Genomic DNA, 69,406 nt, shown 5'->3' with positions numbered 1-69,406 from the left:
ACACTATTCTTTAAAAAATTAATATTTTGGGGGGCTAAATTTTTAGCCCTGGACTACATTTAGCCCTATGGCTGGAGATGGCCTTATTGAACTAGTTGGGACCACAACAGCTCAAGTATATGACTATCTTTATGCCTAAACCGACAGAACAAAACCGGTAATGAATGGTTTAGTTTGGTTTGATTTGGTTTTCATTTTAATTTTAGGTAAATCTGAACCAAATCAGGCCATTCATTTCTTATTGGTTCAATTGTGGTTTTAGGGTAAAACTAAACAATCCAGACCATGCCACGCCTAATGCTATTAAATAGAATCTAACAACTTATTATTTTCTCCTTCTTCAATTGGCCAAGATAAACACTCCTTCTTCTTCCTTCTTCTTATCACAGAGAAAACCCAATTAGAGAAACTCAACCCATGGCCTTGACAAAATCAAATTGCACATCTTTCTTCTTCTAAGCTGAAAATTAAAATTGCATTTTTTTTCGTTGGCTTTTGTAGATCTTAAACTTCTAACTTCTGGGAATTTTAAAAAAAAAAAAAAAAAAAAAACTACACCCAAAGATTGGAATTAGAGGACACAAAAATGATTCTCCCGTTAGTTGCTTTGAAATTTAAAAAAAAATAATAATTTCGTATCTTTTATCTATATCTATATATATAAAGCAAAAGGCAGAGAATGGTGAAACATTCAAAATACCAAAAAATGCCCTTGGTTTAATGCAAACATTAAGAATTAAAATTATTAACTAAATGAGGATAATATGGTAAATTCACACTTTTTCGTATTTAAAAAAATTAAAATTAAAAGAAATATCAGATAATGGATCCTATTTTTATGGAACACACTACCCATTATCTTTTTTAATTCTAAAATAAATTTTAATTTTAAAAAAAAAAGCCTCTCGCAGGCGCAGAAGCGCATGCTGAGAGGCTAGTTTTTAATATGAGAGAGTCCAAGAGAGATGTTAATTGGGTTTGAAATTAAAAGGAAAACAAATAGAAGACAAGGGAAAAAAATAGAAACGGGCATGGATTCTTTGTATGTATGTATATCCTCCTACATAGAAGATCAAGCTGAGTTCAATCATGGGGCTGCAAAAAAAAAAAAGGTTTCTTTGAATTCTAGAATGAGAAAATAAGGAAAAACCTTTTGGTTGTTCATGCGACTAAAAATAAATTGGAGCTTTCAATTTGTAAATTTAGGTTTTATGGGTTATAATTTCTGAATAAAAAGAAGAGAGATAAAATTGTTGGCTTCTGGTTGTCAAAATATTTTTCTTTTTTAAAATTAGCATAAGTGATGTGTTATTTCTTTTAGCGCTTGGATCATACTGTATTGAAGTGACAGTCTCGTATTAAAAATCAAGTAGATTCTAGTAAAGAAAATCCAAACATATGAGATTTTAATAAGCGAGTGAGAATCCATTGGTATTGTACCATTTATATAAATTATGAGGAATCTTACCTTCCTCTTTTTGTCTTCCTCATTCATATTGTGTCATGTGTATTCCACTCACACATAGATCAATGTATTTAATGCAAAGTAATAATATTTTTCTTATAAGGTGAATATAAGTGATTGCGTGAGAGAGAGAGAGAGAGAGAGAGAGAGAGAGTGAAGAGGGGAACTCAAGTCAGTACCGCAAAGATCGAGTGCTTGATATGTAAATGTGATGAAAACATGGCTTTTTTATCCGTACCAAAAGCCGAAAGCTACGAAGCTAAAATCAACAACTTACCAATCTTAGCAATGGAATCATTTTTATGGCACCCTTACTTATTAGTAATGGTAATAAGAAGAAAGGGAATGATTTCCATTCACGACTTCTCCTACGTTTACTTACACATAAAGAATCACTTAATACACATGTCTCACTTAAAATTAGGAATCGGATCAACTAGGAGGGGGTAGTTGATGCGATTCTTGCTTTAAGGGAATGAGTGGGGTGGAATAGAATGGAATGATTCCATTTGAAGGTCATTTTCATGTTTGGTTTGTAAATTTAAATTAGGAAAGCTCATTTATGGTCCATCATAGGCCATTCAAGAATTCCAAAATAAAATAAGTGGAAAGCTTGGGGATCACCATTTAGTCCGCGGCTCATGGGCCGAAGTGGTTAGCCCGAGGCCTTATGGGCCGAAGCCCAACATGTCTCATTCTTTTAAGCCCACTCTGCACAGTCCACTCTAAGATTGGGTAGGGTTTAGGCCAAGGGTTTGAAACATTGGGCAGCCCCGTGGCCCGACCTATTTGGTTATGTCCAGGGCCGCCATGTGTCCTGGCTCGTTTGAAACATTGAGCCGCCCCGTGACCCAACCCATTGGATGGGCCCCGGCCTTGACATTTGAAACCTTGACCTAGCCTGGCCAACCCCTAAAATTCAAAAAATCCCATAAGACTCGACCTGAGCCAGCCCGAACTCAAATATTTTGGGTCGGGTCCATTCCAATCCTTGATGCCGCCCATTTTAAGTTAAACATAATGGAGCCACCATTTCAATGTATCCTCATCAACACTTATAAGATCGAAATCAATCTCAGGCCTATAATGGGAATGATCTTTCTAATGTTAGGAATAACCTTCATTACCCACAAAAGAAGCTACTGGAAACATTGAATTTAAGGCTGCAATTTGATAGGAATTTTTTTATCTGACTATTGAATTTGATCTTTTATCTGACTTACTCTGATAGGAATTTTTTTATATCTCAATTTTGAAGTCAATAAAACAGCAGATAAAAGTCGCCATATATGTTGAGGTTTAAGGCTACAATCTGGATTGAGTTTTGAGTGACATCTCAATGAGGATGGAATTTCACATATGAAAGTATTACTGAACAAGTTAAGGATATAAAGTGCTTTTAGCTCTCTAATTTCCTTAGGAATCGATACATTGAAGATGTTGCACGAGAAGTCAACTGAGGTGTAGATAGTTAGAATCTTTACTAGTTCCATTTCTAGATCTTTGTTGGTAACAGCTACCACATCTTAATAGTAAACATTGGGGAACCTTATTACCTGAAATTGAGGGACGTGGTTGAGCACTAAAGTTGGATCATCTCCATTAGAGGTGTCAAACATCTTAGGCTGACCCAAGAACGGTATGAGTCTGGCCCTGATTAGGTAAGGCCTGACACAGTCAGACCCATATCTTTGGGCAGACCAAGATGTGGTAATTCGACCCCAGCTCGTTATGGACCGTGCCAACCAGTATAGAGCCCATTTATTAAAATAAATTTGCTTTTAAAGAAAATTAATACATAATTTTATTATACTTATATCTTAAATTTAAGTATATTTTCTCTAATAATAGATTTTAAAATGAATGCTTTCTTTATAAATAAAATAATGATTTTGTTCCTCAAGTTTCAATTCTTTAAACTCGAACAATAGTCTAGCCCTTTTCTATTTAAATGTACTTCAGAAAGAGCCATTGTCTTCTTTTTTTTTTTCTTTTTTTTTCCAAAAAATACCAAATCTTGTTAGTATATACATAATTGTCAAAAGATTGAAATGAAATTGTTAAAAAAAAAAATTGCAAAAAATTCAATATAGAAGTTGAGCTTGGTGTCGGCCCATATCGGCCCATTGAGTGGCCCGACACAAGCAGAACTAGGTCCTATATGGGCTAGGGCCACGGGCTCGGGCCGATTATTAAGTGGACCAACACTAAACAAGTTGGGCCAGCCCGACATGGCTTGTTTAACACCTTTAATCTCCATCAACCATAATTATTAGTCATGTTGTCAAGCAATCTTCTGGTATTTCTCACTAAAATGGTTGTCTGCAAGGTCAATAATTTGAAGCATTGGAATGGCTCCATAAGTTTTGGGACATTAAAAAATGTATGAGCTCAGGCCCCCCCGAACATTGGCCTAAACGGGCCGAGCCTTTTTTTCAAAGTCTTTTATAACATTTTGTCCCAAATTTTACACAATGTTTATAAAATTAACTTAATTCATAAGATGTGTAAACTAAAATAAGAAGTTTATTAATTCATGCTACATATTACATTATTTCAATTAAGTCTAAAATGAGGTTAGTAAGTGTATCACTATATCAACGGCGGACCAGGCCCGGCTTAGACGGGCTAGGCCACGAGCCAACCTAAGATTTCAAATCCTTGGCCCAACCCCTACCCAATCTTAGAGCGAGCAGGGGCGATTAGACCTGGGCTGACCCACTTGAGCCCATGAGTTGCGGGTCAAATGTTGATCCCTATCTTCCAACAAGAAAAGTATTCCACAACTGATCAAGCTTGGGTTTCAAAGGTTTAGGGTTAGGTAAAGAGACGTTGCATTGCACAGTGATCCCGAAATGATCCCGTGAAACTTATTACTTGAAAGAGAGAAGAACCTAGTGTGAGTAAGCACCGATGACAAGTTGTATGTTAAAGCTGAAATTATTTTTTGGAGTCATATATGTAAAATGCAAATGATTGGAGAATTGTGATTCGTCCTTGAAACTGGTTGGAATGAAGGTCAAACACAAGCAACTTAGAAGTAAGATTGAGAAAATGGCCTTCTAGAGTTAGTTCAAAAAGACTACCGAGCCTCCAAAAAGAAAGATTGAGTTCAAAAAGAGTGATGCTATTTCCACCCACCTTATAAGCCGAGTGAACCCCAGCTGTTGCCAAAAGCTGACGCAAAAGTCACTAACATCATTACACTTTTGGGCAAGTTATAAACATACATTAGCAACAACAAAAAAATGATCATAATCATTAAAAAAATTTAACATAACATAAGCATACATTAACCAAAAAAAAAAATGTTGTTTTCAAAGTCTAGTCCAAATTTTATTTTATTTTGGTTGAAATGTTCAGAAAAAAATAACTAACATAATATAAACATGCATTAACACAAAATAAGTTAACAATGAAAAAAATTAGCACATAAACTAAATTACATCATAAATAGAGCCTCGAGTATAAAGCTCTCCATTGTGGAGAAGATAATTTTAGGGCCCGGAATATTCAATCGGAGCTTTAAATGGGTCTTCATCCACCATTTTTGGAGTCCCATTTAGGCACTACCATTGGGCTTTGCCCTTATAGCATCTCCAGGAGAGTCTCTAAATTTTAGCCAAATTTTAGCTAAAATGGCTAAAAAGCTATTATAGCAAACTACTTAAAAATATTGCCTCCAGCAATGTTCTCTATTTTGGCTAATTTCTAATATTTTATTATTTCTTAAAATTTAAATATTTTAGTAACTAAAATTAAAAGTTCATTACAAAATCAAAAAGTAAGAGGTGAGAGAGGGTGTGGGCCTAGGGAGAGAGAAGAGGAAGAAATGGAGAACCATCAATTTCTCTCTCATCATCTCTAAATGTAGAGAGTCACCAAACTCAAATAGTGAGTTCTCCAAAATGAAGAGTTAGATAGCAAGTCTGCTGAAGCTACGTTTTGCCCTCATTCTCACCAAAATTGGTAAGGATCAGAGTATAACAACTATGCTGGACATGCTCTTAGTAGTTGAGATATGGAGAGAGAGCTGGACTCTGGGATTCAATAATTTTCAAGAATTCCTTTAGTTGTAAAAGTGTCATTCATGATGTAGGGAATTGTAGGTCTATGCTGTAATAATTATGGCCTTGGTTCATAAATAAAGGTGAAAATGTACTTGAAACTTTGCAACTTTATAATCATCCACCGTGTTGATTTTTCCGGACCCAATTTTAAATTCGTTGTCCATAAGCATTTTCATGCTTCAACGGAAGAGGAAAATGGGTAGGCAAAATATACCTACTCTTCAGCATCTCTAAGAGAAGAGGCAAAAGAGTAGGCAAACCTCATTTGCCTTAACACATCAGCATTTTCATGCTCCAGGGGAAGAGGCAAATGGGTAGGCAAAATATACATACTCTCCCCAACAAGGCAATTTTGCCTACTTCAAAGTGAAGAGGTATATTGGCCCTCACTTGCATTTTATAATAATATATTATCTCCTCTCTCTCATCCACTTTCTATAAAATATAATTGTAAGTGTAAAAGATAAAAATAATATAATAATGGTTTGTAGACTTGCATTGCCTAGCTAGTCCCTTGGAGTGACCAACTTTTTTCATGAGGCAAATGGGTAGGCAATATGCCAACTACGTTGTTATAGTACAATTTTGCCTATTTCATTTGCATACTCCCTTGGAGATGCTCACAAGGCAATATTGCCTACTTCAAAGTGAAGAGGTATATTGGGCCCCACATATTTTGATTATTATAAAATACAATTTTCTTTTGCTTTTTTGTGGTGGGCAAAATGAGGTAAATGTAAAAGATTAAAATAAATAATATAATATTGTATTGCCTAGTTTATTTGCCTAGTCCATTGGAGTAAGTAGTTTTTTTTCCAAAAGGCAATTGAATAGGCAACATGCCACATCAGTCTATATTAGGGCTGGACATCAAAACTAGAAAACTGAAACCAAACCGAAACCGTGCCAAACCGTGTGAAACCCCGACCCTATTTTTATTGTCCATTTAAATTATTTAATTATGAGATTACAATTTTGCCCTCGGGGATAGGGTTATTTTGGTCACTTTTTAATCTGGTAGGATTTTGGGGAATTGAATGGTACCATGACGTAGATCGCTTCGATACGAGTTTGTAGACACGTAGTGGGCTCAAATCGGAGTTGTAACGAAGAAGTTACGATTAACAGAAGTGCAGTGGCACAATTGTAAATATTTTGAAGTTGGTTTTTAAAAATCAGATTTCTCTCTCTCTCTCTCTCTCTCTCTCTCTCTCCCCTGATATTTTCCTCTTCGTGCGACAACATCCCCCCCTTTGTAACAGCCGGCCACATTTTGGCCAACCACCAAATCTAACGGGGCCGATACCAAAAGAACCAGCGCACCTTCCTCTTCCCGACCTACCCCACCTCGGACGAAACCCGCCATCACCATCGCTGAAAAACACAGAAAATAGGCCGAATTTTATGTAAACTTTCTGATGTTCGTTTCGACGATTCCGGCCACCAAATTTGTCGATCTAGGTATGCTTTACCATCCTCTCAACATGTTCTAGCTGATGGTTGGGTTGATTAGGATCAATTTTTGAGTTTTGAAACCTGATTTATAACTTAAAGTTTTGGCCAATTTAGGCTTGAAATTCCGGCAAGTTCCAGTCACTTTTTGGCCATGGTCCAAGAACAAAAGTTGCTCCACTCGTTGTCCTAATCATGGTATAGGTATTGATGGGTGTTTCAAGAATTTTCCTATCGCCGAAATTTCTCAAGACACCTACGCACTGCAGGCGCGTGGGCCTTGTTTTGGTCCTAAAATGATCCTCATGTCGTCCCGAGCACGACTGTATGCTCGGATTTGAATTTGATTATCGTTTGACAGTCGATTGGATTTACACATATATCCGGGTTCGATATGTTCGGACTGTTGGATCAACTCCATTTTCAAATATGTTGATCTAGAAACCTCTAGGATCGTGTAGAAATTCGCAGATCAAGAATCGAAGTCTCGGATGCTTCGATTCAATGATTCAAAGTTTGCTTTAAGCGATAACTGTCCGATCGTGCGATCGCTAGTGATCTGAATGTTCGATTCAGACCAAACTTTCAGGACATGTATAATAAACCTAATTGAACCCATAGGAACTTTCGGATCGGAAATCGAAGGTCGTGGGCCCCACAGCCCGGTTGACCAAATTTGGAATGTTTGACCTCTTGATTGACCGAGCGTCTTCCGAGGTTATTCCACCATTCAGAACACGTAGTTGGACCTTAGGAACTTCTCGTTCGTCGTACACACACTTAAATCCCGGAAAAATTAGGAATTTATCTTAAAGTTCTCATTCGAAGCGCTTTATTTTAATCTAGTTCTCGTGTCTTTAAATAGGTACTCTGACCTAGCGTACGCAGCAGGCGGGACCCTCTCAGGATCAAGCAGCGTGGGACTATCTGTTAGTGGACTTTGTTTTTAAACTATAATCATTATTTACAAGGATGGGAAAAATATGCATAATGATTTCTTGATTATTGAGTTATTAGTTATTTAAATGCTGAATGCAATATTTTTATGAAAGTAAATGAAGTATATTAGAATAATTGCGGATTGTGATTATTTTGGAATGAATATTTATTCTTGGATATGTGTTGGGTATATGGGGTTGTTAGAAAGAGTTTATGAAATGTGGATTGGGTTGTGGTTTTAGTCAGTTTTGAGTGCTATTAGCACTACCCTATGTACCTCTCGGGATTTGGAAGTTATGAATTGGATATATGGAAACTCTTCGGATACTTAGATATGTTGGAACTCGGGCACCCTTGACGGGGTGTTTTGTAGCCCCTTAGCGGGGTTAGTCTGCGCTCGTAGGACTTGTCACAAGCATACGAGTATTGAGGATTCTACTGTACATGCTAGTGAGCCCAATCCCCAGTTGGACGGCTCGTTCCCTAGCCACATGGTCAATTGAGGATTCTTCCATGTGGACTAGTCAAACAATCCCCTAGTTGGATTGTTTCCCCAGTACAAGTTTAGTATATATATATATACCTATCCTTTCATTATTCTTATTTGTTGGTGAGGATACTTCCTCACTTGTTGTGCCAATAGGCACGCGTTTCGAGAGATTAGTTGGGAAAGGTTTTGGAATGGGATTGGTGATGGTATACTATTATGAGATTACGGATTTCACTATGGTTTTGCCCTAACTATATATACATATATGGCTACATCGGTTTGAATGCATATTGCTTTCTACATCGTTTTCTAAACGGTAGGGTTATTATATGTTGTTTTCAAAGATAACAAACTTTGTTTTTGCACACGTTTTCTGTTTTGCGCCCCCGACAATATATAGTCTTGAATCGAGTGGTCGTATCAAGTCGTGAACTCCGAGCCCGAGCTTGTGTAGGGAAAAATTTCATCTATTTTTATTTATGCCGAACTTCGTTTCGTTGTAAACTGAATTCTGTTATATATGCTATGTTATTGCCCGTGTTATGGTTGATTGTAAGGCCGAAGGCCTATTATGTAAATTGCATGTTATTATTTTGTGCATGCTGCCAGATGAGATTTATAAATGTGTTTTTAACAAGTTGAAAATTTTGGGAAATATTCATTTTTCAAGGGAGACTTTGCCGAAATTTCGGCAGAAAGTCTCGTCCCTTTTTAGTAAGTGTGCCCGGCATTGGTATGATGTTGGAAATATCACAGGATTCGTCTTGGATTCCGAGGAATTCGGGGACAGTCCTGTCAAACCTTGCCAATCTCATATTGTGTTGTTCAATGTTGTAGTGTAAACGGTATGATACCATATCATACCGTTTTTGTTTGACACGACACCGGTTTCATATTTCTTGTACCGTTTGGTGTCATACCGTACCGAATAGTGTCAATCTTCTCTATTTCTTTATTCTTTTTCATTTTCTCTCTCTTTCTTTCCGATTATTTAATATCTCCCCTCCCCTTTTTAATATTATTTTTTCTCTCCTCTCTCTCTCTCTCTCTCTCTCTCTCTCTCTCTCTCTCTCTCTCTCTCTCTCTCTCTCTCTCTCTCTCTATTTATATCTTTCTTTATTATTTTTCCTTTCTTCTTCATCTCTTCTTCCTCTCTTCCTCTGTTCTTTCTTCCCAGGCGCCCTCCCCACTCCATCCCCATATATCTTCGCCCTTTTTTAATTTTTTTTCCTATCTACTTCTTCTTCCTCTCTTCTCTACAAACACTCTCTCTCTCCCTTTCTTTCTTCTTCTTCTTCTTCTTCTTCTTCTCTCTCTCTCTCTCTCTCTCTCTCTCTCTCTCTCTCTCTCTCTTCTCTTTCTTCTTTCCCTCCCCGTCACTTTCTTTCTCTCCATTACTATCTTTTTTTTTTCTCTCCTCTCTTTTTTCTATCTCTGTTTCTTTTTTCCTCTCTTTCATCTCAGTTTTTTTTCTCTTTTCAAATCTCAGTTTTTTTTTTCCTCTTTTTCATCTCTGTTTTTTTTTTGTCTTTGTGCATCTTTCTCTTTTTAAGTTTGAAAATCTTGGCTATGAAAATTCCATTCAGCAATAGTGGTACCGAAATGGTACCGTGTTATATCGAAACCGATCGGCTCCGGTATGATTCGGTACCAAAAAACAAAAACACCAATCCCGTACCCATACCGTACCGTGTTGTTTGAAAATTCTGATACCAGAAGCGAGATGTGGTCAATACCTTACCATCTCGTGCCCATGCCTAGTCTATATAATACACTTTTGCCTACTTCGTTTGCCTATCCCTTTGAAGATGCTCTAAGTAGTCAAGTTTTGTCTTTCATGTGTCCTAATAGAACAAGAGTATGGCCTTTCAGGGTCGTTTGGTACGGTGGACTGACATGGACTGGACTAAATCCTGGGACTCTCTCAGATTAGCTCGGATTGGCCTAAGCTGGATTAAGTCCTGACCTACGTTTGGTGTTGCATCGGACTACAAAGCTGGATTGTAAAAATAGTGAAGACCTATGTTTGGTGCTGTGTCGGACTAAAAAATAATTATTTTATATTTAAAAATAATAATTTTTAAATAATTAAATGTAAGTTTTTTTGTTATTGGAATTACCAAATTGACATATACATTTCTTTTCCTCCAAACCAAATTGACATGTACATTTCATATATGCAAAAGTTAGAAATTCTTCATATATACCAAAGTCATCTACATGACTCAAAAATTAGAGGTTCAGTTCACTACACACAATTCTACCATTAAAATAATTATTTAAATATTTAAAATTCATTAGAGATTTTGACCTAAAACTAAGTAAATGATGCAAAGAAACCAACGAAAAATGTATAATTTATTAAATAAAAAAATTATAATATTTTAAAAGCTAAAACTATCTTTATCTCATGTCTTTCTTCTTTTTTCTTCCTTTTTTTCCCCTTTTTCTTTTTCTTCTTCCTTCCTAGGCCCCCTTTCTTTTCTCTTTCTTCCTCCCGATCTCACTCTATGGTTCTCTCTTTTTTTCTCCAATATTGATACAATGATATCCTTCTCCTTCTCTCTCCTTTTCTGTCTCCCCCTCCCAACCTTTCTCTGCCTCCTCATCATTTTCTCTCTCTTATTCCCCTTTGAAGTAACAGATTTTCATCTCCTTTGAAGTCACAAATCTCCATCTGATTTCATTGAGCCATGGTTGATGGTTGATGATTTTTCAGAGGGTTCAATTGGGTTTGACAGTGGTGGTTGAATTTGGGTTGAATTTGGTTTTGGTTCCACTAGATTTGAATTGGTGGTGGTTGATTCGAGTGGGTGGGTTTGAATTGGTGGTAGATGGTTTGAGTGACTGGGTTTGACGACTATCTGTGGTGATTTTGATGGTTTGGCTGGGGATATGGTGGTGACAGTTCTAGGTGAATAAGAAGAAGAAGTTGGTTATCATCGGACTCGCCTGCTCTATTTAGCAAGCTCGCTATTTTGCGAACCATGTTTCAAGCTCGTTATATTGAACGAGCAAGTGAGGCAAATTTTTTACTGTTAGACTATTTAATTTCATTTAAGTTAGTCCCCTCTTACCAAACATGAATTTTTAAGTGTTATTTAACCCAATCCAATATAGTGAGGGGTACCAAACATGCCCTCAAAAGTTCACTTGTTGCCAATATACTCTTTATGTAGGTAGAATTTAACGTACTTTTTCTGACACCAAAGCATTACTAATGAGTAACATGGATATTATATTTCTTTTTCATAAGGTGGTGCATTGAAATTTGAAGGATGGCGATGAGATGTTGATCTTCTTCTTATAAACATAACTACTAATTCTCTTAAAGGGGCATGGGCTGGTGAGAACAAAAACATTTACCAACTGAATGAACCGCTAATATTGAGGGTGGTATGCAGCTTGTTGCATTACGTGCACTTTTGGCATCTTTCCTTTCTTCATCTTGTGTTCACCCCTCTTACTTGATCTTTACTTTTTTCTTTTCTTTTTGTCAAACGATATAATAGGTGGATTACGTGAGTTGAAGGGTTTTTTCTAAGTCTTTAGAAGTTATTTTACAAAGGGGTAAATTTATATTTAAAATTTTGAAGATAAGGTATGTAGGAAAATATGACGGGGTGGAAATAGCATTATTAAAAAAAATGGGACAGAAAGTTGGAGTTATCTAAAGCTCAGGGGTGTTTTGGTCATTAAACTTCAAAAGGAGAAACAAAGCTTAGGGTTCCTTCTGTTCTGTCACTCTCTGATTGAGCGGGTATTCAGCTTTCACTTTTTGACTGAAACAACTCTCAAACGGTACTGCCACCATTATCCCAACCCCAACCCCAACCCCAATCCTAATCCCAATCCCAAGCCCTAACCCTAATTCTGGTTGTTGTTCTTCATTCAGATATCTGTCGTATAATGCCGGCGTTGTTTTCTTCTGACTTCTTTTAGGTTTTGAATTTGAATTTCAGTTCTCTCTCTCTGTTGTGTGAGGAAATACGTAGACAGAAAAATGGATCGGTATCAGAGGATAGAGAAACCTCGGGAGGAAACGCCAATTAACGAGAATGAGATTCGCATTACCACTCAGGGCAGGATCAGGAACTACATTACCTACGCCACCACTCTGCTTCAGGTCCTTTTCTCTCTCTCTCTCTCTCTCTCTCTCTCTCTCTCTCTCTCTCTCTCTCTCTCTCTCTCTCTCTCTCTCTGTTGTTGCTGTTGTTTTTGTTGTTGTACGTGCATTTTGGGGTCATTTCTCAACGGTTTTTCATGTTTAAGACCCTAGTGCATTGTAAATGATGATTTGTATTATGATTGATTTGTTAATTTAGTCAGTTTTTCTTGTACCAATGTACATTGTTGATGAGAAAAAAGAACCATTGTGGGAGAAGCCCATTTTTTAAGAGATGTGTTTGCTTATATATATATATAATATCGCATTGTTATTCCTGTTTACGTGAAGGGTTTTTTTTTTTTTTTTCTTTTCCTTTTTTAATGTTGGTTTAAATAATTTTGAGAAAGGCATCTTTAGTTGTCTGCCTCTTGGATAATTTGTGTCGGTTTAAACTGTGGCAAAAGGAAAGAATTTTTTTGATCATTTGTTATTTTCGGGAAAAAAAAAAACAGAAAAGTTATTGGGCCTCTATGTTTTACTAACTTTATTATATACCATTTGTTATGTTTTCACTGTTGTGTCATTATTATTTTTTGTTTACAGGAGAAAGGATCTGATGAAATTGCTCTCAAAGCCATGGGCAGAGCTATCAACAAGACTGTGATGATTGCTGAACTTATTAAGGTTCTTTAAATCAGCGACTCAACAATTTTGTGCCTTTCTGTACATGTTATGTTGCTCATTACAAAATTGTTTTCTCTTCAGCGAAGGATTGCTGACCTTCATCAAAACACATATATTGGCTCTACTGATATAACTGACTTGTATGAGCCGCTGGAAGAAGGCCTTGATCCGTGAGAACCATAATATGATCCTTTCTCAATGATAATTTCTCATGCATTCTGTCATATTGAGTGTTATGTTTGGCTAATAAAATTCTACTGATGCAGTGTAGAAACTACTCGCCATGTATCAGTGATTACAATTACTTTGTCCAAGAAGGAATTGGATGGATCCTCTACAGGGTATGTAGAACTGGATTTTTAACCAAGCTGATTGCTGATTTTTGTTTTTGTTTTTTTTAACAGTAATGAGCATGGGTTTACAGATACTCATCTCTCTCTCTCTCTCTCTCTCTGCTTCTAGCAATATCAGGCCGTGTTTTGTGCTTCCATTATCATCTTTAGATCATAAAATCTGATGCACACGGAGTTTCTGCTATGTTATATGATTACCATCTTCAAAGTCACATTCTTTGCTGACATGAAACAAAAGTTCAGACAAGAGTTTGTATTATTGTTCTATATGTTTGATGATTTACATTGGTTTACTTTTAATATGATGCAGATATCAGGCACCGATTCCAGCAGATCAAGTGAAACCATGGACTGAATATGGTTATGAAGGAGGTAACCACAACTTATGATCACTGATTTGAATTTAATCCTGCTCTAAGCATTTAATAATAATTTTATTTTTTGTACAAAAATGAATAATTATTTGTTTTATTTTGTGAATAGAGGGCTCTCCTAGTATGCGAGGTAGAGGACGCGGTCGAGGAAGGGGTAGAGGTAGAGGTAATACACAAATTTTCTCCAAAGTGATTTTTATTTTTTATTTGTTCATGGTTATGCACTTCGAGCATTGTGAATTATTGGTTTGAGTACTCAAACCTCCTTAAGCAGCTAGATGAAAGATGGATTTTCCTTGAATTGGTACAACTACAGGTAGTTTCATAGAGTGTGATTAGAGAAATTTATTTTAGATGGTTGTATGCACTGAAGACCTAATAACATGTGAGTGAAGAAAATCTGAGTGGAGTGAAATGAATTAAAGCGGAAAAAAATTATATATAGAAATTTGGGAAGTAGCATGTTCAATTCATTATTAGAGATAACCTGGAAGTATTTCATATTGAATATCCAAAGTAGTATGGGTACAGAGAAAAAGACTAATGTTGTTGGGCCTGATAGTTTCCTTAAAAGGAACAAAAGAACCTAGATGGTTTGTTGTGACAGGTGGCAAATTAGTGGTAATGTGAAAACTAGGATTGTTAATTTTAAGCAAGGATCGTATATATGAAACATCAACCAACTTAAGGAAAATAGTGTTCCTTTGGAGTAATATCATAAAGTTTATGGGGATATTTGAGTAGGCCTTGTCCATTTAGCCCACATGCGCAACCTCCCCTACTTTGTCTTCGTTGAAATCAAATGCTCGTTGGTGTCATGAAGTGTTATTTCCAATTTTTATTTCCTTATCTTAATAAGAGGTGACCAGGTTGCACTCCTAACCTGTTCGCATCTTACCACCAGATTTTTTAAATGATCATATGATGCTAATTCTTACTTGACACTCTTCTCTATTCTTGCAAGAGGGAGGGTGGGGCACCTCACAAAATTCAAGCTCTTTCTTGTGACAAATCAATCTAAGTTTTACTTGTCAGTCTATTTTTTTTCTTGTATTAATTCTAAATTAATTCATACTAACAAAATAGTTGCGATTCAAGAGGAATTTAGACATGAGAGGGAGGGAGAAAACAAAGATGGGAGGGAGCCACTTAAGAATTTAAGAGGTTGTGGCTCTTTATAACTATACACATAGTGCAAAAACTGCCGTAATACCACCACTAGACCCAAATTGTTGCACCCTGTATGAAAACCTTGTGGATATGCTCTCTCTCTCTTGCTTACTAGTAAATATTTGGAAGCACAGAGTACCTCCCAATTTCTTGCTCGTTTTTATGTTCTGTCTGGAGGGTACATCAGGAATTCCCAATCATTGTATACATCCTAAGCGCAATGTGCCTTCTTTGTCTATTGCTGTTTATTCTTCAATAAGTATGCCTTCACTTATGGGGAAATGTTTCGCTGCATATTGTCTCGGATCCGAAGTTCTAAACCTCTGAGGTGGTACTAAAGCTGTATCACCCCCCACCAGTCCCAATCACAAGGCCACAATGTTTGCATATTGTGCCCTTTTTTTTCCATTAATGAAAATCCATGCCTCCAAGCATTATCATGTCCCTATTTCCTCTGCTAGATATCATACATTGTCCTTAATATTTTTCATAACTGCACCCTAATTAGTTATAAAATTATGTAGTATATGTAATACCTCTCCAATTACTTTATTCAAGTACTTAATCATACACATATCACAGTAGTTATTTAGTTTATCACTTACTACACACCAATTAGTACACAAATTATCATATACAATAAATACCTCACCAATCAATGCGTACAAGTATGCAATCATTCAGGAATTTGCTTAATCATCCGTACAAATACAAGAAGAAACATTAATTTGCATTGGGCCTGCAAGTTTCTTAATCATGCAAACAACATATTAGTGGAGAAACACTGTGTGGGGATGTATCTAAGGCAAAAGTTCTTTTGAAACTTTTTTGATTTGTCTGGGTGATTTGGTTGGACAGAAATGCTAGAAAGATAGGGGAAAAAAGGATGCACTTGAACTATGGGATTGGAGTGCGTTTTTGGACCTAATTATGGGCTTGGTTCTTTTCTTATTGATTCTGGTTGGGGAGCCGTTGTTGAGTGTTTGTTGTTGTGGTTTCAGTTTAGCTTTGATAACTTTGTTTTTGAGAGATTACTTTCCAGATTGTATAGTTGAGTTAGTGCACTGCTGATCTGCTGAAGGACGTTTATCTTTGTATTTCTTTGATTTAATAGAAGTCATTCTTTCCTATTAAAAAAGTGCTCAATAATTCATTAATATATGTTACTTAGTTTTAAACTTATACTGTTGGTAAAAGTAAATAAAAATAAAAACTAACAACGCTAAGTTAGGAGATTATAGCATATATATATTTTTTAAAACTAAGACTAAGTTAGGAGTTTGTTGATTGCAGAAAACAATTTGTAAGAAATACAAATACATCTGTAAGAAAGAGAGAGATTTTGTGTAACACACCAATAGTGAGGGAGATAAGGGTATAGTGTCAGGGAGGTTTTGGTGAATAAATTGGTGAAGTCCATGTCACGGTTTCTCAGATGTAGACATAGGTAAGTGTTTTGGGTGAGTGGGTGAAGTTGTCTGCGTATTGGTGAAATTAACTTGCTTATGATGGATGATGTGACTGCATCTCCAGCTGTTTTTCTATTATTTTTAATTTTATTGTTTAGAATATTTAAACTGAGTCTATTAGATCAAATAGAGCTTTTAGATCAGTTGTCAATTTGCTAAAGCATTTTAGACTTCCATCAAGGGGAGGGTTTGCATCAATTGGGAAGTAAGGGTTGAACCTTTGATTGGTCCTCTTCTTCTTTTCTTTGTTCTTTGGAAATCTTTTTAAAATCATTTACTCTAACTTCTGGCAGGAACAGGCGCCACCAATCCCAAGTTCATATGGTTATCCAGTCCTCAAAATAAACCATATCTACGCATAGAGATGATAAGAGAGTGAAAACTTTGAAAACCTAGGAATTCTATGCAGTATTGAGTTGCTTGTGTGATTCGTTATGTTTGGTCAAAATAGTAGATAATTTCTCAAATTTCATTTAAAATTCCATATTTTCTCAAAATTTATGTCCTTTCTCTCAAATTTTTACCTATATCGTTACTTTTTGTCTATATTTCTGTTTTTAAACTCTCATTTTTCTATCAATTTTGTTATTTAATACCTTGATTTTCAGTAGCGGGCTGTTTATCTTTTTTTATTCAGTATATTTGCATTTGGTGTTGTTTTTCCTTCACATATATGTCTTTACATTATACCAGCTGATGTAAAAAGCAGTAATAGTTCATGTATCTCTTTTGTACAGGGAATGTTAGCAATGGAGTAGTGGAATACAATGGTGATGGCGGCTTTGATGGTGGGCGCGGCTATGGTGGCTTTGATGGTGGGCGCGGCTATGGTGGCAGGGGTCGAGGTCGTGGAAGAATCCGTGGTTATCGTGGACGTGGACGAGGATATGGTGGGGGAAGTATGCAGCTGGAATCAGGTGGTTATAATGCTTATAATGATTATGGAGGTGGGGCACCTCCTACACAAGGTCGTGGTAAGCTTTCACATCATTAAATCTATTGTGTTTAAATATTTCGGAAAATAATATAATGGAGAAATGTATATCTATGATTATAATCTTCCCTGTTGTATTATGAATCCTATTCTTAAGATATGGATTTTTAAATTTAAATAGTCAAATCATGTAAACTAAAGCTTCCATGGGACGTGTATGTTGGGATGAATAATTTACATTGTCGACGGCACTTTTGAAATATTTTGGTTAGTTCCCGAACAAATAACAAAATTGACTTTGAATGTTGCAAATTGTTATACAAATAACAAATCTTTTATTAGAATGAAGAAAGGTGGAATCCGCTTTCATTTTTGTTGCTAGCATTGAGTTTCCTTCGGTGCTGATGTGTTTGATAATTTTCTTGGGCTATCTGCGAAATTTGTCTTTCATTCTTAATATATGAATGTAATATAACCATTTTATGGTTTCTATCTTGGTTCTTGCAGGACGAGGGCGTGGCCGAGGCAGGGCAAGAGGTCGTGGGCGTGGTCAGGGTTTCCGAGTTGATGGACCTCCTACTCCTACACAGGCTGCTGCCTGACCTCAGGAGGAGGTACCGAACCTGCATTAGGTTGCAGAAAGTTTTGGATGCCTGCTCTGCTAATTATGTCTATTTTAGGGGCAAAATGGGGGTTGGGGTTCTTCAGTAGTGAAGTTTAAGATCCTTTTCTAGGGAGGGATACTAGCTAGTGAGCTGCCCGCTCAATGTGTGTGGCAGCCATGTTTTTGTAGTTCGAAGGTAGGATAAGGATTGTTCTCGTTTATATCTGACCAAAACTTGAAAGTTGTATACCTTTCTCTTTTAGAAAATAATAGAGCAGTACATTCATTCTTTTCTTTTTATAAATAAGCTCTTCAATCTGTTTTGCTTCAGGAAAAAGTCATGCATAAGTTTTAGGTCACCGACCTTTAGGGTATAGGGTTTGCAGTCTTGCGCCTGGTTGATTTTGTTGGCACCAGATCATTGAGTACGTGCCTGAGTGTTATATGTTAGAAAACAAGTCTCGAATCTATCTCGAGTTTGGTGTGGAGGTCAGTCAAATTGTGTTGCTACATCCGTCTGTAGCTGAGATAATAGCTTCCTTATAAGTCATATAACCAATTCTAGGCTAAATAAATGGCCAAAAGAAAATGTGTTAGAATAAGTGACACACGCCAACAACCCAACTAGCTACTTAGTCTAGTGGTAATTCTCTTCGTTTTGTTTGTGGAATTTTGTAGAAATGTCACTTGAAATTATACATCAGTTTCAATTTGTCACTTTAAATAATCATATAAGAGAAATATCACCTTAATTTTTCAAAATTCATGATTTGTCATCTGACTTTAACACTATCCAATTTTTCATCCATTTTCATAGGTATTTTAGTTTTTCTAATATGTAAACCTTTTAAATTTTTTTTTTAATTTTATAAAGCTATGTAAACCCTCTTTTTTATAGGACAATGCTTTCTTCTCTTTTAACCCAAGCCTTTTGGCTGGTTTTAAGTCAATCATCCCTAACCCCGTTAAGGGCAGTTCCAACGGCAGGCCCTGCAGAGAAATGGATCTCTACCGGTACAAAATAGCCTCGGCAAGGCATGGGCTACACCAAGCCCTGGCAGGCTTGAAGGCAAGAACAAGTCGAGCTGTTACCTGAGGGATGTGACATCACATTGATGTCAGCAAAGAAAAAAAATTTTAAAAGTCGAAAAAAATTCTGAAAAATTACCAAAAAAATTCAGAATATTTTTTTTATACATATCTAGCAATTATTCTTCTTATTATTATTATTATTAATCGCATACATATAAATAAAATTAATCACATGTGAATAGTAATTGCCATGGCAATGGGTGGAAAAGCAACAAAAATATTGCTAGGGTAGATATTATTCACGTGAACACTAACCACCCTTATTTGACTTTGCCCCTTGCCATGGAAAATGGGTGGAAGTGCTCTAACAAATCACATGACCAGTCTCTGTCCCACCGGAAAACTCCTCCTCAGGTCCCCCCACAAAAATTCCTCAAGACACCCAATCGTGGCCAACCCGAGCAATATACCATGGAAAAGGGCAAGAGTGAGATCCCTAGTTCTACCATGGTGAGGGCAAGAGTGAGATCTCGTGTTTGAGTCTTAAATTGAAAAAAAAAAAAAAAAATTCAGAAATTAAGAACAAAAAATGAAAACTAGATAAATCAATTTATCTAAAGAAAAAAAAAATATTGAAAAGTAGCTTGCCAAACGGAAGGTTGGAGATAGTGCGGCTGCCCAAGCAAATTCCGAGCAAGGTGAGGAGAGAATGGAGAGAAGTAGCCATTGAGGGAGGAGAGAGGGTGAGAGAACCCATCGCCACCCCTGTCCCAAATCCACCCCATCATCAACTCCGCCACTGAACCTTTAAGAGCACTTCCACCCATTTGCCATGGCAAAGGGTAAGGACGGTTATTGTTCACGTTAATAGTATTTGCCCTAGTTTTTTTTTTTTTTTGGTGCTTTTCCATCCCATTGCCATGGCAACTCAAGGGCAATTACTATTTACATTGGATTAATTTTATTTATACGTATGAGATTAATAAATAAAAAATTGATAGGCATTTATAAAATAATTTTTTTATATAAATTTATTGGTATTCTTTCAGAATTTTTTTCAATTTTTAAAATACTTTTTTCCTTCTCTGACGTTAGCGCCCTCATGCAACAGCTTGGACCATTCTTATCATCGGGCCTACCCAGTCTTGGTGGAGCCCACCATCTGCCAGAGTTGGATTTGATTAGTGGAGTGTGTTTTTGCAGCCTAGGAGGCCATTTGCCATGGCAATATTCCAAATCGGTGGAACTCCTCTAAGAGCAACTCCACCGAGGAGCCCAAGCCTGGGGCTGGGGGAGGCCAAGCCAAAAAGCTAGTTCCAGCGGGCCACTTTTGCCCGGGCTGGATGTGGGACCCACGAAGATGGGCTGGCCTGAAGGCAAGTCTCGCCCGACTTGCAACCCGCGGGGGAGGATGACGTTAGTGCGCGGGTTTCCAATGGCTAGAAGACACGTGTCTTGGCCTGGGCACTCCGATCTGCTTCTCCTCCTTCAATCCAACGGTTGGCCTTTTTTTGGCTATAAAATTATGAAAAAATTTTGAATTATTAAAAAAAAAAAAAAAAAAACCAAAAAATTCTGAATTTTTTTTTCTATAAATACCTATCAATACCCTTCACTTTCCAAAAAATTCGATATGAATAGTCTTGACACGTAGATCAAAATTAATTATTTAGGTAAAAAAATTTGTGGAAAAAATAAAAAAAAAATGAATAGTAATCTATAACACTATAAAACTCCAAAGTAGTGTTCACTCATGATTACACTCCAGTCATGAGTACTAGATGGCATCAGACTAGAGCTCTAACTGTTCTTGGGTCTTGCTCCCTTGGGTAATTTATCCCTCCTTATTTGTCACGAGAATGCCCACCTGACAAACTCAGAAGGGATTCAAGGTATTCTCACCTAAAACCATCAACACCAAAACAATATAAAATGTAGTTTCACATTAAACATTGTTTTATAGCCAAATACACCAATCACAGCAATACATATTTATTATATATATTTATGTGGTTATTCACAAATGAATTTCCACCAAACATCCATAACATATGTTATATGGTTCAACACCAAAATCTCCAATAAGAAGAATCAATTCAAAACAAAATAGGTTTCACTTACCTCATGAACCGTTGATGAACAAGTTCAGGTGTTTTAAATCAATTAAAACATTTTATAAAATCACAAACAACATGTTAATTATAGCCATTAACATTATCCAAGGTCACATTATAATAAATATAATAATTCATGATTTTACTCACGATTAGGATGGTTTTACTCACCTCTTGTCCAAGTTGCGTCTTCAACAACTTAACGAATCCTCAATCCCAAACCTCAACGAGCAACTCAAACTTCAACAGTACCTAAGCAAAGTACATAACTCAACTTAGCGCAAAACTCCAAAATCCAAAATTTCGTATCTAATGACGAAAATGCCCTTTGGACCAATCGGGGATCCAAAGTGATCAAATCTCATCCAACCAACTCCAATACTGTGACGTACATGCTGTCGACGCCGAATAATAACCAATGACACCCATTGTCCAAAAGGTCACTATTTGGGTCCCGTGGGTCCCACATGTCTAACCGACAACCCAAAAATCCATCTTGGGCCCACAAACTCAGATTCCAAATCCGATCGTACCCATGGACTCTAAATAGTCCCGACATCACCCTGCGACAATTTGGGCCCAATCCAACGGTCGGATAATTTTATATCGCACGATCGAATGGCGATCACTCGCCTTAACTTTGAAACATGATAACTTAAGATCGGAACGTCCGATCATCAATCTGTCTGAACCTACAGACTCCTAACAACACTGGCTACAACATAACTAAAATTGGACACGATCCAACGGTTCGATCATCTCCGATCAATGGTCCAGATTTGTGAGGTTCCGATTGTCGACTAAACGACGGAATCTCAATAATTTAAACATACTATCATGTTCAGTAACTCCAGGACTACAATCTGTCTCTGAACCCCTAACTCAGAATCCCCACCGTGCGCTGCCACGCGCCGCCACCGCCGGTTGTGGTTCGGGTACTATTCCGGCGACAGACCAACCCTAGAATCGCCGTTCAAGATCTACGCCAAAATGTTCGTAATACTGAGTAGAACAACTTTAATTCTTACCTCAAGGTCCGATTCGAAGTGTAAGTGGCTCAAACCGCCGGTTGAAGTCGTTGACTTCACTAGTGACGAACCAACTTCACGGCCTCCCCGTGCCTTCACTGAACCTCCGGTGGCTCTGATTCTTCTTGGGTTATGCTTACGAGATAGCAGGCTTTCGACCTGGATTGGTGGTGTCGATCACCACCACCGTACACCGCCGTAGAAGCCGCCAGAAATCGCCTCTCCGACGAGCTCTCAAACCTCCGGGCAAAATTGCAAATTCTGAAATCCCAACAGTGTCCATCTGTAATTTATAGACAAAGTCTCTGTTTGCACTTAAGTCCCTGAAACTTCAAACGAGCATAACTTCTTTGTTTCAACTCGGATTCACGAACCGTTTGCGCCTACGCGTTTGTGAGATCAAGCTCGATTTTCCAATTCAAAAATCACAAACTTAATTGTAAGGGTATTTTTGTCCCAATTTGAGATTAAGTCACTTAATTCCAATATTTTCACATCAAACCAAATTCATAAAACATCCAATATTATTATCCACCTCATATGATTTTTCGAAATATTAATAACAACAAAATCCCAATTTTGAGGTTATTACAGCCATATAACACATACATGTCAAAGAGAAATGTTATTTTCAGAGGTCATATTATCATCGTTAGAGCACGACAGGGATATTGGGGCTGGACTTCATGCATTTCTCTAAGCTGGAAATAAGATTTCCCTGTTGAACAGATAGGGAAAATTATTGCAACTGGCCTTTTTAAGGTTTCACCTATCATTTTGCAATGAGTATCGTATGTGAAAAAATCCATGGAATTAACATATATACTTCTTCTTCTTGTTTGATAAAACCGATTGTTACTATTTTAACTTGCGTTTTAAACATGGTTTTCCACTAATCTTAAAGTGAGAACATGTAAATTTTTCACTAGTGTGGAATCTTAATTCCAAAAGTACTTTGAATTTCAAAGCATTAGATGAATATGAATTGAATAGTGAATCACAAATTTCACTATAGTCATTTTATCAGCTTGAAAAAGGAGTAGATTGCTTGTTTGGTAGCTTTGCCAGGTTAGATAAGTACTGGTAAACCAGAACAAAACCCAAACCCAAACCCAATCGGAAAAGTGACCCCAAATGCACAAAACAGACGAACCCCATTTGAGATTGGAGTGATCAGAGTCCAAATTCCCAAGAAAGAAATGCTAGTTAACAATCAATTGGTACTGGGTAAGCACTAGGTCAATTGATAGTTCACCGTCCAGGTCAAAAACACAATTTCAAAAACGTCTTGCCTGCTTGTCGACAGCGAAGACAAAGCTTTGAAGACGAACAAAGATTTGACTACAATCGAAGATTTGGTTCGCTGTTGAAGGCGGGACGAAGAGCTCGCGAGCTCGCGTGTTTGGGCTCGCTTCCGTGTGTGTAAATTTGGGCTGCTGTTAGTTAAGCCCACTAAGTGAGCTTCTAACCCTGCTAGTTCAGTTGCTAAATAAGCCTTTGTTTAGTTCAAGACACGATTGGTGCTAACAAACGAGTCATTTTATAGTGAGGGCCTTATGCCCTTAGATGAGATCTTACAAACGTGCTAACAAACGAGTCATTTTATAGTGAGGGCCTTATGCCCTTAGATGAGATCTTACAAACGTGCTAACAAACGAGTCATTTTATAGTGAGGGCCTTATGCCCTTAGATGAGATCTTCTTTTGTAACCGTTGGATCAAACTAACTAATTTGATTCCACGATTAAGAGATAGGTCATCATCCAAGAACCTTATAAAATTCTTGCAAACAAACATGCTTAAAGGTAGAACCGCATCATCTGTAAATGCCACCACAGATGCCCTGCAGAAACCAAGTCAATAAGTTTTAGTGGGCTACTTCCTCACTAAACCAACAAATCAATTACAATGATGACAAGAACCACAAAAAGGAAAAATAATAATGAGTATTAAACTTCAGGTATGCATACAAGTGAGTATGGCACATGGCTCTCACTCACAGCATGTGGTCATCTATTTTGCGGGGATTGTTTGGACAAATGGTTGCACTTCTTCTTCACCTCTCAAATGGAGTGCCCTGTTTGTCATAGTAAGGTGTTCGATTCGTCCATCGTTCCGATTAGGCCGATGCTGGTATGCGACAGAGACCTCAATTCCGGCTTCAATGTGCCTCCACCAACACCAAAGAGTGAGGGGGAGGGGCGCTTTGCTTTTGAAGAACATTCAATTAAATATTTGTGTTTGGAGCTATTGATGATGCCGCAGGAGCTATTGATATTCCTTATGTTTTTTTATTCATTTTGTTTAATAGAAGAAATTTATAATATGTTGTTCCATTTTCCACTCCCCTGTTGATTGAATCCCGGAAATGAAACCAATCTTTTCAGATAATCCGAACGATATATCAAGAAGAATGGGTTTTTTTCTTGAGTTCATGAATACTGAGAAACGCCTAAATAGAAATTAGTGATTGATTTTAAATTAGGACTGACGAGGCAAATAAACACATGCAGAAAATGGTAAATGGGATAATCAGATGAAATTACTTTAATTAAGTTTCCACACTACGTTCTTTCAGTCAAGGTTTTTCTCTTCTCATGGATTCTCATCCTACCAAAAATGGAACCGTGAATGGAGAAAATTTAAAATAGTTTCAGAAAAAATATTCAAAGTAGTCCTGGAGAAATAACCATTCAAATATTCAAATACCTCCAACAAAACAAAATTGAATTCATATCGTTTAACATCCTCAGCACTTCAAACCAAAATGCATAACAATAAAAAACGAAACTGTCGCAACAGAATGTCACTGGCATAGAAACTAAAAAGTTGACTAATAATTTGATAGCTGAAAACTCTTGGGCAGTTGCTCTCATACTTATGCCTTGAGGCGACCATAGTACTTCTGTTTCTCCTGTGTTGTCTGGAAACGACCGTGCCCGAATTTTGAAGAGGTATCGATGAACTTGAGTTTAATATCCTCAAGAGCAAGACGAGAGGTCTGCTTGAGCAGGGACTGGCGAAGAGTAACAACCCTCTTCTTGGGTCCAACGCAGCATCCCTTAATCAGAATGTAATCATCCTTCACCACACCGTAGTGAGGGAAGCCACCAATGGGAGTAATGTCTTTCTCCGTCCTGAAACATCATCCACATCAGAATCTTTCAACAAAAAAAACATAATCAAAAGCAGGCGTCCAATAAAACCAAATCCAAGAACCCAACAAAAAATTTCTGAGAACCCTTGCTAGCATACCAAAATGCAATACCAGACACTACTAAAATTACCCAAATTAATAGAGTTTACGAACCTGTCAAACTCAGTGACAGCAGTGTGTGACTCCTGCCCAGCCTTCCCAAGCTTATAAATCTTCTTGTTCATCTCAGTCCGGTGGTGATATCCATTCTGACCAGCCCTGGCAACAGTAAATGAGACTCTAGCAGGATGCCAAGCACCAATACAAGCAACCTTCCTCAGACCCCTGTGAGTCTTACGGGGAAGACGAGTTACACCCCAACGAGTAACAACACCCTCATAACCTTTACCCTTTGTGACACCAATGATGTCAATCATCTCATCTTTCTGGAAAACAGCATCAATAGGGATCTGCTTCTCAAAGAAGCTTTTTGCAAATTCAACTTTCTGAGCAATAGTCCCTCCATTCACCTGGATCTCCATAAGATGTGCCTTCTTTTGTTTCAATCCTTTCATCTTCCTGATCTGTATGTGTAGAATACAAGCACACATGTAAGGAAACCAGAGAAGCATGACATAACAATCAAGATAAACAAGTTAAACAAAACAAGTTAGTTAACGAACATGTGCAACATCAATCAGGATATCTCACGGGGCATATTATTACATACTTTAATGCATGTTGCACTAGAAGGAGAGCATTTTATGCATCATACTACTACAGCAATAAGTTTGCAGATATTGGGTTCCACTTAGAAACAAGAGAGAAAAGTCATGTGAGGACACATTGGACTCCAAACAATCAACTCTATCTACTTGAAAACAGAAAAACCAACATAGAACAGAAACACATATTTCAAAGACAGTTTCTACCTACAAAAAAAAAGTTTATACTGGCATAATGTTTTCGAAAGTTGGGAATAGAAAACAGAAAAAACCAAACATCAAGGCCAAACATGCATATCAATTCAATATATAAACTGTAATCAACACCTGAGTGTGAGCCAAAACACGAATGACAGTAGCATATTTGATCAGTTTCTCAAACTGTGATTCAATGCTCTTCTTTCCCTCTTCACTTTCGTAGTTCTTGGAGTATTTTGCAAAAGCCTTCTTCTTGGACTTGCACCAGTTCTTGTAGAACCTCCTCTTCACCTCCTCACTAAGATGCTGAGCCCACACAGTGTTCAAAGAGCGAAGGCCACGTGGTGTCTTCACATAACCCACAACTCCAACAACAACCATTGGAGGAGCCTCAATAATAGTTACAGCCTCGCATGTCTCCTTCTTGTGAAGCTCTAAAGACATTAAAAGCTTAGTAAGAAAGACATCATAATATACATATTTCTATAAGATTAAATCTTAAGATACAAATTTTAAATTAAATAACTAGGTAAAGGAAATAACAACACACAACATAAAGTAAATAAGTTATTTGTACTGTGCTGTCACCACCCATTTTGTGATTGGATTGAGTGTACATGTCAGTCAAATATAATACAAATATGCATGTTATCTTCAGGAATTACACAATACACTAATAAACCATCAATAAAATATGAATCTTCAAGAGAAATTGATTAGAATGTAGCATACTTGATCCGGGTTTCTCGACATCTCTGACAATGTGAGTCATGCCAGCCTTGTAACCAAGAAAAGCAGTCAACTTGCAGGGTTTGGATGGGTCATCCTTAGGGAAAGCCTTCACTGCATATCAACAACATTGACAACAGTTAGAATACCAGATAACAAGGAACAAATACAAAAACCCTGACTAATGGAAACAAAATATCCATCCTGCTTGAATGTAAAAATGCTGATTTAAAATAAATTTTAGTAGAAATGCTGAATCTGCTTCTTAACATATAAACCATTACCATGCGGTTAATAAATATTTTATGAACCTCTCCATTTAAAACCAAAAACCAAATCAGTTTATATACCTTTGCCTCTGTGACGTGCAGCTCGCTTCCTTGGAAGAAACCCAAGGGATCCATGCCTGGGGTGCTCAAACTTCCTGTGAGACATTTTCCTCCTTCATTCAAAAATCAAAAAAAAAAAATAAGTCCACATAAAACCCAAGATTTAACACTTAATCTTAAAGGAGACAAAATGATCTATACATATATGCTTCAACCGAAATCACTATCTACCAAAACTATAACATTTTTCCGAAGAAATCATAACAATAAACAAGCTCCACATATTCAAATCAATTCGGAAACAAGATGTTTAAATAAAAATGAAAATATATTCTACCAAAATTCACCAACGAAACGAGATACAAACAGATAAGCGGAAAAACACTAGAATATGAGCACAAGAAACCAACAGTGTTTTCTCTTTTCAAGACCAAAACAAAGTTTCATGTAAAAATCGCAGACACAAGAAATCCCATTTTCTCAGCAGATAAACAAACCAGCACTCAACCTAGTGTGTGAGAGAGAAGGAGAGGGAGGCAGAGAGAGAGAGAGAACCTGAGCTTCTAACTGCGGCGAAATGCACCCACTCAGTATCGCGAATAAACCCTAGTAGGTCTGTTGGCGTTTAAATAATAACCCCTTTCACGTAAAATGCCCTGAACTTTATTTTAATTCCGTAAAAGCCCAGTATTTTCTTTCAGGTACATTTGTGGGCCCAAGGCCCAAATCAGCAAAAGCAAAACCACATGATTTAGGTTCATTTGAGGGCCCAAAACCAGCAAAAGCTAAGCCACAATTTTTTGGGCCAAGGCCCAATGCAATTTTTTTATTTTATGTAAGTGATATGAGGTGAAGGGGGTTTTCACACACACACTATCAATATATCATATGGGTTCGAATCTAAAACCATTAATCTGCAAGCCAACGCTATCTTCCGTTTGGCTAGACCTTGTTGGCAAGCCCAATGCAATCATTAAAAAGAGGACATACCTAACTTTGCAAAATTATAACCAAAAAAACTCACTTGTAATGGGGATAGCACTATTTTGCTATCCCTGACCAATAATACAATGACACATGAAAAAATTATCCTATGTTTCATTGCGTAATTGATCGGGAATAGCAAAAAGTGTTATCCACGTTGCATAAGAGTTTCTCTCAATTAGAATTGCCACTAAGTAGCTGCTCATGCAAAATTATTGGCTGATGTGGAGGATAGGCAGATTGGACATCTAATGACAACCATAATTGGGATTTCACATGTGGATTGAAATTCTATTTTAGTTATTTTATGTTCTCCTCTTTCTGTTTATGTATTTGTTGGTGCTTTTTGGGTGAGGGATTGCTACCACCATAAACAACTTGATTTTTAGAATAGATAATTAGATGTAAACCCAATTTCATTAGCAACTATTAGGCACTGGCAGAGCCAATTAAGGCCCACAAGGGTCACTTGACCCTTCTCAATATTTTTAAAATATTATATTTATCTATGTTATTCATGTTGTTTTACAGCTATATTTACTATATTGACCCTCCTCACAAATGTAAATTATCTACAATGAACATTAATATGATCTATATTTGTTTTCATGTCTTCATGTGTCCTAGATTTTATTTGATTTTCTCATTCTATCTAAAATCAATTTTTAATACTCTTTCATTATTTTTAGGTTGCTAGAATTTGGGTTATACTTACTAAGATATTAAATTTGAGATACTGAAATTTAATCATTATAATGAATTCTTATATATATATATATATATATTTCTATAAAAACTAAGTTCATTGTAATTATAGAGCTATTTAAAGTTGACCCTCCTTAATAGAATTTCTGACTCCGCCACTGCTATTAGGTATAACTGAATAAGATTTCTTACATTGAAAATGATAAAATTGCTCTTCAATCTCATAAAGAGTGCTTTCTGACCCAAATATTATCCACATGGTTCAGAATGCTACAAATGAACAATTAACTTATTGCGTAGATCATTCTAATTAAAGACTCACATGAAATTAAAGACCTCCTCAAACACAACATAGTTGATAGCTCCATCAATCAACCCACAAGGTTACCTAAAAAGTCTAAGCCAACATGCATTCATGGATGTAATTAGATTGAAATCATGGATAACACAATCGATGTGAAAACCATCTATCTACTTTAGTTAAATTAAATTCTTGAAAATGTTAAGTTTACCACTAAGGTCTTATTTGCTATTTTAAATTGTGCTACGTAATACGAAGCTTTTTCCTACACTGCTGCAGAACCGCATGAAGAGAGAATGCAATTTGAGTTGGTTATTCTCATATGCTTTAGAATTCATACTCATAAATGTAAACTGTTTTTCTCATTTTCTCTCTCTCTCTCTCTCTCTCTCTCTCTCTCTCTCTCTCTCTCTCTCTCTCTCTCTCTCTCTCTCTCTCTCTCTCTCTCTCTCTCTCTCTCGCTTTAATTGTTATTTTGAGTTGTGGTTGTCCATTCTTCCCCCGATTCTAATCATTTTCTTGGTTATAAACAGCTTTCACAATATAATGAGGCGCAATTTCTGTGAATCAGAGCATCCCGACCCACTTGAAGGATCATGGTGGGATGGGCGGATCTACCCTATGGGCTACAGCCCACTGTAGCCCAGGGAGTTTTTTGGGGTTAAAAAAAAACCTATATATATATTAAATATAGTTCATTATGTAATCTATCTATATATATCTATATATATAAAGTAAAAGGCAGATAATGGTGAAACATTCAAAATACCAGAAAATGCCATTGGTTAATTTAAATATTAAGAATTGAAATTATTAATTAAATGAGGATAATATGGTAAATTCACAATTAAAAAAATTAAAATTAAAAACAAAATCAGATATTAAATCCTACTTTTGTGAAAAATAACTACCCATTTTTTATTTTCTTAATTCTAAAAACTAAAAAAGGAAAACCAATTGGCACACACGTGAGTGTGTGGCAAGGAGCTAGTAATATATAAAGCAAAAGGCAAAGAATGGTGAAACATTCAAAATACCATAAAATATCCTTGGTTAATGCAAACATTAAGAATTGAAATTATTAATTAAATGAGGATCCTATGGTAAATTCACACTTTTTTATATTAAAAAAATTTAAAATTAAAAGAAAAATAAGATAATGGTTCCTCTTTTTATGGAACACAACTACCAATTATCTTTTTTAATTCTAAAATAAATTTAAATTTTTTAAAGAAAAGCCTCTTGCAAGCGCGAAAGCGCGTGCAGAGAGGCTAGTATATATAAAGCAAAAGACAGAGAATGGTGAAACATTCAAAATACCATAAAATGCCATTGGTTAATGATGAGCACATAAATTATCATGTTTATTACCCCTAATTATATATTTGTTAGTGCATTAATTTATGTTATTTTGAGCTTTTAGGCTAAAGTTTGATTTTTATAAGTTTAGACATTATGCTAATAAAAGTATTGGAAATTAAAATTACTACTTTTTCTTTGTAGGTTCTTGGTGAGATTTGCAGCAAGTTAATAATAGGTGCAGCAATTACTATTGGATTTTGAAAAGATGAGTGAAGTGCCGCACCAAAACATAAAGGAAAGGACAAGAAGAAATGAATGCACCAGTCAAAGGAAATGAAGGGTGGCTGCTGCAAATGGAAAGAAAGTTTGTGTTTTACTAGCATATGGTGTCATGGCATACGCAACTCATTTGTTGAAAGAACAAATAAACAAATGAAAGCTAATAGGTAAATGGCAGCAAGAAGATCAGCACTTGCCAAAGAAGATTTATCAAAGGAAGAAGTGGTGATGGCATTGATATTAATAAAACAAAAGCATTGAAGTGTGGCAGCCAAACTAATAAGGATGAAGATTTGGAGGGTGCTGCCAGCACTAGAGTGAATAAACAAGGTAAGTGGAGCATCAATTGAAGAATTAAAGAAGAGGAAGGCTACGGCAGTGGCATGATAGGATAATAGTTTAATCAAGTATGTTGCAATCGGATTACATACAACCTGAGCAGCCCCCATTCCTATAAATAGATCATTGATGCAGCTTCAAAGGAGACACCAAGCCTCACAACTTGAGCTTTCTCTCTTCTCTCCATCTTTCTAAGTTTTAATTTCTGTTTTTAGTTTTATTTTATTATGGGGAACTAACTCCCTAGCTAAGGCTAGGGAGAAAGCTTTTAATATAAGTGTGTAATTTTTATTAGTTTGATCCAAACTTAAGCTTTAATGTGAATTTGTAGTTTTTGTTCAAATGGAATTTGTAGTTTTCTTTTTAATTAATTGATGAATGTTTGATAATCTATTTCATGGGTTCAATCATGTTTTTCCCATTGTGTAGTAAAAACTTTCATGCTTTTAAAAGAGAAGAGAATTACTAAAGATTAATAGAATTTTGATGAAGATTATTTTTTGATAGTTTGTTGCCAATGGTACAAGTTATGCTTAGAATACTTCTAAAGGAAATTAAAAAGGGCTTTAATTATTTTGAACAACTACAAAGGAAAATATTTTGTGGATCAAATTATTAAGAGTTGCATGCTTATGTTAAAAGTGGAAACCCAATGCCTTAGTGTTTTAATCAATTGAATTTTCTTGAAATCAAATCTTGCATAAATCTACTTTTCAATCATAATTGTTCTTTTCAGCTCTGCTATCTTTACACCGCTCTCTGTGGATACGACACTCGGACTTCCGAGCTACACTGCTATACGACACCTCCCTTGGGTTTTGCAAAGTGGTGCGAACAAATTGGCGCCGTTGCCGGGGAGCGGCTTGTCAAAGAGTACAGAGATCCCCTTGGTCAGAGGTTTGCTAGTTATGTGAAATTCTTCACATCTGGTACACTCTTTCCAAACTCATCTCATTGTTAATATTGCTTTTATTTTTGTTATTTTTTTTCTATTGTTTATTTATTTATTTACTTTATGTAATTTTTGTTTTGTTTTTGTTTTTGTTTTTAATATTTTATTTTATTTTTTATTAATGGGAACTCATGATAAAATTGGTAGATTTATAGAAACACCTCAATTAGAACCTGAAGTTGTTTTTGTTTACGAAAATTTTCTTTTTGACTTAAGATCATCAGAAATGGTTGAAACTAATGAAAACAAAGAAACTTTTCATCATATTGAAGATAATCATAGTGTCCATAATAAAAATGATGAAGCTAGGGATATACACTATAATAATCCACCTGTTAAAACATTGCATGATTATTTGCATCCTACCCGAAGAAGTGTGCCATCTTGCATTATCTTTCCTATGAATGATAATAATTTCAATTTTAAACCGGGTATGATTCAATTGTTACCAAGTTTTCATGGAATGGAGTCTGAAAATCCATATTCACATGTTAGAGAATTTGAAGAAGTTTGTGGTACTTTTTCAACTGAAGGATGTAGGCTAGATACAATTTTACTTAAACTTTTTCCTTTCTCACTAAAAGATAAAGCTAAAACTTGGTTTTACTCATTAAGGCCAAGAACAATTGGAACATGGCTTGAAATGCAAACTAAGTTTTTCAAAAAGTTTTTTTCAAATCAAAAGACAAATTCTTTGAAAAGACAAATGACCACATTTGCGCAAAATGAAATCGAGTCTTTACCTCAAGCTTGGGAAAGGTATAAAGATTTATTAATGTCATGCCCACATCATGGTCTTGAAATATGGAGAATTGTTGGTCATTTCTATGATGGATTATTGCCTAAAGATAGACAATTTATTGAGATAATGTGCAATGGAAATTTCATGAATAAAGATCCTGATGATGCATATGATTTCCTTGATGAAATTACAGAAAAAGCTCAAATTTGGGCAGCTTCCGAAAGTTCTCACATCATTGTCCAAAAAACCAAAGTTTCTGCCAACGCTTCTAGTAACGGTATTGATCGGCTTAAAGAGGAAGATGGTCTTAAAGCTCAAATAGCGAAAATAGCTAGGGAAGTTGAAACTTTGAACTCTAAACTGCTACATGGAATTAATTCAGTTTCAAGCGGAGAAAAATTTAATATTTGTGAAGTTTGCGAGGTCATAGGACATGCAACAAAAGAGTGTCCAACACTCCCAGTTTTCAGAAACATGTTGCATGATCACGCAAACTACATAAATCAATTCAAAAAATCTTCATTGTCACCTTGTTCTGAAACTTATAACCCACAATGGAAAAATCATCCAAATTTTAGTTGGAAAAATAATTTTAATGATAATGTCCCAAAAAAGGAGCTTAATTTTTCTTCTTATTCTCCACAGATGCAAGGACAATCTTCACAATTACAAAGTTTGGAAGGTGTGTTGAAGCAATTCATGCAGAGGCAGAATGCTACTAACAAAAGAACTGCACAAGAAATTGGTGAGATTAAGAATATTCTTTCGAAACTAACTTCTGCATTATCAATTGATGAGGAAGGCAAGTTTCCTGCTCAAACTCAACCTAATTTTGTTGGACAATTTGAGGTAAACATTCCTTCAACTTCATTCTCTTTGCATGATAATAAGCATGATCAAGTTAAAGTTGTCACTACTCCTCAAAGTAGAAAAATAATTGGGCTAGCAAATTCAAAAAATGTTGAAAAAGAAAAGAATTTTGAAATACCAAAGAATAGTGAAGATAATATTAAAGAAAATGAGAATAATTCTGGAATTTTGAAATATCATTCTTCTGTCCCATTTCCACAAGCACTTAAGGCAGTTAAGAAAGACTTAAATCCTGAAATTTTGGAGGTTTTTAAACAAGTGAAAATCAATATCCCTCTTTTGGATACTATCAAACAAATTCCTTCATATGCAAAATTTTTAAAGGATTTATGCACTGTAAAAAGAAAGCACAATGTTCAAAAGACCGCATTTTAAACTGAAAATGTAAGTGCAATTATTCAAACTAATACTCCACCCAAGTATAAAGATCCAGGTTGTCCCACAATTTCATGTGTTTTTGGGAATTTTTATGTTGAGCATGCTTTATTAGATTTGGGTGCTAGTGTAAATTTGATGCCTTACTCGGTTTATAAGCAATTGGGTCTTGGTGAATTAAAACCCACCTCTGTAAAATTGCAATTGGCTGATCGTTCAGTAAAAATTCCAAGAGGTATGGTGGAAGATGTGCTGGTTCAGGTAGACAAATTCTATTTTCCTGTTGATTTTATAGTTTTGGATACTCAACCAGTTGCGTATTCTAGTTCTCAAATTCCTATTATCCTTGGAAGACCTTTCCTTGCTACAGCTAATGCTCATATTAACTGCAGGAATGGACTTATGCAACTATCATTTGGGAACATGACATTGGAGCTCAACATATTCAACATACGCAAACAGCTTGAAAGCGAAGAAAATTATGAAGAAGTTGACATGATTGATACAATTGTTCAAGATTGTTTTGATTCTTCTTGTTTTTCTGATTCTTTGCAAACTTGTTTGGTCAATGAAGATTATGATTTTGCACAAAACTCTGAAGTAAATTATAATTTTTCTTTGTTGGATTCTGCACAGGTACAAGAAGAAAACGGGTGGATACCAGAATTTGAAGGTGGATAAGAACTTAAAGATGCGTCTGGAACACCTGGTGCAAAAATTCCAAATGTTCTTTTAATTTCCTGCATAAAATTTTATTTATTTATTTATTTATTTTTAGTGGTTTTAATTAAAAGATTGTTTGGTTTGTTTATTTCAACTTCTATTGCTAGTATAACTTTTATTGTTAGTGGAATTTTATTTATTTATTTATTTTATTTTATTTTATTTCCCTTTCAACTTTTCTTTATGACATTGTTTGATCTTAAATCTCCAATATTCATAAACAGTATTTCATATAAGAAATTTGATTCATGATTGCTCAATTAGAAATTTTGGCTCAAATGCTTATTTTATTCCATGCCATGTGATTACAAACACAATTTTGAACATGCGTACGTAGAATTCTGAATCACATGATTCCTTTTGCATTCTGAGCCACTTGAGGCATCCTGCTAATTGTCTCTATTTGCTCGCACTTGTAGAATCTGCAGCAGCTCTACATGCTCCTCATTTTTCCTCTGCAGTGTTTCCACATGCTGATTGGCACAGTAGAGCCGCTTCTGCAAGTCCGCCACCATAGCCTTCAAGGAAGCTACTTCCTCACTCAGGGCTGCACACTCCCGCGTCCTCGCCAGTAAACGCATGCCCAAATTGGTAGCCGAGACTGCGTGGAGCACAGTCAAATTGTGGGACTCCTCCACTGCGGCTTTGTCAGACCTCTGCGCCACATGCAGATGATCTGTTGCTGTGAGCCTGCTGGCAGTCATGCCTCCCAGCAGCAATACTCTGTTCGGCATTGCCTCAGCAAAGTTCGGTATTGCCTCAGCAAAGTTTGAGGCCGTGCCGTGATGATATGTGGAGTTTGGGAAGACAGGGTTTGGAGGAGCCCTTATCTGGGCATTCGGAGGTGCAAGGGACAATTCAAGGTTGAGATCATCAAGGTGAGTGCATGAGGATGCCATTGTTTTGTTTCTGAATTATTTGATGGTTTTTCTTGAGTTAGCAGGAAGAAATGAAGGGTACTCCAACACTTAACCAATGCACGGTTTAAATAGACATCTTCGGATCTCCAGATTGCTATCCAGCAGTTTGCCCTTTTTTTTTTTTTTTTCTCTCTCGGATCCCTACGCTTCACGAGGATTTTGCGGTCACATGCATTTAGAGGGGAGCACCTTTACTTTCACTTTACTTTTCTTTTTTTTCCGTGTTTTCTGGTGTTTTATGTTTTTGCCCGTTACTTTCATTTTCTAGTGCTTTGTATTTTTGCCTTTCCCTTTCGGCTATCATCTTTGTCTTATTTTAGTTAGGGAAATGTGTTTTCTTTTCCGTTTGTCGTCTTTGTTTTATTTTAGTTGGGAAGTGTGTTTTCTTTTTCTTTTTCGAAATTCTTTCTGCAACCTTACTCTTCTATTTCCGAAAAAAAAACAAAAACAAAAAACAAAAAACAAAAAACAAAAAAAAAAACAAAAACAAAAACAAAAACACCCAAAAATAAAAACAACAATATTGCAGTAGAAATCATTTCTTCACAGTGCTTGGTGTCTCGACCATTGGAGCTTTGAGTTTGGCCCTATGGCTGTCCTCTTCTAGGTTTTCACGCACAGCCTCTTGAGGCTCATCACTTGAGCTCCCAAAGATCGCAATCTTAGCTTGAGCGTAACTACTCTCGCGATCGGCTTGCTTGCGTTTACCCGGTCGGTCTAGGTCCTCCAGCTGCTTCCGCATATCGCGAGAGTACAACTCTACCATCTTTGATAGGTTTTTATTCTCGTCCCGCAATACTTCTAGCTGGTGTCGATTCACCTCCACTATCCTTGACCTTTCCCTTTTCAAGCTTTTTATAACACTCTGACACTCTTCAACCATACTTCGCTCCGCCGCTAACTGAGCTTTCAGCACCTCTACCTCATGGGACTTCGCAAGTAGGCGATGACCCAAACTTGCGACACATGCTGTACTCTGCACGCTCAGTGCCAGGGCATCACTCGTGACCCGGTTGTCATCCCTTGTCCCAAACACACGTATATCTTTGGGAGTCACTAAATTTCTGCCAACTCCAATAGCAACATCGTTGTCTAGGAGTATTGAGTCATTGACAGACACAGGCCCCCGGGAGGAGCCAAAGTAGGGCATCCATACTGGTGCTGCTGCTTGGCCCAAAGTCTGAGTCGGTGGAGCTAGGTTGAGATCCAACGAATATGGGTAGGAAGAGGCCATTTGATTTCTCACTTTCTTTTCTTCTTTCTTTTCTCTTTTGTGTGTTTTTAAGTTTGTGTTTTTCATTTTTTTTCTCTGCCTTATATAGATTTAATTTTCTTCTAAACCCTAGCCGCTGCGCTTCTGAGTTTCGCGCGCCGTTACGGCTTATCTCCATCTGCCTCACCTGTTATCCAACCCCCCCTTAATTGCATTTTCACCTTTCACCACCTTCAAAGTGAAAAAGTCGTTCCGCTTCACCCAAGAGGCCAATAATTCTAGCTTTGGGGATGTGAAAGCGGCCTTTGCACGCCGACACGTCTCGCACCTCTTTTGCCCGTGACTTCCCAGGAACCGAGGCATCATGGACCACACTCTTCCTCTTCAGAAATCTCACTCTTTGCGTTTCTGATCACGTTCAGTTAAATAATAAATAAAATAATAATAAAAACAATAATAAACATTTGGGCTTTCAATTGATTTGGACGTTCTCATGGGCTGAATTTCTGTGTGCGTAGAAATGTTTGTTAGGGTTTATTGTTTTGTTTGGTTTTGTTATGTTTTTACAACTGTGTTGTCATTTTAAATTCTTGTTTGTTCTTTATTTAATTGCTTTAAACCCTCTTATTTCTTATAACATTGTTGATGCCTAAATTCTTTAACATTGAGGACAATGTTTCATTCAAGCTAGGGGGAAGTGGAATTATTTTTGGCAATTTGTTAGTTTGTAAATTTTATTTCACTAAAAATATAAAAAAAAAAAAAAAAAAAAACCTTCACGCTTGTTGTCATCAAAACAGACTTGCATTAAATTGAGATTTGATATTCATGCATGAATTTAAAATTGAGAACACTTGAGCGATACGATAACTAATCCAGTCTTTAGTCTTTTTCATTTATTTCTACTTAATGAATTATTTATGAGCTAGGCTTTGAAAAATTCACACTCACACTAATGCGCTTGAGAAGATAGAGTTTGAGATTGATTGTATTTATCTTTGTTGTCTTAAAAAAAATAAAAAATAAATAAATAAATTAAAAAGAGAACTTTCACTTAGTAACCGGGCCTCTTGCCTAATCAGTAGTGAGTGTTCGCGTCAAACCGTGAAGTTCTTAAATAAATAAAAATAAAATAAAAATGCATGTGTGACTTGTTTAGCTTTGTAGCCTTTTTAACTCGAGTTATTAAGCTCATCGGGGTGTTTCAACACCTAATGCCTTAAAGCCTTTGTGTTTGAGAGTCATTGGCCTAACACTTGCTACATGGGTTAATTAGAAAGCTTAAGGGAGCTAAACATTGCACAGTCCACATAATAGCATGTATATATTTATTATTATTATTTTTATAAAAAAAAATCTAAGATAGCAAGGATGGTGTGATTATGATTGAATTTTTGTCTTCTCAACTGTGTTAGTTCAATTTACACCAAAGAAAGCAAATGAAAAGTTTATTAATGGTGATAAATGACTTTAACTTTAGACTGGAAGAACTTAAAGTTTTGGATTTGTGTTCGCTCTTTTAAATTTGTTCATGAATTGAGAATTTTGGTTTTTGAGCTTTAACATTCTTGATGATGATTTGGCAGGAGAGTTGCTTAAAATTTCAGATGTTTGTGGGTATCATCCCTGAAAACCCTCACGAGACTATAACTCGTCCACTAGGACAACCTAGGGGTTTAAAGGCTTATTGCATACGCTAAATGCAAGGCTTAGTTAGTTTTCATTTATGCTTAGTTTTTCATTTTAGTTTGCTCGAGGACTAGCAAATTATAGGTTTGGGGGTATTTGATGAGCACATAAATTATCATGTTTATTACCCCTAATTATATATTTGTTAGTGCATTAATTTATGTTATTTTGAGCTTTTAGGCTAAAGTTTGATTTTTATAAGTTTAGACATTATGCTAATAAAAGTATTGGAAATTAAAATTACTACTTTTTCTTTGTAGGTTCTTGGTGAGATTTGCAGCAAGTTAATAATAGGTGCAGCAATTACTATTGGATTTTGAAAAGATGAGTGAAGTGCCGCACCAAAACATAAAGGAAAGGACAAGAAGAAATGAATGCACCAGTCAAAGGAAATGAAGGGTGGCTGCTGCAAATGGAAAGAAAGTTTGTGTTTTACTAGCATATGGTGTCATGGCATACGCAACTCATTTGTTGAAAGAACAAATAAACAAATGAAAGCTAATAGGTAAATGGCAGCAAGAAGATCAGCACTTGCCAAAGAAGATTTATCAAAGGAAGAAGTGGTGATGGCATTGATATTAATAAAACAAAAGCATTGAAGTGTGGCAGCCAAACTAATAAGGATGAAGATTTGGAGGGTGCTGCCAGCACTAGAGTGAATAAACAAGGTAAGTGGAGCATCAATTGAAGAATTAAAGAAGAGGAAGGCTACGGCAGTGGCATGATAGGATAATAGTTTAATCAAGTATGTTGCAATCGGATTACATACAACCTGAGCAGCCCCCATTCCTATAAATAGATCATTGATGCAGCTTCAAAGGAGACACCAAGCCTCACAACTTGAGCTTTCTCTCTTCTCTCCATCTTTCTAAGTTTTAATTTCTATTTTTAGTTTTATTTTATTATGGGGAACTAACTCCCTAGCTAAGGCTAGGGAGAAAGCTTTTAATATAAGTGTGTAATTTTTATTAGTTTGATCCAAACTTAAGCTTTAATGTGAATTTGTAGTTTTTGTTCAAATGGAATTTGTAGTTTTCTTTTTAATTAATTGATGAATGTTTGATAATCTATTTCATGGGTTCAATCATGTTTTTCCCATTGTGTAGTAAAAACTTTCATGCTTTTAAAAGAGAAGAGAATTACTAAAGATTAATAGAATTTTGATGAAGATTATTTTTTGATAGTTTGTTGCCAATGGTACAAGTTATGCTTAGAATACTTCTAAAGGAAATTAAAAAGGGCTTTAATTATTTTGAACAACTACAAAGGAAAATATTTTGTGGATCAAATTATTAAGAGTTGCATGCTTATGTTAAAAGTGGAAACCCAATGCCTTAGTGTTTTAATCAATTGAATTTTCTTGAAATCAAATCTTGCATAAATCTACTTTTCAATCATAATTGTTCTTTTCAGCTCTGCTATCTTTACACCGCTCTCTGTGGATACGACACTCGGACTTCCGAGCTACACTGCTATACGACACCTCCCTTGGGTTTTGCAAAGTGGTGCGAACAGTTAATACAAACATTAAGAATTGAAATTATTAATTAAATGAGGATAATATGGTAAATTCACACTTTTTCATATTTTAAAAAATTAAAATTAAAAGAAAAATCGGATAATGAATCCTATTTTTATGGAAAACAACTACCCATTATTTTTTTTAATTCTAAAATAAAATTTAATTTTTTTAAAAAAAAGCCTCTTGCAGGCGCAGAAATGCGTGTGGAGAGGCTAGTAACTTATTAAAGTTAGAAAAAAGACTAAATATTTATGAATTTAGTTGCAAGGTAGCAATAAAAATAAAATAAGTACACTTTCAATTTTGTTGTTGAACATATTTCATTTCGATAATATGTGTTTTTCAGTTGCATTTAATATGTATTTGTTTTATGTTATTTTTATTTTTGGTCTAGTTTATGTTAAAATTGATTGAAATTTAGTCAATAAAGCTATGAACTAACATGGTTTATATGATTTAATGTATACGTCTATTTCCAAAAAAAAGTACAGAAATTGTAAGTACATAACAAATTATTATTAGATTTTAAGCTAATAACTTTAGTTAACTCACGTGTTAAAAAGTTTCTTTTTATGCAACAACATTTGACATGGACTACGAGACCACCCTAAAGTCACATTATGAATCTAATCATTAGGTGACTCATGACTACTGCACGAAGAAAAAGTGCGAGAATCGAATTTATCCCAAGGGGGGCACCCACACATGCGCTTAATTAGTAAGTTAGGTTTATCATATCAAGTGAAATATTAGGTTAATAAGTTAGTTTTATCATATCTAGTAAAATAAATGTGAGTGGTGTGTTTGGGTCTTGTTATCTCTAGTATTACCCAGGGTCTGAATATGTAGCAATGACCAAAGTGATTTTATTTCCGTATAATTCAGAAGCAGAATGGCCAAGGCCTTTACCTTGATGATTTGAAAATGAAAGATAGCTAGCCTATATAATAATAAGAGGATTTCACTAATAACCCAAAATAATTAAATAAGTATATTGCAGTTTTCGTGGGAATCACGGGAAAGTGAAAATTGAAATTGGTTGTGAAGAAGATAGTTGGCCTAAGAAAGAGAAAAGCTGCCCTTTATATTATACACAAATTATTCTACTCCCAAAAGAATTGAATGTAGTATTTGACTGAAACAAAGTGGCTGCCCTTTTTTTCAGATATGGATTCCTAATTTTTCTCGTAGTTATTTTTTATAAATATTTTATACTAATAAAAAAAAGATAGTTTTTATTCTGATTTTAAAAAAAATGGTTTTTCTTTTTATCTATGTATATAAAGCAAAAGACACCGAATGGTAAAACATTCAAAATACCAGAAAATGTCCTTAGTTAATGCAAGCATTAAGAATTGAAATTATTAATTAAATGAGGATAATATTGTAAATTCACACTTTTCATATTACAAAAACTTAAAAGAAAAAGAAAAATCAGATAATGGATCATATTTTTATGGAACACAACTACCCATTCTCTTTTTTAATTCTAAAATAAAATAAATTTTTTTTTTTAAAACAAAAACCTCTCGCAAGTGCGGAAGCGCGTGCGGAGAGCTAGTGATAAATAAAGAAAGATGTTGAAAAAAATAATCCGATGAAAAGGTAGTTTAAAAAAAAAAATAATTCTAGTCCAGTCCCAAAAAAGTGTGGGGAGACTTTGGAAAAGGCCAAAGGAGAGAGAATTTTTTTAAAAGAAGCCAAAATGGACAAAATTGCCCTTATTTATTTTTGGATTTCCTAAGGAATCCTTTACATTTGCATGTCTTTGGTGTGAAAGTTGAGAGGTTTTTCTGTCATTTTCGAAAAAGCTTTGGCTTTTTCCAAAAGTGAAATTTTTTTTGTGGCTAAAACCTAAATTTCCTAAAAGAGCGTGTCATCAAACAATGGCTATGATTCAAAGTCTGATCCAGTCTTAACCAGTCCAGTTCAAAATATGAAATCCGAATCCAATCCAGTCTTGTACTAGCCAGCTCACCAAACAGGGTTTATGCGTAAGTTATAGAGAATGGGTTGTTATACCTCTCCAACGGAACCCTCTCCCACTTGTTCCGTTGGAGTAGGAAAAGGAACTGCGAAGCACAAGTGTTCCGCTGGTAATCAGAGCAATCTTCTATGCTTTTCCTTTGCTGCCCATCTTTGTATCGCCCTATATTACAAATCGTGTTTAACATTAGTCCTGTTTATGTCTAAGTTATAGAGATTGGGTTGTTAGATCTGCATGTTGTTTATGACGATTAGGGTTCTTCTTTCTTTTATGATATGATTCTCTACGATACGAGTGTGGCCCTTAATTACTTGTCTTTTAAATACCTCTCTCACTTGTTTACCATTGTTGTCTAGCTTGCACATGGAGGGGGAAGGCTCGATGTTGGTAAAGCAGGAGAGCACTTATAAATCTGTGTTCATATTGGCGCGTAACGCGAGAAGAAACTATCAAGGACATTTATTTGAGGTGAAAATAGGGCAAGGATCAGGAGATATTATGGGGGCAAGAGAAGGAATACCAGTAGATGCTCAAGATCGACCCCCAGTGCTTCATCCTGTAACCAAGTTCTTTGATGATGAGAAGAGTCATACGGTTTTCCCTTACAATAGTTCTTTGGTGGCTGTGACATTCAACAGCCCCTCCAAGTTATATATGATGGTAACTGCTCCTGAACCCAAGCCTTACCTTATTAGGTCCACGAAAGTAAAGCCAAAGGCACGTGTTTTCGACACAGAGACCAAGTCATTCTATAAATTTAAACGCCCCAAATCATTTGGGGAGAGGGCAAATTTGATCCCTGCGTATGGGAAGCTTTATCATCTTGGAAGGTGCGGACTTAAAGAAGTACCAGCGTTTGAGCAGTATGATCCCTGCAATGATTGTTGGGAGCCCCTGCCACCTGTTCCTGCTGAACTCTTTCGGGGCTTAGGGATGTTAACTGGTTATGCCGTTTACGGCGATAATATTTTGGTTTCATTTATGCCCATCAGTTCAAAGCCCTACAAAAATACAGGTTTTGCTTTTCATGTAATTGAAAAGAAATGGCATCCTGTGTCGGGTGCCGTCCATATTCGGGGGAGGGCTGTGGTTGTAGGTGATAGCATCTATGCCTTAACCACCTCATTCGCGATGGTTAAGCTCTCCTTTGATTCTAGTACTTATTCTATAAGCAGAAAGCAGTTTCTAAGGGGTTTGGAAAGCGTGAGACGTTATGCTATGGGAGAACGTTTTGATAGGTACTCAGAGTATATGGTTCATTTGGGGAACTTGGAATTTTGTCGTGTCTGCACTGCCTTCGATCACTGTGGTGGTGGTCGTCAACCTATTTGGATCACCACCTTCCAAATTGTGGACACTCAAGGTGGAAACCATATCAAGACCTTGCATTCAGCTGTTTTTGATGTGGACCTGACCAATTACTACATCTATTATAGCTTCAATCCGTACGTTCCTTTTCCTTCTCATCCTTCACGTTTCTCTTTAATTTATTGTTCTCCCTATAAATTCAATATACTTAGTTGCTTCTATGATTTTTGATATTATTTTATGGCTCAGAGATTGCGAGGATAACGAACCCAAAGGAGAAGAAACTAAGGTGAAATTAATACATGAATGAATCAGATTCTACAAGTGTATGAGTTTTATATAGTTTCTGATAATACTAAGTTGGGGTTCACTTCACAGGGACCACAGGAAAAGAGATGCAAGCGGAAAAAGAGATGCAAGCGGAAAAGAGACTGCATAGAGTAGAGAGTTTAGAGTTTAATCACCAGCTGCTTAATTAGTTTCTCTCATCATTGATCATTCTGTCTTGGATCAAATAACTTGTAATCAGTACATTTATTTATGTGCTTGCTTTTGAGATATTGGTGATGTATTCACTGTTAGTGTCATCAGCTTTCAAATTGTTTTCCCCTTGTTCAGTTCAGTCTCTTCGTGTGGGTTGGTTTTACAGAGTGAGACTTGAATAAAGTTAAATTTGAAAAAACTTCTCGACTGCTACAAGAAATGATGATACATTCCTCTCTTATATGACAATTTTAATTGAAATATAAACTATGATTTTTAAATTATAATTAACTATAAAACCTTATTCTGAATGGTGTTACAGCATGATCAAAGTAAAAACAATCTTCATTCATGTACTTGAAAGTGTTATTCAATATCAATACATTCATCAAACAAAACCAATAATTATAGACACTACAAAAAAAAAAGTGGCAACAGTAATGGTGACTGTTGCAACTTTTTTTTTTTTCCCCTCTTGTGGTGAGAATCTCTCAAGTAAAAGTCAAGCACCGAAACTAATGAAGTTTAAAATTGTATGGTAGTGAAAGAATCATTATTATCTTGGACTTGGCCTAACTCTTCACCCGACCTGTAAAAAAGTTACAAAACCATCAATAAAAGGAATGAAAAAAATCTATCTTAATTTTCAGATCTGGTTTCCCTAATTTGGGTTCCAGAATTTGCATTTCTTCTTTTCATGTTTTTATAGAATTATTTTTTTTCAGATATGGAGTCATGATTTTTCTTGTAATTATCTTTTTATAAATATTGTACAATAATTTAAAAAGGGAGCTGATTTTCCCATTCCATTTTTCTCCACTTACACTCCCTTTTTCTTTTTAATACTTTTTAATCAATTTTGTTCTTTCTCTTTCCTATTCTATCTTTACCCTATATTAATTTTTTTTACTTCACTTTTATATTATTTATTTTTCTTTATACTTAATTTTCCAACTTGCACTCTAATGTAGGGTAGAATAGGAAATAGAAAGAACAAAATTGTTTAAAAAGTATTAAAAAGTAAAATGGAGTGATGGGAGTGGGTAAATCAAATCCCTTAAAAAAAAAGATTGTTTTATTATGATAGAAAAAATGGTTTTTCTTTTTACAAATTTATAAATAAACCCAGTCCTAGACATGTATTTATAAAAAAACCCAAACACTATTTAAACATAGAAACACACCCAAAAGCAACTCCAAAATCAACAATTGTATATTTTTTGGGTGTGTTTATAAATGGGTTTTGAGTGTGTGTAATGATGGATTTTGGGTGTGTTTATAAAGTGTTTTGGGTGTTGGGTTTTTTTTATAATTTCAGCCCCCATTTTGGGTGTTTTAGTGAAACTCCCTTTTCTTTTTATGATAAAAAAGATGATCTTTATATGATAAATAAAGAAAGATGTTGAAAGAATTAGGGTTATGATTTTTCCACTCCTCTTTTGTTTTTTTAATACTTGTTACTATAACAAAAAAAAAAGTGTAAGTAGACAAAAAGGAGTCAGAAAATAAGTTTCCAAAAATTAATATGATAAAAGGTAGTTAAAACAATCCAATCCCAAAAAGTGTGTCATCAAACAATGGCTAGAATTGAAAGTCTGTTCGAGTCTCAACTAGTTCAGTTCAAAATATGAAATCCAATCCAATCTTGTTCTAACCGGCTCACCAAACAAGGCCTTATCACACAAAACAATCAAATTATCATGCAAGACAAACAAGAAAAATAAATTAAAATGACAAAACCATATAGATAAATGCAATAGTTTCAATGAGAAAACGTACCACAAGAAGATTTGAATTTTGAATTTTACGAGAAAATCAGAGGTTACTAGTCTTGAATGAAATGTAATATATGACTGAAACAAAGTTGCCCTTTATGCTATACACAAATTGTTCTACTCGAAAAAGAATTAGTAGTCCAAGACTTGCAAGGGTTAGGAAATTATGTCACCACCTGGCACCTGCTCGATAGAATGCCCCAACGAACCTCCGCAGTCTGCTGCCTGTTTTTCCTTTTTTTTTGTTAAATTTTTTTTTTATAGCCTAGGAAAGAGGACGTCGTTTCGGCCCAGTGTTTTCCATTTCCCCAGCCTGACATCCCAAAAAACCCCAGAATTTCTAATTTTCTGTCTAATTGCTCCTCAAGTCCTAAGCCCAAGGTCCCCAACCCCAACCTGCGGCCGTCGTCCGGAAGCTGCTGTGCATCCGCCACTTTTATCAAATCTCTCCAGACAAGTGAGTTTTAAACCCTAATTCCCAATTGATGGTGATGTATGATGTTTTTAATTTAATTGAAATTGAAATTTATGGTTACTCTCTTTATATATCACGCATATTCATTATGTATTTTATAATTGCACGAAAAAAAAGAAGAAGATATACAGGAATGAGGGTGGATTGTTTGAGAGAAGAAAATTGTGGATCATATTTTAGTTTTCGACAGACCAAAAGGAGCTACAACGCTAGAGAGAGATGTGGAGGCGCGTAGCTTCAGTTTCTCATCTGTTTTCTCACTCGAAATCCACCAAATTTAACCAGGTATACATTTGCACATTCGATAAGCTTGTATTCAATCAACAATTAGGATTTGTTTCCAGATAGAGTGATAATTGATTATTGACCGCAGGGAGGAAGCACATTCAAGATTTGGGAAACATTTACCTCAGAATCAGAGATACCAACTCCGGTACGGATGAATTCCATTATTATGAGTCATGGGTTGGGGTTTGAAACAGTTTTGGAGACTATATTTATACACAAATTATGAATTGTTTAATGAGATCTTAATCTATCAAAAAGAGATGCCATTTTAATTAATCATATTGACTAAATCATGTTGTTTGGAACTTTGGATGCAGTCGAAAGGTTCTCCGTTCATAACTTTTGTTTTAGGTAAGGTTATGGCATTGTTTATATGTGTTATGTTGCTTTGAAAAGAGCCAAAGAGCTTGTAACATGTTGGTGCTCTCAATCTCAGGTGGCCCTGGCAGTGGAAAAGGTACTCAGTGTGCAAAGATAGTTGAGGCGTTTGGGTTCACTCATATAAGTGCAGGAGATTTGTTGAGGAGGGAAATAGCTTCCGGTAGCGCATATGGGTAATAATTGTTCATTATTGTTGTTCATGGTAGTTTCTGTATGTCTTTTGTGGTCTTCTTCATTTCCTTGATTTTTGCAACTTCAATTTCAGCTCTGTGATTCTTAGTACAATTAGAGAAGGAAAAATTGTACCCTCTCAAGTGACAGTCCAACTCATTCAAAAGGAGATGGAATCAAGTGACAATTATAAGTTTCTGATTGATGGGTTCCCTCGAAGTGAGGAGAACCGCAAGGCATTTGAACAAACTGTGAGTTTCCTTCTATTCAACTCTGTTTAATCTTTCAGAAAATTCAAGTCTTGTTAGACCTGGCTGCAAGGATCAACTCAGTTTATAGAAAACTCATAAAATAAATAAGTTTATGAAAGAAAACTAAAGATATCATATCACGAATCCAACTGTGACATCTATAGTAGTATTTCATTTTCAACCAAATTATTCCTCATCTCTGGCTTCACCAAACTGTTGCAGATTGGCACTGAACCAGATGTTGTGCTTTTCTTTGACTGTCCTGAACAAGAGATGGTGAAGCGAGTACTAAATCGTAATCAGGTGCTTATGTATTATAATTTTCTGTAGGGTTGAAATATGTGAACATATTTATCTGAAATTTGATGTTTTATTGCAGGGCCGAGTAGATGATAATATTGACACAATCAAGAAACGCCTTGAAATATTCGATGAATTAAATTGGCCTGTTATCAATTACTACTCACAGAGGGGAAAACTTCACAAGGTAAATGGCACATTCAAGGTTTGAGTGGATCCTGTGTTTAAGTTAGTAGCACTCGATACCTTAGAGTTTCTCATGTTTTTATATGAAGTTTTCTTTGCTGAAAAGCTGATCTCTGTTATTCCCCTTTCATCTTTTTGTTTCAGACATGTATACTTAATTGTTAGTGTTTTTTTTTTTTTCAATTCTTGGTGAGCTTATTGCCTTCCATTTTCTTTTGGTCTTACTTATAAATTGTCTGAACAATAAATTGGCAAGTTTATTTGTGCAGATCAATGCAGTGGGAACAGTCGATGAAATATTTGAAAAAGTTCGTCCAATTTTTGCTCCATTGAGGTATATTCTGTTATTCTGTATATCCAGTTTGCAGCATTTGTTGTCATTGATAATCCTGGTTCTCTTCTTTATAGCACAAACTTTTATATGAAATGAAAACGCAGAGAACAGCCTAAAAGAATATGATTTTAAGCCACAAGTTAATGTGTGCCCATGCTTAAGGCCAATGAGGCAATAACTTGTTTTTCTTTCTGCAGCAAATGAACGTTTGAGTGAAAAATCGCAGAGCATGTAAGATCATCTGGTTTTCAATTAAAGTACTCTGTCTTCTCTCTTTGGCAAAGATCACTGCGAAGAGTGGAAGTTTGTACCGAAAGAAGCATCGTGAAGTCTAAAGCAATAAATTATCAGATGGGTTAATTTTTTTTTTCTACCCTGATTATTGCACTTGACGATGCATGTACCCAGCTTAAGCTGGAAGGAAAACTACGCAGCATAACTGGTTCGTTTCAATATAGAATAGTTTGAATTTATGTTAATATTTTGTGGCATCCACAGAAAAGGAAAAAAGAAATTTATCATTTCTTTATATTGAATTCAAGATTTACAATTGGGCTTTTTTGGTTACGTTTGGGCCTTCGTCTACACAGTTTCTCCTCGTATGAACTTTGTTCTTTCGGCCCCTTCACATTACTTTCCCATAGGGGACTTGAATTAGGCCAAATTGAAACCAAACTGTTGCAACAAGAACCCAATTTTTTTTATGGATTAAAACCCAAACCCAAGTTTTAAAATCTTCTGATCAAGAACTGATGAAGAACTTAACTAGCTACAAAATGCTTCCTTTCAATATTTCTAGTCAACTTCAAGAGGACCATGATCTTTGGCTGAAGAGTCGTTGAAACTCAGCCCTCTACCTGATTTTCCCAAGAGCGTGGGCCAGACTTATCAACGTTAAAAAGGCAAGCCTCATCCATTTTAGTATTATTAAGTTGGAATAATGGTATCTTTGTTGAATTAATGCATGAACTTATATTATTTCAAAACCCAGAGGGTAAGTAATGCAAACCAACAATCTTATTCAATTAATATTACATCATAGTAATTTATTGTAGGTACGTAGTTAAAAACACATTGGCCAACTTAATACATCCAACCAAGTACATCGATTGGTTGTTCTTTCCTTGGCCTTTTATGCTTTTCGCATATAATTATTGTTGTATTTTACTAATTGTTGTCGTACCAGAACTGTTTCTGAAGATAGTCAACCACATTGTCGTCCACTTGGAAGGCCTTGGCTAGAACATCAGGGTTGATGGGAGGCTGGGAGCCAAACACTGCTTTGGCTATGGTGATCACTCCTGGGTTCTGGCTGCTAAGCCCAGCGAAGGCTACAGCGTTGACTTTTCCCACATTGAGTTGGAAGTGAATGAGGCCAATTGGGAACACAAACACATCTCCCTTGTTCAACACTTTGGTGAATAGGCGATTGCCATCACCGTTGGATGTGACGAAACCAACATAGAGTGTTCCTTCCAAGACCACAAGGATTTCGGTGGCACGAGGGTGAGTGTGAGGAGGGTTTAGGCCATTTGGTGCAAAGTCTATGCGAGCCAAGGATATGCCGAGAGTGTTCAATCCTAGTAGGTTGTCCACAGTCACGGCTGTCACATTTGAACCAAGCGGATTTTGTGTGTTTCTTGGATTTTGGAGCCCAGAAAAGAAGAAATCATTTGCATTGGCAAGCTTTGGGTCCTTGCAGAACTTCCCATTCACAAACACTGCGCCTGCACCGAAATATCCACCTAAGCGAAACGGAACCCACATGATATATTAGAGAGATGATCAGTGAGATGGTCAGTATATATAGTACAAATAGCACATACATGTGTAAGGGACAATACATATATATATGTAAAATTATGTACTAATAGATTGTTCATGCATGAGAAGCCATGCAAATGCATATAGTTAACACAAACAATCTTCATAATATTCCTAATGCCTTAGGAAGAAAATAATCCATGTGGAAATAATTGCAGGGTAGAATATAATGAATATAATTAAAGCATACCAGCAGATTTGGTGTCATTAAGTGCTACACAGAAGTCCTGAAGAGAACTGGGGTCAGAGGCTGAGACGAGGAAGGTTGCAGATGCCAACATGGCAAGAGTGCTTATGAGGAAATGAACACCTTTCATTGCAGTTAGCTTAATTAGAGCTAGGTTGCCTCAAAACTTTCTTTTACTGTTTTTTCTTTGTGTGTAAGTTTTGGTTTGAGGGTGTGGGATGAAAATCCTTCATGGGTTAGAAGCCTATTTATAGACTGGAGAGAATGAACTGGTCTTGTACTCTTGGATATGATTTTCCTTTTCGAAGCAGGTAAAGATTTGAATATTGTAGTATTTAGAGGCAAGTCAAGACATGGTATTTGACAAAATCTCACCTTTAAGTTTAACTATTGAACAATCAATTTCCTATATATATGTTAGCACTAGAAAAAGAAAATTCAGTTGTGATAGAATTTTGAAGAACTTCGACTCAGCTCTACTGTTTGGTGTTTCAATAAAATAAGTTACCTTTTGTAAAGGGTTATTAGGGTTGTTTAATTATAAGACAAGGTCAGGTGAGGAAGAATATATTCATATAATTATGATGATGAAAGACCAGGTATTCAGAGTTGTACCAAAAAGAAAGAGTAGTTAGGAGATAATTATATATTTTTTTAGATTAGGTGGTATTTAACCAATGGAAATGTTCAATGTTTATGCTATATATGGATTCATTCTACAAAGAGAACAATTTTCATTTCCTAATTAACATTGATGGTGACAATTGTTCGGTTCATTTTTACACATGATTTTTCATGTTATTCACCCACTATTTTGAGTTAGTTCTTGACATTTTATAGCTTTTTACTTCCTTTTTGTGTTTTCTTAGATTTTGCCTTGGTTGGGATGAAAATGAGCTAAAAGTGCATTATTAGTTATAAATTCTGTTTTTGTTCATTTTCGTAGGTCAACTTCTTGGCCTGGGATCAACATGCTCTGGTGCTCGGATGAGGTCATGATCTTCATGAGACTTGTTCCAATGGATGTTAACTACAACATATCCAAATTTGAGCTCCATTGGACAAGTATTGCCTATCCAACCAATCCATCATGTTACCACAGTTCTGGAAATCCGGATTTGGCCAGCTTTTACCTCCCTTGTGTCATCTTAACTTCTTGTTACCATAACTCTTGGTAACAAGGAATTACATTTGTAAAATAGATATTTTCTGAGCTTTTGGCATCTTTGTGAAGTCAAAGCTCCATCATGGCAAGGGGACAATGGGCTAAGGCTTTATCAAAGGTGGTAGTTTTATATTAAAAGGTAAAAGCTGGAAAGGAGGAGAGAGGGAGGAGAAGTCAAAATTGCAATCTGATATTGGGAGCCTTTTGATCGTGGGAAATCAGGCTATTCCACATTCTACACAACTGGAGAGCAGCTTTTGGGGAGCTAAGAGCAAGGAAGGAGAAGGAGGTGCAGCCAAGGAAGAAAGGAGAAGACTTCCACCATTGAAGACTTCAAGCTTTCATCATTTCCAAATCTGTAAACTCCTTCTAGTTATATTTCGAGTTTGTATTTGGAATAAGTATGAGCAACTAAACTCCATAGCTAGGGCTTAGGTTGAAGCCCTAAACATGATTACCTTATTGTTTTGATGCTTGAGTGTATGAATTTCTAGATGTTGTTGATGAACCCCATTCACTAATTGAATTTTATGATATGTGTTTGCTTCCTTTGCTTAATCACCTTAGGTTGTATGCATGTAGCTAAAGTTGAGAAGTTGTGTAAGATAACCAAGAACACAATTTCTAATTAGCAACAAATGATTGAACTTGTTTAAGTGAGCATCATGTGAATTGGTTTCTTGACAACAATTGATGAATTCCAATTCACCAAATTAATCTATCCTTGATGTGTGTTTTCCTTGATTGATTACCTTTGAAAGCATGCTTCTTGAGGTTGTTGGGATTATGTGTATCTTCATGTTTTCCTAAGCAATAGATGGATGGAGTAAGAACCATCCATGTGAATTGGTTTCTTGAATACCTAATGTAAACACCATGCTATTAGGGTTCTTGTGATGTTCATATTCTCTTTGAACTTAATGGGTTTTCCTTGCAATCGAATCGAAGTACGAACCATACCTAGGTTCGGTTATGAGGAGGGCACAAGTATTGTAGCACGAACCATGCACTTTACGTATATTAGAGAGAATCAATGCGTCTTGAGCCACGACCCATGGTCTTGATTGCGAACATCTTCATCAATACATTTAGAGTTCATCACTTGAGTATCCATGAACATGGGTAGAATTGTTTAGGGTGGATTCCGAAACCCTAGTGTTTGTTACATTTTAATTTCACATTTTGATAATTCATCTCTGCCATTCACATTTAAATTCAAAGTCCATTTACTTTCATGCAATAGAAATAGGTCACTTGAACCAAATAAAAAAACCCCCCCAATGTGTGTGTGAGTTGCGTGTTTGACACGTTTTGTGTCTTTGTCACTGAATTTTGTTTGTTTCCGTAATTGTTTTGGACTTTTGGTCCGCGTTGTGTTCTTGCATTTTCTGTTCTGATTCCAACCGTATAAAGAACGTGAATTTTGGATAAACGGTTGGAAAGTTATAGGTCAAAAACTGGACAGAGGTCGAAACTGAAAAACAGAGAAACGAATCTGTCCAAATGGTGATAAACGGGTGATAGAAAGTGCTGTTTGTGTTTTTCTTTGTTTTCTTGTGTTGTTTCATTTCTTTTATCTTCCTTACTTCATTTTTAGTTTCCAATTTGTATTGTGTTTGTGTGTTGTGTAAAATTAGTGTTCTTTACGTACTCAAATTAGAACTTATAGGAAACCGACAAGTTCTTCGTGGGATCGACCCCGTACTTACATAATCTATACTTCATTAGATTCGTGCACTTGTGGGTATTTTTAATTGGTTGTTTGCACATTAATTTGTGTCCTTTTAGGAATGCAACAATTTTTGGCGCCGTTGCCGGGGAACTGGCGCGGTTGCTTATTTGTTTTGTTTGAGTATGTTTAGAGTACTTAGTTTTATTTTTGTTTATTGATTGTTGTTTCATTTTATCTTGATTTGTTTTTGTTTCTTTTTCTTACAGGAACATCCGAGGAGTCACCTCCACCATCTCCAATGGCAGCCGCAACTGAAATTGTGGAACTTACTATGTAAGAATACTCCAATAAATTTGTGATGGAAGAAGCAAATGTTTTTGGCTCATTTCATAATGAATTGCCTATGAATGAATATTTCCGACAAACATACAATTCGGAGTGGAGAAATAATTCAAACTTCTGGTGGACCGACAATCCAAATTTTCAACAAGGGTCATATCAACCATATCAAGGCCAACATAATACTTGTCCACCTTATGGTCAACCCCAATATTATAATCCACCACCACTTAGTCAATCTCACCAACCACCTCAAGGACCAACTTTGGAAGAAATTGTTGCTTCAATGGTTAGACACACAGATAGTTTCATCATGCAGAGGAATGACACCCATATGCAGAGGAATGATACCCACATGCAGAAAATGGTTAAGGCCATTGCCAATCTAGAAAATCAAGTGGGGCAAATTGTCACATCTTTGAGTCAAAGGGAAGCTAGGATAATGTCTAGCCAAACAGTGATACAAAATGGGCGTGAGCATGTTCAAGCAGTTACCTTGAGAACTGGTAAGGTAATTGGTGAAATTGATGGTTCTAAAAATTTGATTCACAATGTTGATGAAATGCAGGTTGAGCAAGTGATTGGGCCTAAGGAAAAGGATGAAATCAACAAGGGGGAAGATAAACAAGCAGCATCTTCACCTGAGTGGATCCCAAAGCATGAACTTGCAAGAAGGGCAAGAAAGGAGAAGGTAAGTCGTGAACCTACTGATGAAGATATCTTACATGCTCCTTTTCCTCACAGGTTGATGAGTTCTAGGAAAAATCAACATGCCAAGGACATATTGGAAACTTTCAAGCAAGTGCAAGTCAATATTCCTTCCTTGGATGCAAACAAGCTCAAGGAATGCGAAACTGTTGCATTAACGGAAGAGGTTTATGCTGTTTTGCAAAGGAAGCTTCCTCCCAATTTGCAAGATCCAGGAAGTTTCACAATTCCTTGTATAGTTGGTGATAAATTGTTTGAGGAACCTTTAATTGATTTCGGTGCTTCAATTAATCTAATGCCATATTCTGTTTTTGAAGTACTAAAGGAAGACAAGCTGAACATCCATGTTCCAAGCACCAATCATATGTTCAATGTCACTCCTTCTACTCAAATGAGAAGGCCACCCGACCCTAAATATGTGCCTCCTCCATCTAATCCACGTATTGAAGAGCGCTTAAAATTGCTTTTGAAACCTACTCATGTGCATAAAAAGAAAAGAATACGAAATGGGTTGATTAGATGGCAAAGGGATTTGAAGAAACTTCATGTTCGGCACAAGGAGGCGATTGAGCCAAAACCCCCCAAGTGACCCAAGTATGTTGGAAGTCCGGCAAAAGACTTTAAACTTAGCGCTTCTTGGGAGGCAACCCAAGGTGAATAGAAGAAGTTTGTTGTCGTCCTAATCGCTTCAAAGTGGAGTTTCTCTAGACTCAAACTTACTTTTATTTTACTTTATTTATTTATTTTCCTTTTGAGTTAGGATTTCAATCTCCAACCAAGGTAATTTCGATTTTCTTGTTGTTTCTCTTTGTTTTTCTTACTTTTACTTTCCTTTACTTGTTTGTGTTTCTATTTTGTTGTTAAGTTTGGGAAGTAGATTGCTTCATGATTGCACACACTGAACTTTGGCTCAAATGTTTATTTCATTCCATACATGTGATTCCAAACACAAACTTGAAAAAAAAAAAAAAAAAAAAAAAAACATAAATTTCTCAATCACATGTTCATTGTTGCATTTTGCACCACCTGAGGCTTCTGCTAATTTCCTCTGTCTGTTCTTGCTTGTAGAACCTGCAACAGCTCTACATGATCTTCATTCCTCTTTTGCAGCATCTCTACATGCTGGCTGGCACTGTAGAGCCGCTTCTGCAGGTCCGCCACCAGAGCTTTCAGGGCCGCCACCTCCTCACTCAGTGCCCCGCACTCTCGTGTTCTCGCCAGTAGGCGCATGCCCAAATTTGTGGCCGAGACCGCGTTGAGCACGGTTAGATTGTGGGACTCGTCCACTGCCATCTGGTCAGACCTCTGCGCCACATGCAGATGATCTGCAACTGTAAGTCTGCTGACAGTCATGCCCTCCGGCATTACTGCCCTTCGCGGCACCACCTCAGAGAAGTTTGAGGCCGAGCCATGATGGTATGAGGAGTTTGGGAAGATAGGGTTTGGAGGAGCCCGTATCTGGGCATTTGGTGGTGCAAGCGACAACTCAAGGTTAAGGTCATCAACAAGCATATCTGGGGATGCCATTGATTTTTCTGTCTGGGCTTTTTGATGGTTTTTCTTGAGTTTGCAGGTTGAAATGCAGGATGCTCCTTCTTTCAACCGAGAAGTGGTTTAAATAGACTTATTCTCATAGGGGAGCCGACACCACTTTGTATTTCCGGAGCAATTTGCGGATGAGTCAAGTTAAACAGGGAAGCATTTCTGCTTTCACTTTACTTTCTTTCCCTCCCTGTTTTCTGGTGCATTGTGTTTTGATTTCTTTTTAGTTTGTCGTCTTTGTTTTATTTCCGTTGGGGAAGTGTGCTTTGTTTCTTTTTAGTTTGTCGCATTCCCTTTATTCAAGTTTGGGAAGTGCGTTTTGTTTTTCTTCTTTGTCTTTTGCAACTTTCTTTTCTTTTATTTCCGAAAACGAGAAATTGAAAAAAAAAAAAAAAAAAAAAAAAAAAATCACCGAAAGGCAAAGACAAACAGGCACACCAATAATACACTAGAATCATTTTTTTCCAGTGCTCGGTGTCTCGACCATAGGACCCTTGAGTTTAGCCCTTTGGCTATCCACTTCCGGGGCTTCACGCACAGCCTCTTGGGGCTCATCACTCGAGCTCCCAAAGATTGCATTCTTAGCTTGAGCGTAACCACTCTCGCGGTCTGTTTTCTTGCGTTTTCCCGGTCGGTCTATGTCCTCTAGCTGCTTTCTCATGTCATGGGCGTAAACACTTACCATCTTTGAGAGATTTTTGTTCTCTTCCCGCAACGCCTCCAGCTGGTGTCGATTCACCTCTAGTATCCTTGCCCTTACTGTTTTTAAACTTTTAATAATACTCTGGCACTCTTCAACCATACTTCGCTCTGCCGCCAACTGACCTCTTAGCACCTCCATCTCATGGGACTTCGCAATTAGGCGATGACCCACACTTGCGACTGTTGCTGTGCTTTGCATGCTTAGTGCCAGAGCATCGCTCACGACCCGGTTGTCATCCCTTGATCCCAGCACCCGTATATCCTTGGGAGTCACTAGATTTCTAGCAACTCCAAGGGCAACATCGTTGTCCAGCAGTATCGAGTCATTCACTGTCACGTGCCCCCGTGCTGAGGCAAAGTAGGGCATCCACACTGGTGCCACTGCTTGGCCCTGAGTCTGAGTTGGTTGAGCTAGGTTGAGATCCAGCGAGAATGGGTAGGAAGAGGCCATTTGAACTTTCTTTTCTTTTGTTCTTGCTTTTCTCTTTTGTGTGTTTCTGAGTTTTGTGTGTTTTGCCCCAACTCTTTCTCTTCTTCTTTTATAGAGTTAGTTTCTACGTAACCCTAGCCACTGCGCTTCTGGTTTGGCGCGGCCCTTGCGGCCTATCCCCCTCTATCGCCTCACCTGTCCCCCAACCCCTTTAATTGCATTTTCGCCTTTCAGCGCTTTCAAGAAACGAAAGTCGTCACGCCTTCCTATGAAGGCAATAATTCTGGCTTGGGACCGTGAGAGAGACCTCTGCTTGTCGGCACGTCTCTCACTTTGTATCCCGTGACTCACAGGAGCCGAGACATCAGGGCCCACTTTTTATTTTATTTTTCTGAGTCCTCGCTCTTTGTGTTTCTGACTCAGTTTCTTTGTTTTATATACTTCTTTCGCTTTTGGGCTTTCCTTTGGGTTGGGCTTTCATTTTGGTTTGTGCGTTTCTTTGGGTTGGATTTCTGCGTGGGTAGGACTGTTGTTAGGGCTTACTGTTCTGCTTGTTTTGTTTTGTTTTGTTTGGTTCAGTTTGGTTTTGTTTTGTTTTGTTTCGTTTTGTTTTGCAGCCGTGTTGTAGTTGTATTTCTTGTTTGTTCTTGTTTTTACTTGCTTTATTCCCTTTATTTCTTGTTATAACATTGTTGATGCCTAAGTTCTTTAACATTGAGGACAATGTTTATTTTTAAGTTTGGGAAGGGATAGCAAGTCTTTTTCGTTTCACTTAAACTCTTGCTTTCTTTTATTTTGTTTTCTTTTCTGTTTTGAGTCTTTTTGTTTTCAAGTCACTTTCCGGACATATACGATGAGATTGTGATGAATGTTTACATGACTTGATTGAAAATGCTAAAAAAAAAAAAAAAAAAAAAATTTGTTATTCACTAAATGGCATCGTTCTAGCATGATATGTTTGAAACCCTCTATGCACTTGCCATTTGTTTCATAATTCTCCAGTTGAGGGATTTGCATGATCCAAAGAATTGTATCAAGCATGAATTAGACTTGTATAACCATATAATGTGAGCTTTGAGCCTTTTGCTTCAATTCATGAGTGTTATACACATATTCTTATTTTCTTGTCATCCGAGTTGTTGTTTGATCTCATTATTCATTGATTTGGTTGAGCACTTAAAAGTCACTCATTCTTGTGCAATTTGATTACATGACATTTGAGAAATGATATTGAGGCCCTCTTTGGACCGTTTGTGCCTTTCAAGCTAACCGTATGCATGCTTAAGCATGATTTTCCATTGTTAACCACCTTGAGCCTATATGTATGTAAGCCTTTTCTTTCAAGTAACCAATTTTTACTTCTAGCCTTAGCCTGATAAACAAGAATATACCTTTCTAAGGAACTCATGAGCTTTAATTTAGATATGTTTTTCATGCTAAGTTTGGGAAGGGTTATTACATTTCAAAAAAAAAAAGAAAAAAAAAGAGTACTTCACTCAAAGGGTGAAAGAAAAGAGAAAAGTTGTGGTTAAGTGGCAATGGTTTCAAATCCAATTCCATGTTTCTTGGTTGTTCGAATGGAAGGAAGGAGTGTGAATCATAATTAGTGGAGGTACAAGGCTTTGTGGTCTATTTGATCACCCCTAAAAAAAAAAAAAAAAAAAAAAAAAAAAATATTGAAAATCTTAAGCGTGATGTTTCAAAGTCTTTTAGTCAACGATTATATGCTCTTACATTGTGAGTTCCTTGGACTTTGTTGTATCCATATCCTTCATTTCTTACTCACCTTGCACCCTTAGCCCCATTACAACCTATAATAAAGACCTAAATTGATCCTAAATGTCATGTGGTTGATTTGCACACATTTTTCAGCTTTTGAGTGTTTAGCATCCTTCTTGAGATCATATTCATGCATGTTTTTCAGCTTGCTAATTTTGAGTTAAGTCCCTTATGGTTTAACTCTATTCTCATGTCTATTATTGAGTGATGCATTGTAACCCTCTCCCGAGTGATTCATTTGTGAGAGGACAACTTTGGTGAGATTTGAAGTTACATATGTGCTTGGTATGATTTTTTGAAGTTGTGTGAAAACTGAAATTGGAGAATGAGTTTCATTTGGCCATCACACTACTACACTTGAGCATGTTGTGTTCTGAACTTTGCCGCCTTGTGACTAATGTCTAAACTAAGTTTTTCTTGTGAAATTTTTTGAGTCATTTGCATAAGTCACTCTCTCTTTGGAAAGTGTTCGAAAAGTTTTGTTTCGAGTCTTGTTTTAGTTTCTGTTTTGCTCGAGGACTAGCAAAAGATAAGTTTGGGAAGTTTGTTCGGTTCATTTTTACACATGATTTTTCATGTTATTCACCCACTATTTTGAGTTAGTTCTTGACATTTTATAGCTTTTTACTTCCTTTTTGTGTTTTCTTAGATTTTGCCTTGGTTGGGATGAAAATGAGCTAAAAGTGCATTATTAGTTATAAATTCTGTTTTTGTTCATTTTCGTAGGTCAACTTCTTGGCCTGGGATCAACATGCTCTGGTGCTCGGATGAGGTCATGATCTTCATGAGACTTGTTCCAATGGATGTTAACTACAACATATCCAAATTTGAGCTCCATTGGACAAGTATTGCCTATCCAACCAATCCATCATGTTACCACAGTTCTGGAAATCCGGATTTGGCCAGCTTTTACCTTCCCTTGTCATCTTACTTCTTGTTTTCCATAACTTCTTTACACATTACATTGTTACCATAAATACTTGGTACAAGAGGACTTTTGGCATCTTTGTGAAGTCAAAGCTCCATCATGGCAAGGGGGACAATGGGCTAATGCTTTATCAAAGGTGGTAGTATATAAAAGGGTAAAAAGCCTGGGAAAGAGGAGAGAGGGAGGAGAAGTCAAAATTGCAATCTGATATTGGGAGCCTTTTGATCGTGGGAAATCAGGCTATTCCACATCTACACAACTGGAGAGCCTTGAGCTAGGAGCAAGGAAGGAGAGAGGAGAGGAAGAAAAGGAGAAGACTTCCACCATTGAAGACTTCAAGCTTTCATCATTTCCAAATCTGTAAACTCTTCTAGTTATATTTCGAGTTTGTATTTGGAATAAGTATGAGCAACTAACTCATACTCCTAGCGGCTTAGGTTTGAAGCCCTAAACATGATTACCTTATTGTTTGATGCTTGATTGTATAATTTCTAATGTTGTTGATGAACCCCATTCACTAATTGAATTTTATGATATGTGTTTGCTTCCTTTGCTTAATCACCTTAGGTTGTATGCATGTAGCTAAAGTTGAGAAGTTGTGTAAGATAACCAAGAACACAATTTCTAATTAGCAACAAATGATTGAACTTGTTTAAGTGAGCATCATGTGAATTGGTTTCTTGACAACAATTGATGAATTCCAATTCACCAAATTAATCTATCCTTGATGTGTGTTTTCCTTGATTGATTACCTTTGAAAGCATGCTTCTTGAGGTTGTTGGGATTATGTGTATCTTCATGTTTTCCTAAGCAATAGATGGATGGAGTAAGAACCATCCATGTGAATTGGTTTCTTGAATACTGATGTTCATATTCTCTTTGAACTTAATGGGTTTTCCTTGCAATCGAATCGAAGTACGAACCATACCTAGGTTCGGTTATGAGGAGGGCACAAGTATTGTAGCACGAACCATGCACTTTACGTATATTAGAGAGAATCAATGCGTCTTGAGCCACGACCCATGGTCTTGATTGCGAACATCTTCATCAATACATTTAGAGTTCATCACTTGAGTATCCATGAACATGGGTAGAATTGTTTAGGGTGGATTCCGAAACCCTAGTGTTTGTTACATTTTAATTTCACATTTTGATAATTCATCTCTGCCATTCACATTTAAATTCAAAGTCCATTTACTTTCATGCAATAGAAATAGGTCACTTGAACCAAATAAAAAAACCCCCCCAATGTGTGTGTGAGTTGCGTGTTTGACACGTTTTGTGTCTTTGTCACTGAATTTTGTTTGTTTCCGTAATTGTTTTGGACTTTTGGTCCGCGTTGTGTTCTTGCATTTTCTGTTCTGATTCCAACCGTATAAAGAACGTGAATTTTGGATAAACGGTTGGAAAGTTATAGGTCAAAAACTGGACAGAGGTCGAAACTGAAAAACAGAGAAACGAATCTGTCCAAATGGTGATAAACGGGTGATAGAAAGTGCTATTTGTGTTTTTCTTTGTTTTCTTGTGTTGTTTCATTTCTTTTATCTTCCTTACTTCATTTTTAGTTTCCAATTTGTATTGTGTTTGTGTGTTGTGTAAAATTAGTGTTCTTTACGTACTCAAATTAGAACTTATAGGAAACCGACAAGTTCTTCGTGGGATCGACCCCGTACTTACATAATCTATACTTCATTAGATTCGTGCACTTGCGGGTATTTTTAATTGGTTGTTTGCACATTAATTTGTGTCCTTTTAGGAATGCAACAACAATTTGCCTCAATATAAAATTTTACAGTCAGTCCACCAATTAATGTTGAGTGCATGACTTTTTCTTCTTTTTCATTTTTTCACCTTCTAGCTGGTTTGAAAGTGGTCTTGCTAAAATGGATTCTGGTTTTTGGTTTAAAGCTTGCTCAGGATAGAGGTAGTCAAACAATATGGTAGAATATTTTCAGATCTATTTCATTCTCCGAAAGGAGGTATTTATAATACAGGTTACAAACCCTAGTAGGGTTTAATTAGGAAATAAGTGGAATCCTAATTACATAATATCTACACAAAGGAAAAATAAATAAAACCCAAATAGAATAGGACTCGCCAACACTCCCCCTCAAGTTGGAGCAAAGACGTCACGCATGCCCAACTTGTCAAGCGAGTTGAGAAAGATACTTGTAGAAACAGCTTTCGTAAGAACATCAGCTAACTGATACTCTAAACGGATGAAGGGGAATGACACAATCTCCGCATCCAACTTTTCCTTAATAAAATTTCGATCAACCTCCACATGCTTTGTACGGTCATGTTGTACAGGATTATGAGCAATTGCAATCGCAGCCGTATTGTCACAATATAACTCCATGGGTTTATTAGGCCCAAACCCAAGGTCTTTCAACAATCTTCTCAACCATAGTAACTCAGATACACCATGGGCCATTCCCCGATACTCGGCCTCAGCACTAGATCTAGACACCACCTTTTGTTTCTTGCTCATCCACGTAACAAGATTGCCACCCACAAACATAAAATACCCAGATGTCGAACGCCTATCTGTGGCTGAACCTGCCCAATCAGCATCTGTATACCCTTCTACATTTGTATGGCCATACTTGGAGAAAATTAACCCCTTGCCAGGAGTTACTTTCAGATACCTTAAAATACGAGTCACAGCCCCCATATGATCTACACTAGGAGAGTGCATAAACTGACTCACTATATTTACAGCATTGATCTACACTAGGAGAGTGCATAAACTGACTCACTATATTTACAGCATACGCAATATCTGGACGAGTATGAGCCAAATAAATCAACTTCCCCACAAGTCGTTGATAACGTTCTTTGTCAGTTGGAACTTGATCGGGATATATCCCCAACTTATGATTCTGCTCACTAGGGGTATCAATCGGTTTACAATCCAACATTCCAGTTTCTGCAAGTAAATCCAAAACATACTTTCTTTGGGATAGTAAAATACCATGTTTAGATCTGGCAACTTCAATCCCAAGAAAATACTTTAAATCACCCAATGATTTCATATCGAACTCAGAAGCCAGATACTTCTGAAGTCTCTGTATCTCTACATGATCATCTCCAGTCACAATCATATCATCAACATAAATAATTAAAGCAGTCAATTTACCTTTATGACGCTTCAGAAACAAAGTATGATCAGAGTTACTTTGCACATATCTAAACTTCTTCATAGATGCAGCAAATCTTCCAAACCACGCTCTTGGAGACTGCTTTAATCCATACAAGGATTTCCGTAGCTTGCACACCACACCCTCCTTAGAAGTCACAGGGATACCTGGCGGAGGATATATATATATTTCTTCCTTGAGATCACCATGGAGGAATGCATTTTTGACATCAAATTGTAGCAGCGGCCAGTCACGGTTAGCAGCTAAGGATAACAGTACGCGTACAGTGTTGAGCTTAGCTACCGGAGCAAAAGTCTCTGTGTAATCCACTCCATATGTCTGAGTATACCCTTTTGCTACCAATCTTGCCTTGTAACGGTCAATGGAACCATCAGCCTTGTGCTTCAAAGTAAACACCCATCTGCACCCAACTGCTTTTTTTCCTTTTGGTAAAGGAACTAACTCCCAAGTAGCATTCTTGTTCAAGGCTTCCATCTCAACATGCATTGCATCTACCCAGTTTTGATCAGATAGAGCATCCTGCAACTTAGTTGGCACACATACACTAGATAATTGACACAAATATGATGCATATGACTTAGATAAACGATGAGTTGACATATAATGGTTAATGAGATATTTAGACTTGGCATGTATATCAGGAGAATATTGTACTTTAGGTTTCCCACGGGTAGTACGTGGGGGCAAAGAATAGGTAGGCATATCACTAGAAAGTACCTCATTATCACAACTTGATTGAGGCAATGGCAGGGCAGAGGGGGGTATATTATCAATTTCATCTGTACGAGAGTCGCCAATATCACTGTTATGTCCTTATGAGAGAGGCTCGAAAAAACCACAATTTTGGTCTGGCGACCGGTCGTCGCTTTCCTCGCGACCGGTCGCTTCCCTCGTATCGTTACTGTTATCGCTCGTCGACGCGGGCGACCGGTCGCTTCCTATGTGCGACCGGTCGCTTCTAAGCAGATTCATTAGCGACCGGTCGTATCCAGACAGATTCGTTCGCGACCGGTCATTTCCTCACTGCGACCGGTCGCTTCCCTCGTATCGTTACTGTAGTCCCAGCTCGACGCGAGCGACCGGTCGCTGCCTATGGGCGACCGGTCGTTTTCATCCTGTTCTGGAAAAATTTCCTTATTTTTCACTCCGAAACTCTTCAATTAACTCCCCCTCTCCCCCTGAGTTGAAGAGGAGGGAGACACATAATAGGGTACTTCTTCGTGAAATGTGACGTCCAAAGTGACATGTACCTTCTGAGTAGGCGGGTGATAACACTTATAACCTTTCTGAGTCGTAGAATAACCAATGAAGACACAGCGGAGAGCACAAGGATCAAGTTTACTCCTTTGATGAGAGTAAACATGAACATACGCAACACACCCAAATACCTTTGGAGGTAACTTAGAGACCGAAACCGGAGGGGTAAGAGCACATAACACATCAAGTGGAGTCTTGAAATCAAGAACCCGACTAGGAGTACGATTAATCAAGTAGGCGGCAGTTAAGACACCATGTCCCCAAAGGTGATGGGGAACAGACATATCCAACATCAGAGAGCGAGCAACTTCAAGTAACTGGCGATTCTTCCTTTCAGACACACCATTCTGTTGAGGTGTAAAAGGAGTGGTAGTTTGGTGAATGATACCTTGATCACGAAAGAATTGGGCCAAGGTATGATTCACATATTCACCGCCATTATCAGTGCGAAATACTTTAACACGAGCATGGAACTGAGTAGACACCATGGCACAAAAGTCAGGAAGAATAGAGACAACATCATGTTTAGTCTTCATCAAATACACCCATGTTAAACGAGTGCAGTCATCAATAAAAGTCACAAACCAACGGAAACCATGAGAAGTCACACGAGCAGGACCCCAGACATCAGAATGTACTAACTCAAAAGGCAAAGCAGCTTTATTATTACTTAAGGGAAAAACAGTATGGTGGCTCTTGGCCAGTACACAAGTCTCACATTTGAAACTAGACTCATCACATGAACTAAATAATGAAGGAAACAAATGTCTAAGATAACCAAAAGACGGATGTCCTAAGCGACGATGCCATAACCAAAGTTGGTGCTTGTCCTTGACACTGCCACTCAGAGCTTTATTAGCGACACAATCACGAACTGCTGCAGCCGGCAACTGTAAGTAATATAACCCCCCTATCCGTTTACCATGCCCAATCTTCTCGTGAGTCCTGAGATCCTAGAAAAAAAAAAGGGTAGAATAGAAGGTAGCAGAAGCGTTAAGTGTATCAAGTAAACGCCCAACAGATAATAAATTGCAATGAATATTGGGAACCAAGAGTGCATGAGATAGGGGTAAAGAAGGAGTAAGATGGATGGTACCTTCACCGGTAACTGGGGAAGGTAAACCATTAGCACTAGTAATATATGGGTAACGAGGGTTATGCAACAACTCATCAAACATTTTATCATTATAAGTCATATGATCAGAAGCACCAGTGTCAATTATCTAAGTAGTAGAACCCATACCTGGCATAGTATCAGAAGCACACAGATTTGCAGATGGAGTTGGAGGACGGGCCTCATCAGGAGTCACAGTGTAAGTGGCCTTGGGACCATACATACGAGCTTTGTAGTCAGCAAACCAATCGGGGTAACCATGCTCCTTAAAGCACTTTTCAGAGTAATGATCCCCATTACAATGGCGGCACTTAGGCGGACCTTCAAGAGAGGTGGAGGCAGAAGGACGAAACCCAGCAGAAGATCCAAACTTTTTTTTGCGGCGGGCGACCGGTCGCTACTTGCGGGGCGACCGGTCGGTGACGTGCTGGATCCACCTTAAGAGCCAGCGATCCTCCTCCAAGCATAGCGGACTGACGGGTATCTTCCTCCATGACCATGGCATAGGCTTCGAGAGGGGGTGGAACAGGGCTAAGAGCAAGAATACGGCTACGAACACCATCATACGGTGGATCTAGCCCACCAAGAAAATCATAAACTCGATCGGCTTCAATTTCTTTCAGACGACGAGCCCCATCAGTAGAACAAGTAAACTCATGCGGACGCAGACAATCAATCTCTTGCCAGATAGCATGAAGTTTTTCATAGAACACTTTCACAGATTCACCATTCTGACCTATAAGTATAGATTGCAGTCGGAGTTGAAACAAACGAGAACTATTCTGAGTCACAGTATAGGTCTTCCGAGCAGCCTCCCATATATCAAAAGCAGTATCACCACGTTCGAACAAGGCACGAACTGGTTTAGTCATGGAATTTAGAAGCCATAACTGCACCAGACAATTATCTTCTTCCCATTCGGTATAGTCAGCGGAGTCCTGAGACGGAGCAGGCTTCTTCCCATTGATCCAACTTGCCATACGACGACTAGTAATCGTAATACGCGCACCACGAGACCAAGAGGCATAATTGGAGCCATCCAATTTGTCAGATGTAATCAGGGTAGAGTAATCACGCGAGGGACGTGCCTCCTTCGGTGTAGAGGCACTAGTACCAGTCACAACTATGGAATCATCACCCATGATATATAGCAGCGGAAACAAACACAACACAAAGCAGATACGATAAACACAGCACAGGCACGGGCACAAGAACCCTAAAAAGAAATTATGGCACAGAGTAGAACACGGCACAAGAACCCTAAAAAGAAATTAGGGCACAGAGTAGAACACGGGTGGGCACAACACACACAGGTCACCAGAAAGTCGGCTCTGATACCAAGTCAAACAATATGGTAGAATATTTTCAGATCTATTTCATTCTCCGAAAGGAGGTATTTATAATACAGGTTACAAACCCTAGTAGGGTTTAATTAGGAAATAAGTGGAATCCTAATTACATAATATCTACACAAAGGAAAAATAAATAAAACCCAAATAGAATAGGACTCGCCAACAGAGGTATTCGTAATCTGTTGGTTGAAATGGATTCTGCAGTGGCTATTAAGTTGATGCAGAATTCTACTGCTCTTGGTTCACATCCTATGATGTCTCTTGTTTCAAGCTGTTGGGAGCTTATGAGAAAGTTTGATACCTGTGCTCTTCAGCATGTTTATAGAGAAAGAAATGTGGTTGCTGATTGTATTGCTCAGTGGAGCTACAATCTGGACCTAGGTGTTTGTTTTCTTGATATGGCTCCGAGTTGGTTTGCCTCTAGCCCTGTTGATGATTTGCTAGGAGTCACTAGGACTCGGTTGGTCTGTAGTGTGAGTAGTTGCTCTGTGTTTCTAGGGGTTTTACCACCCCCAGTTCATAAAAAAGAAAAGAGATATTTAGTTATATACGTACCCATTCTTAGCACTAAAACTATAAATAAACCATACACCATTTAATTTCTATAAACAAACCCAAAACAACCCCAAAAAATGATAGTTGGCCTCATTGAATTTAATGTTGATTATTAAATTACTTTGATGCCCTATTGAGTGTTTTGGGTTTTGTTATGAGGTTTTGAGGCTGGGTTTGTTTTAAGAAATCAATAGCAATTTTGTAATTTAAAAGAAGTTAGAAGCGTTTTTGTTATGTTATAAATGGACTTTGGGTGTGTTTCTAAAGTCCATTTCATATAGGATTTTTTAAATATAATTTAGGCTCCTATATTGGATATAATAGTGAATCTCCCAAAAGAAAACTAGTCTTGCTCAAAGTAGCCGCTGCTCCTGATTATTTTCCGTTTGGGGTTACCTGGTGGTGTTTTTTTTTAATTTTTTTTTCACATTGTGTTTTCTTTTTGGTCTTAAAGCACAGATGTTATTCAGATAATTGGCAGGCACACCTAAATTCAATCTGATTCTGCTTAACTTCAAATGATGTTTACTAACATGACTGAGTAGCTTTTAAACAGTCCCTCCAGTAATATTTCAAACAGACAAATGTGTCATTTAATTTTTATGGAAATCAGTAAGTCGAATATATATTTTTTAATAACCTTAGTTGCTATGGTTGTAGATTATAGAATTTTCAACGTGAGAAAGTAGGGAGAAAGATGAAAAAGGGAGAAGAAAATGTGAAACAGATATGGAGATTATGAGAAGATGAAAAAAAGAAAAAGAACGTGGTCTGAAATCCACCACAATCTGTCCGGTTCGGCCCGGTCCCTTTCTTCACTACAAGATACTGGAATTGGAATCGGACCAAACCAGTCTAGTTTGATTTTTGGTCAACTCGGTTTGGTTTTTGGTTATTCTGATTTTTTTTCTGATCAATTCAGCTCGATTTTTCAGTTTGAATGCCCAGAGAGAGAGACATTATAGGAGAAGGAGAGGAAAATAGAAGAAGGCAGAGAAAGAGGAAAGAGAAGATGATTGTGTGGGTCAATGGGTCTCAGTCAGGTGAATTTGTGTTTTCTTTTACCAAATTCTACATGTAACCTTTTAAAATCGATCCAACGGTTGAATTTAATGTCCGCACTAATTGCACGCAAACAGCTGTCCTCGAGAGAGAGAAATTTCTACGTGATTTTCCCTAGAGCATGGGCCAAACTTATCAATGTTAAAATGGCAAGGCTCCTCCATTTTAGTATTATTAAGCTGTCATAATTTCTTTGTTAAATTAATGCATAATGTTATTTCAAAACTACAGTATGAAATTATATTATTTCAAAACCAACAATCTTATTCAATTAATATTACATCATAGTAATTTATTGTAGGTACGTAGTTAAAAACATATTGGCCAACTTAATACATAATTATTGTTGTATTTTACTAATTGTTGTCGTACCAGAACTGTTTCTGAAGATTGTCAACCACATTATCGTCCACTTGGAAGGCCTTGGCTAGAACATCAGGGTTGATGGGAGGCTGGGAGCCAAACACTGCTTTGGCTATGGTGATCACTCCTGGGTTCTGGCTGCTAAGCCCAGCGAAGGCTACAGCGTTGACTTTTCCCACATTGAGTTGGAAGTGAATGAGGCCAATTGGGAACACAAACACATCTCCCTTGTTCAACACTTTAGTGAATAGGCGATTGCCATCACCGTTGGATGTGACGAAACCAACATAGAGTGTTCCTTCCAAGACCACAAGGATTTCGGTGGCACGAGGGTGAGTGTGAGGAGGGTTTAGGCCATTTGGTGCAAAGTCTATGCGAGCCAAGGATATGCCGAGAGTGTTCAATCCTAGTAGGTTGTCCACATTCACGGCTGTCACATTTGAACCAAGCGGATTTTGTGTGTTTCTTGGATTTTGGAGCCCAGAAAAGAAGAAATCATTTGCATTGGCAAGCTTTGGGTCCTTGCAGAACTTCCCATTCACAAAAACTACTTCTACACCCAAAAAAAAAGTTACATTAAACTTTAGTGTTAGAGCTATTCGGAGGTAAAATCCACGTGCGTAAGTGGAAACCACTTGATATATATATTAGAGAGATGATCACTAAGATGGCCAATGAATATAGTACAAATAGCATTATTCATATGTAAAATTACGTACTAACAGATTTTTCATGCATGAGAAGAAGCTATAGTTAACAGAAAAACAATATTCATAAACCTAATGTCTAATGAAAATAATTCATGTGGAAATAATTGCGGGACAGAATATAAATAATTAACACAAGTATGTATTAATGCATACCAGCAGATTTGGTGTCATTCAGTGCTACACAGAAGTCCTGAAGAGGACCGGGGTCAGAGGCAGAGACAAGGAAGGTTGCAGATGCCAATATGGCAAGAGTGCTTATGAGGAAATAAACACCTTTCATTGCAGTTGGCTTAATTAGC

The 69,406-nt window shown here is 36.9% G+C and overlaps 8 protein-coding genes across 13 annotated transcripts in view; 4 read left to right on the top strand and 4 right to left on the bottom strand.

The window, feature by feature from the left end:
* Positions 1-12,112: 12,112 nt before the first annotated feature.
* LOC110750686 (uncharacterized) lies at positions 12,113-18,400 on the top strand. 4 transcript variants are annotated; one of them, XM_021951043.2, is made up of 9 exons: positions 12,113-12,217; positions 12,379-12,542; positions 13,128-13,208; positions 13,290-13,378; positions 13,475-13,549; positions 13,872-13,933; positions 14,045-14,101; positions 17,312-17,548; positions 18,016-18,400. In XM_021951043.2, the coding sequence occupies exons 2-9, from the start codon at positions 12,420-12,422 to the stop codon at positions 18,108-18,110; spliced, it is 819 nt and encodes a 272-aa protein (XP_021806735.1). In that variant the 5' UTR covers positions 12,113-12,217; positions 12,379-12,419; the 3' UTR covers positions 18,111-18,400. The 4 variants fall into 4 exon arrangements, with proteins under 4 accessions (XP_021806735.1, XP_021806736.1, XP_088102208.1 ...); XM_021951044.2 differs by having other exon boundaries at positions 12,170-12,292; XM_088246082.1 differs by lacking the exon at positions 12,113-12,217 and having other exon boundaries at positions 12,224-12,542.
* Positions 18,401-24,948: 6,548 nt separating this feature from the next.
* Positions 24,949-28,057, bottom strand: LOC110750679 (ribosomal protein 1). Its single transcript, XM_021951036.2, has 6 exons — positions 27,958-28,057; positions 27,424-27,515; positions 27,077-27,187; positions 26,474-26,778; positions 25,596-26,005; positions 24,949-25,422 (listed from the first exon to the last, which is right to left on the bottom strand). The coding sequence occupies exons 2-6, from the start codon at positions 27,506-27,508 to the stop codon at positions 25,164-25,166; spliced, it is 1,170 nt and encodes a 389-aa protein (XP_021806728.1). The 5' UTR covers positions 27,509-27,515; positions 27,958-28,057; the 3' UTR covers positions 24,949-25,163.
* Positions 28,058-32,970: 4,913 nt separating this feature from the next.
* Positions 32,971-34,932, top strand: LOC148291176 (uncharacterized). Its single transcript, XM_088245703.1, has 2 exons — positions 32,971-33,931; positions 34,367-34,932. The coding sequence occupies exons 1-2, from the start codon at positions 32,971-32,973 to the stop codon at positions 34,930-34,932; spliced, it is 1,527 nt and encodes a 508-aa protein (XP_088101829.1).
* A 7,684-nt stretch (positions 34,933-42,616) lies between these two features.
* On the top strand, positions 42,617-44,209 carry LOC110750670 (uncharacterized). The gene is made up of 3 exons (XM_021951030.2): positions 42,617-43,750; positions 43,863-43,902; positions 43,992-44,209. Exons 1-3 carry the CDS (start codon positions 42,669-42,671, stop codon positions 44,055-44,057), a joined length of 1,188 nt encoding a protein of 395 aa, XP_021806722.2. The 5' UTR covers positions 42,617-42,668; the 3' UTR covers positions 44,058-44,209.
* A 1,902-nt stretch (positions 44,210-46,111) lies between these two features.
* Positions 46,112-48,736, top strand: LOC110750669 (P-loop containing nucleoside triphosphate hydrolases superfamily protein). Of its 3 annotated transcripts, none has more exons than XM_088245914.1 (10): positions 46,112-46,328; positions 46,537-46,631; positions 46,720-46,779; positions 46,952-46,985; positions 47,071-47,188; positions 47,281-47,437; positions 47,660-47,740; positions 47,817-47,924; positions 48,193-48,257; positions 48,455-48,736. In XM_088245914.1, the coding sequence occupies exons 2-10, from the start codon at positions 46,566-46,568 to the stop codon at positions 48,459-48,461; spliced, it is 696 nt and encodes a 231-aa protein (XP_088102040.1). In that variant the 5' UTR covers positions 46,112-46,328; positions 46,537-46,565; the 3' UTR covers positions 48,462-48,736. The 3 variants fall into 3 exon arrangements, with proteins under 3 accessions (XP_088102040.1, XP_088102039.1, XP_021806721.1); XM_088245913.1 differs by having other exon boundaries at positions 46,113-46,328; positions 46,467-46,631; XM_021951029.2 differs by having other exon boundaries at positions 46,113-46,328; positions 46,464-46,631.
* A 471-nt stretch (positions 48,737-49,207) lies between these two features.
* On the bottom strand, positions 49,208-50,458 carry LOC110750685 (germin-like protein subfamily 1 member 11). Its single transcript, XM_021951041.2, has 2 exons — positions 50,272-50,458; positions 49,208-50,002 (listed from the first exon to the last, which is right to left on the bottom strand). The coding sequence occupies exons 1-2, from the start codon at positions 50,396-50,398 to the stop codon at positions 49,425-49,427; spliced, it is 705 nt and encodes a 234-aa protein (XP_021806733.2). The 5' UTR covers positions 50,399-50,458; the 3' UTR covers positions 49,208-49,424.
* Positions 50,459-65,174: 14,716 nt separating this feature from the next.
* On the bottom strand, positions 65,175-65,937 carry LOC148291175 (uncharacterized). Its single transcript, XM_088245702.1, has 2 exons — positions 65,490-65,937; positions 65,175-65,386 (listed from the first exon to the last, which is right to left on the bottom strand). The coding sequence occupies exons 1-2, from the start codon at positions 65,935-65,937 to the stop codon at positions 65,175-65,177; spliced, it is 660 nt and encodes a 219-aa protein (XP_088101828.1).
* Positions 65,938-68,381: 2,444 nt separating this feature from the next.
* Positions 68,382-69,406, bottom strand: part of LOC148291174 (germin-like protein subfamily 1 member 14) — a 1,043-nt gene continuing 18 nt past the window's right edge. Inside the window, exons 1-2 of the mRNA XM_088245619.1 lie at positions 69,261-69,406; positions 68,382-68,950 (exon numbers count right to left, since the gene is read on the bottom strand). The exon at positions 69,261-69,406 is cut by the window's right edge and continues 18 nt beyond it. Coding sequence (XP_088101745.1) covers positions 68,391-68,950; positions 69,261-69,387 — 687 coding nt within the window. The 5' untranslated portion in view covers positions 69,388-69,406 and the 3' untranslated portion in view covers positions 68,382-68,390. The remainder of the gene's footprint in view (positions 68,951-69,260) is intronic.

Source organism: Prunus avium, chromosome 8 (assembly GCF_965620075.1).
Source record: "Prunus avium chromosome 8, drPruAviu1.hap1.1, whole genome shotgun sequence".
Taxonomy (NCBI): Eukaryota; Viridiplantae; Streptophyta; class Magnoliopsida; order Rosales; family Rosaceae; genus Prunus; species Prunus avium.
The sequence above is the reverse complement of the archived record's forward strand: the minus strand, read 5'-3'. Positions and strand labels throughout refer to the sequence as shown.

Bases quoted from the DNA above. Each gene is read 5' to 3' on its own strand.
- LOC148291176 (XM_088245703.1), top strand. From the start codon at position 32,971: ATGACCACATTTGCGCAAAATGAAATCGAGTCTTTACCTCAAGCTTGG. The intron at 33,932-34,366 runs GTAGAAAAATAA...ATGCTTTATTAG, and splicing joins AGTTGTCACTACTCCTCAAA to ATTTGGGTGCTAGTGTAAAT.
- LOC110750685 (XM_021951041.2), bottom strand. From the start codon at position 50,398: ATGAAAGGTGTTCATTTCCTCATAAGCACTCTTGCCATGTTGGCATCT. The intron at 50,003-50,271 runs GTATGCTTTAAT...CGTTTCGCTTAG, and splicing joins TAATGACACCAAATCTGCTG to GTGGATATTTCGGTGCAGGC.
- LOC148291175 (XM_088245702.1), bottom strand. From the start codon at position 65,937: ATGACTAAACCAGTTCGTGCCTTGTTCGAACGTGGTGATACTGCTTTT. The intron at 65,387-65,489 runs GTCACCGACCGG...CCTCTCTTGAAG, and splicing joins TCTTAAGGTGGATCCAGCAC to GTCCGCCTAAGTGCCGCCAT.
- LOC110750670 (XM_021951030.2), top strand. From the start codon at position 42,669: ATGGAGGGGGAAGGCTCGATGTTGGTAAAGCAGGAGAGCACTTATAAA. The intron at 43,751-43,862 runs GTACGTTCCTTT...TTTATGGCTCAG, and splicing joins ATCTATTATAGCTTCAATCC to AGATTGCGAGGATAACGAAC. The intron at 43,903-43,991 runs GTGAAATTAATA...TTCACTTCACAG, and splicing joins CCAAAGGAGAAGAAACTAAG to GGACCACAGGAAAAGAGATG.
- LOC110750679 (XM_021951036.2), bottom strand. From the start codon at position 27,508: ATGTCTCACAGGAAGTTTGAGCACCCCAGGCATGGATCCCTTGGGTTT. The intron at 26,779-27,076 runs GTATGCTACATT...TAATGTCTTTAG, and splicing joins TGTCGAGAAACCCGGATCAA to AGCTTCACAAGAAGGAGACA. The intron at 26,006-26,473 runs GTGTTGATTACA...CTACACATACAG, and splicing joins GTGTTTTGGCTCACACTCAG to ATCAGGAAGATGAAAGGATT.
- LOC110750686 (XM_021951043.2), top strand. From the start codon at position 12,420: ATGGATCGGTATCAGAGGATAGAGAAACCTCGGGAGGAAACGCCAATT. The intron at 12,543-13,127 runs GTCCTTTTCTCT...TTTTGTTTACAG, and splicing joins ACGCCACCACTCTGCTTCAG to GAGAAAGGATCTGATGAAAT. The intron at 13,934-14,044 runs GTAACCACAACT...TTTTGTGAATAG, and splicing joins TGAATATGGTTATGAAGGAG to AGGGCTCTCCTAGTATGCGA.
- LOC110750669 (XM_088245914.1), top strand. From the start codon at position 46,566: ATGTGGAGGCGCGTAGCTTCAGTTTCTCATCTGTTTTCTCACTCGAAA. The intron at 47,741-47,816 runs GTGCTTATGTAT...GTTTTATTGCAG, and splicing joins GAGTACTAAATCGTAATCAG to GGCCGAGTAGATGATAATAT. The intron at 47,925-48,192 runs GTAAATGGCACA...TTATTTGTGCAG, and splicing joins AGAGGGGAAAACTTCACAAG to ATCAATGCAGTGGGAACAGT.